The sequence below is a fragment of the Ovis canadensis genome, chromosome 19 (assembly GCF_042477335.2).
Source record: "Ovis canadensis isolate MfBH-ARS-UI-01 breed Bighorn chromosome 19, ARS-UI_OviCan_v2, whole genome shotgun sequence".
NCBI lineage: Eukaryota > Metazoa > Chordata > Mammalia > Artiodactyla > Bovidae > Ovis > Ovis canadensis.
In genome coordinates, this window is record NC_091263.1 from 10,606,114 (window position 1) to 10,675,842 (window position 69,729).

The window sequence follows — 69,729 nt, forward strand, 5'->3', positions numbered from 1 at the left end:
GTACTTCTGGAGTCTCCCCAGGGGAGTCAGACTTCGTCTCGAATGCGGGCATGCAATTGCGCTTTCCTTCAGAGCGGTAGCAGCAGTGTCACGCAGTCCGCCGCGTGGATCAAAGGATCTATGGTTTTCCCTCGAGTCTTTCCCACGAGGCTTTCCCACGAGGCTTTCCCACGAGGCTTTCCCACAGGGCTGTCCCACGTGCACACGTGGTGGGACTCGATCCTCGGCTTGAACGTCAAGGCAGTGCAGGGAAAACAGGTTCCTCTGGAATGGACTGACACATCTGGGGGTCTCTTGGAATGGTGGCACGACCCTGGAGTTCCTCTCGCCTTTCCTGTGGAGAGCGCCTCCTCTTGAGATGCGACGGGAACGCCGGGAATTCTTTCCCTACGAAACAGGGAAAGGATCCCTCATCTCGAGCTAGGAGGCGGAAACGGGGCTCCCCTGGATGTGTGCGGGACCCCACGTGCTTCCTCTCGAGTGGAGACGTGTATGTCGGGGAACTGCTTGAGTTGCAGCAAGGTTGTGAAGGACCCTTTGGAAGTTCCAGTGGTTAGATGTGATTAGCCTCCAGAAGCCTCAGCGGAAATGGGCCTCATCTCGCCTGGAGGGCAAAACCTCCTGGATTTCCTCGAGTTGCGGCAGGTGCTCTCCACTTACGACGGGGACCTCAGGGACCCACTCTGGTGGCCTCTGCAAAGGCCAGTCCCCATGCGAGTTCCTCGGGGGCCTCTCGGGATTCCTCTCCCGTGGATGCCGGGGCCTAAGACCTTGTGTGTAGTCGGGGCCGGAACCTGAGGATTCCTCTCCAGTGCTGACATGGATCTTGGGGTACTTCTAGAGTCTCCCCAGGGGAGTCAGTCCTCCTCTCGAATGCGGGCATGCACTTGCGCTTTCCTCCAGAGCGGTAGCAGCAGTGTCACGCAGTCCGCCGCGTGGATCAAAGGATCTATGGTTTTCCCACGAATCTTTCCCACGAGGCTTTCCCACAGGGCTGTCCCACGTGCACACGTGGTGGGAGTCGATCCTCGGCTTGAACGTCAAGGCAGTGCAGGGAAAACAGATTCCTCTGTAATGGACTGACACATCTGGGGGTCTCTTGGAATGCTGGCACGACCCTGGAGTTCCTCTCCCCTTTCCAGTGGAGATCGCCTCCTCTTGAGATGCGACGGGAAAGCCGGGAATTCTTTCCCTACGAAACAGGGAAAGCATCCCTCATTTTGAGCTAGGAGGCGGAAACGCGGCTCCACTGGATGTGTGCGGGACCCCACGTGATTCCTCTCGAGTGGAGACGGGTATCTCGGGGAACTTCTCGAGTTGCAGCAAGGGTGTGAAGGACCCTTTGGAAGTTCCAGTGGTTAGATGTGATTAGCCTCGAGAAGCCTCAGCGGAAATGGGCCTCATCTCGCCTGGAGGGCAAAACCTCCTGGATTTTCTCGAGTTGCGGCAGGTGCTCTCGACTTACGACGGGGACCTCATGGACCCGCTCTGGTGGCCTCAGGAAAGGCCAGTCCCCATGCGAGTTCCTCGCGGGCCTCTCGGGATTCCTCTCCCGTCGATGCCGGGGCCTAAGACCTTGTGTGGATTCGGGGCCGGAACCTGAGGATTACTCTCCAGTGCTGACATGGATCTTGGGGTACTTCTGGAGTGTCCCCAGGGGAGTCAGTCCTCGTCTCGAATGCGGGCATGCCCTTGCGCTTTCCTCCAGAGCGGTAGCAGCAGTGTCACGCAGTCCGCTGCGTGGATAAAAGGATCTATGGTTTTCCCTCGAGTCATTCCCGGGAGTCTTTCCCACGAGGCTTTCCCACTGGGCTGTCCCACGTGAACACGTGGTGGGAGTCGATCCTCGGCTTGAACGTCATGGCAGTGCAGGGAAAACAGGTTCCTCTGGAATAGACTGACATATCTGGGGGTCTCTTGGAATGGTGCCACGACCCTGGAGTTCCTCTCGCCTTTCCTGTGGAGAGCGCCTCCTCTTGAGATGCGACGGGAACGCCGGGAATTCTTTCCCTACTAAACAGGGAAAGGATCCCTCATCTCGAGCTAGGAGGCGGAAACGGGGCTACCCTGGATGTGTACGGGACCCCACGTGCTTCCTCTCGAGTGGAGACGGGTATGTCGCGGAACTGCTTGAGTTGCAGCAAGGGTGTGAAGGACCCTGTGGAAGTTCCAGTGGTGAGGTGTGATTAGCCTCGAGAAGCCTCAGTGGAAATGGGCCTCATCTCGCCTGGAGGGCAAAACCTCCTGGATTTTCTCGAGTGGCAGCAGGTGCTCTCGACTTACGCCGGGGACCTCAGGGACCCGCACTGGTGGCCTCAGGAAAGGCCAGTCCCCATGCGAGTTCCTCGGGGGCCTCTCGGGATTCCTCTCCCGTCGATGCCGGGGCCTAAGACCTTGTGTGGAGTCGGGGCCGGAACGTGAGGATTCCTCTCCAGTGCTGACATGGATCTTGGTGTACTTCTGGAGTCTCCCCAGGGGAGTCAGTCCTAGTCTCGAATGCGGGAATGCACTTGCGCTTTCCTCCAGAGCGGTAGCAGCAGTGTCACGCAGTCCGCCGCGTGGATCAAAGGATCTATGGTTTTCCCTCGAGTCTTTCCCACGAGGCTTTCCCAAGAGGCTTTCCCACAGGGGTGTCCCACGTGTACACGTGGTGGGAGTCGATCCGCGGCTTGAAAGTCAAGGCAGTGCAGGTCAAACAGGTTCCTCTGGAATGGACTGACACATCTGGGGGACTCTTGGAAGGGTGGCACGACCCTGGAGTTCGTCTCGCCTTTCCTGTGGAGAGCGCCTCCTCTTGAGATGCGACGGGAACGCCGGGAATTCTTTCCCTAGGAAACAGGGAAAGGATCCCTCATCTCAAGCTAGGAGGTGGAAACGGTGCTCCCCTGGATGTGTGCCGGACCCCACGAGCTTCCTCTCGAGTGGAGACGGGTATGTCGGGGAACTTCTTGAGTTGCAGCAAGGGTGTGAAGGACCCTTAGGAAGTTCCAGTGGTTAGACGTGATTAGCCTCGAGAAGCCTCAGCGGAAATGGGCCTCATCTCGCCTGGAGGGCAAAACCTCCTGGATTTTCTCGAGTTGCGGCAGGTGCTCTCGACTTACGACGGGGACCTCAGGGACTCGCTCTGGTGGCCTCAGGAAAGGCCAGTCCAAATGCGAGTTCCTCGGGGGCCTCTCGGGATTCCTCTCCCGTCAATGCCGGGGACTAAGACCTTGTGTGGAGTCGGGGCCGGCACCTGAGGATTCCTCTCCAGTGTTGACATGGATCTTGGGGTACTTCTGGAGTCTCACCAGGGGAGTCAGTCCTCGACTCGAATGCGGGCATGCACTTGTGCTTTCCTCCAGAGCGGTAGCAGCAGTGTCACGCAGTCTGCCGCGTGGATCAAAGGATCTATGCTTTTCCCTCGAGTCTTTCCCATGAGGCTTTCCCACGAGGCTTTCCCACAGGGCTGTCCCACGTGCACACGTGGTGGGAGTCGATCCTCGGCTTGAGCGTCAAGGCAGTGCAGGGAAAACAGGTTCCTCTGGAATGGACTGACCCATCCGGTGGACTCTTGGAATGGTGGCACGACCCTGGAGTTCCTCTCGCCTTTCCTGTGGAGAGCGCCTCCTCTTGAGATGCGACGGGAACGCCGGGAATTCTTTCCCTACGAAACAGGGAAAGGATCCCTCATCTCGAGCTAGGAGGCGGAAACGGGGCTCCCCTGGATGTGTGCGGGACCCCACGTGCTTCCTCTCGTGTGGAGACGGGTATGTCGCGGAACTGCTTGAGTTGCAGCAAGGGTGTGAAGGACCCTTTGGAAGTTCCAGTGGTTAGATGTGATTAGCCTCGAGAAGCCTCAGCGGAAATGGGCCTCATCTCGCCTGGAGGGCAAAACCTCCTGGATTTTCTCGAGTTGCGGCAGGTGCTCTCGACTTAGGACGGGGACCTCAGGGACCCGCTCTGGAGGCCTCAGGAAAGGCCAGTCCCCATACGAGTTCCTCGGGGGCCTCTCGAGATTCCTCTCCCGTCGATGCCGGGGCCTAAGACCTTGTGTGGAGTCGGGGCCGGAACCTGAGGATTCCTCTCCAGTGCTGACATGGATGTTGGGGTACTTCTGGAGTCTCCCCAGGGGAGTCAGTCCTCGTCTCGAATGCGGGCATGCACTTGCGCTTTCCTCCAGAGCGGTAGCAGCAGTGTCACGCAGTCCGCCGCGTGGATCAAAGGATCTATGATTTTCCCTCGAGTCTTTCCCACGAGGCTTTCCCACGAGGCTTTCCCACAGGGCTGTCCCACGTGCACACGTGGTGGGACTCGATCCTCGGCTTGAACGTCAAGGCAGTGCAGGGAAAAGAGGTTCCTCTGGAATGGACTGACACATCTGGGGTCTCTTGGAATGGTGGCACGACCCTGGAGTTCCTCTCGCCTATGCTGTGGAGAGCGCCTCCTCTTGAGATGCGACGGGAACGCCGGGAATTCTTTCCCTACGAAACAGGGAAAGGATCCCTCATCTCGAGCTAGGAGGCGGAAACGGGGCTCCCCTGGATGTGTGCGGGACCCCACGTGCTTCCTCTCGAGTGGAGACGGGTATGTCGCGGAACTGCTTTAGTTGCAGCAAGGGTGTGAAGGTCCCTTTGGAAGTTCCAGTGGTTAGATGTGATTAGCCTCGAGAAGCCTCAGCGGAAATGGGCCTCATCTCGCCTGGAGGGCAAAACCTCCTGGATTTTCTCGAGTTGCGGCAGGTGCTCTCGACTTACGACGGGGACCTCAGGGACCCGCTCTGGAGGCCTCAGGAAAGGCCAGTCCCCATACGAGTTCCTCGGGGGCCTCTCGAGATACCTCTCCCGTCGATGCCGGGGCCTAAGACCTTGTGTGGAGTCGGGGCCGGAACCTGAGGATTCCTCTCCAGTGCTGACATGGATGTTGGGGTACTTCTGGAGTCTCCCCAGGGGAGTCAGTCCTCGTCTCGAATGCGGGCATGCAATTGCGCTTTCCTCCAGAGCGGTAGCAGCAGTGTCACGCAGTCCGCCGCGTGGATCAAAGGATCTATGATTTTCCCTCGAGTCTTTCCCACGAGGCTTTCCCGCGAGGCTTTCCCACAGGGCTGTCCCACGTGCACACGTGGTGGGACTCGATCCTCGGCTTGAACGTCAAGGCAGTGCAGGGAAAAGAGGTTCCTCTGGAATGGACTGACACATCTGGGGTCTCTTGGAATGGTGGCACGACCCTGGAGTTCCTCTCGCCTATGCTGTGGAGAGCGCCTCCTCTTGAGATGCGACGGGAACGCCGGGAATTCTTTCCCTACGAAACAGGGAAAGGATCCCTCATCTCGAGCTAGGAGGCGGAAACGGGGCTCCCCTGGATGTGTGCGGGACCCCACGTGCTTCCTCTCGAGTGGAGACGGGTATGTCGCGGAACTGCTTGAGTTGCAGCAAGGGTGTGAAGGACCCTTTGGAAGTTCCAGTGGTTAGATGTGATTAGCCTCGAGAAGCCTCAGCGGAAATGGGCCTCATCTCGCCTGGAGGGCAAAACCTCCTGGATTTTCTCGAGTTGCGGCAGGTGCTCTCGACTTACGACGGGGACCTCAGGGACCCGCTCTGGTGGCCTCAGGAAAGGCCAGTCCCCATGCGAGTTGCTCGGGGGCCTCTCGGGATTCCTCTCCCGTCGATGCCGGGGCCTAAGACCTTGTGTGGAGTCGGGGCCGGAACCTGAGGATTCCTCTCCAGTGCTGACATGGATGTTGGGGTACTTCTGGAGTCTCCCCAGGGGAGTCAGTCCTCGTCTCGAATGCGGGCATGCACTTGCGCTTTCCTCCAGAGCGGTAGCAGCAGTGTCACGCAGTCCGCCGCGTGGATCAAAGGATCTATGGTTTTCCCTCGAGTCTTTCCCACGAGGCTTTCCCACGAGGCTTTCCCACAGGGCTGTCCCACGTGCACACGTGGTGGGAGTCGATCCTCGGCTTGAACGTCAAGGCAGTACAGGGAAAAGAGGTTCCTCTGGAATAGACTGACACATCTGGGGTCTCTTGGAATGGTGGCACGACCCTGGAGTTACTCTCGCCTTTCCTTTGTAGAGCGCCTCCTCTTGAGATGCGAAGGGAACGCCGGGAATTCTTTCCCTACGAAACAGGGAAAGGTTCCCTCATTTCGAGCTACGAGGCGGAAACGGGGCTCCTCTGGATGTGTGCGGGACCCTCGTGCTTCCTCTCGAGTTTAGACGGGTATGTCGGGGAACTTCTTGAGTTGCAGCAAGGGTGTGAAGGACCCTTTGGAAGTTCCAGTGGTTAGATGTGATTAGCCTCGAGAAGCCTCAGCGGAAATGGGCCTCATCTCGCCTGGAGGGCAATACCTCCTGGAATTTCTCGAGTTGCGGCAGGTGCTCTCGACTTACGACGGGGACCTCGGGGACACGCTCTGGAGGCTGCAGGAAAGGCCAGTACCCATGCGAGTTCCTCGGGGGCCTCTCGGGTTTCCTCTCCCGTCGATGCCGGGGCCTAAGACCTTGTGTGGAGTCGGGGCCGGAACCTGAGGATTCCTCTCCAGTGCTGACATGGATCTTGGGGTACTTCTGGAGTCTCCCCAGGGGAGTCAGTCCTTGTCTCGAATGCGGGCATGCACTTGCCCTTTCCTCCAGAGTGTTAGCAGCAGTGTCACGCAGTCCGCCACGTGGATCATAGGATCTATGGTTATCCCTCGAGTCTTTCCCACGAGGCTTTCCCACGAGGCTTTCCCACAGGGCTGTCCCACGTGCACACGTGTTGGGAGTCGATCCTCGGCTTGAACGTCAAGGCAGTGCAGGGAAAACAGGTTCCTCTGGAATGGACTGACACATCTGGGGGACTCTTGGAATGGTGCCACGACCCCGGAGTTCCTCTCGCCTTTCCAGTTGAGAGCGCCTCCTCTTGAGATGCGACGGGAACGCTGGGAATTCTTTCCCTACGAAACAGGGAAAGGATCCCTCATCTCGAGCTAGGAGGCGGAAACGGGGCTCCCCTGGATGTGTGCGGGACCCTCGTGCTTCCTCTAGAGTCGAGAAGGGTATGTCGGGGAACTTCTTGAGTTGCAGCAAGGGTGTGAAGGACCCTTTGGAAGTTTCAGTGGTTAGATGTGATTAGCCTCGAGAAGCCTCAGCGGAAATGGGCCTCATCTCGCCTGGAGGGCAAGACCTCCTGGATTTTCTCGAGTTGCGGCAGGTGCTCTCGACTTACGACGGGTACCTCGGGACCCGCTCTAGTGGCCTCAGGAAAGGCCAGTCCCCATGCGAGTTCCTCGGGGGCCTCTCGGGATTCCTCTCCCGTCGATGCCGGGGCCTAAGACCTTGTGTGGAGTCGGGGCCGGAACCTGAGGATTCCTCTCCAGTGCTGACATGGATCTTGGGGTACTTCTGGAGTCTCCCCAGGGGAGTCAGTCCTCGTCTCGAATGCGGGCATGCACTTGCGCTTTCCTCCAGAGCGGTAGCAGCAGTGTCACGCAGTCCGCCGCGTGGATCAAAGGATCTATGGTTTTCCCTCGAGTCTTTCCCACGAGGCTTTCCCACGAGGCTTTCCCACAGGGCTGTCCCACGTGCACACGTGGTGGGAGTCGATCCTCGGCTTGAACGTCAAGGCAGTGCAGGGAAAACAGGTTCCTCTGGAATGGACTGACCCATCTGGGGGACTCTTGGATTGGTGGCACGACCCTTGAGTTCCTCTCGCCTTTCCTGTGGAGAGCGCCTCCTCTTGAGATGCGACGGGAACGCAGGGAATTCTTTCCCTACGAAACAGGGAAAGGATCCCTCATCTCGAGCTAGGAGGCGGAAACGGGGCTCCCTGGATGTGTGCAGAACCCTCGTGCTTCCTCTCGAGTGGAGACGGGTATGTCGGGGAACTTCTTGAGTTGCAGCAAGGGTGTGAAGGACCCTTTGAAAGTTCCAGTGGTTAGATGTGATTAGCCTCGAGAAGCCTCAGCGGAAATGGGCCTCATCTCGCCTGGAGGGCAAAACCTCCTGGATTTTCTCGAGTTGCGGCAGGTGCTCTCGACTTACGACGGGGACCTCAGGGACCCGCTCTGGTGGCCACAGGAAAGGCCAGTCCCCATGCGAGTTCCTAAGGGCCTCTCGGGATTCCTCTCCCGTCGATGCCGGGGCCTAAGACCTTGTGTGGAGTCGGGGCCGGAACCTGAGGATTCCTCTCCAGTGCTGACATGGATCTTGGGGTACTTCTGGAGTCTCCCCAGGGGAGTCAGTCCTCGTCTCGAATGCGGGCATGCACTTGCGCTTTCCTCCAGAGCGGTAGCAGCAGTGTCACGCAGTCGGCCACGTGGATCAAAGGATCTATGGTTTTCCCTCGAGTCTTTCCCACGAGGCTTTCCCACGAGGCTTTCCCACAGGGCTGTCCCACGTGCACACGTGGTGGGAGTCGATCCTCGGCTTGAACGTCAAGGCAGTACAGGGAAAAGAGGTTCCTCTGGAATAGACTGACACATCTGGGGTCTCTTGGAATGGTGGCACGACCCTGGAGTTACTCTCGCCTTTCCTTTGTAGAGCGCCTCCTCTTGAGATGTGAAGGGAACGCCGGGAATTCTTTCCCTACGAAACAGGGAAAGGTTCCCTCATTTCGAGCTACGAGGCGGAAACGGGGCTCCTCTGGATGTGTGCGGGACCCTCGTGCTTCCTCTCGAGTTTAGACGGGTATGTCGGGGAACTTCTTGAGTTGCAGCAAGGGTGTGAAGGACCCTTTGGAAGTTCCAGTGGTTAGATGTGATTAGCCTCGAGAAGCCTCAGCGGAAATGGCCCTCATCTCGCCTGGAGGGCAAAACCTCCTGGATTTTCTCGAGTTGCGGCAGGTGCTCTCGACTTATGACGGGGACCTCAGGGACCCGCTCTGGTGGCCTCAGGAAAGGCCAGTCCCCATGCGAGTTCCTCGGGGGCCTCTTGGGATTCCTCTCCCGTCGATGCCGGGGTCTAAGACCTTGTGTTTAGTCGGGGCCGAAACCTGAGGATTCCTCTCCAGTGCTGACATGGATCTTGGGGTACTTCTGGAGTCTCCCCAGGGGAGTCAGTCCTCGTCTCGAATGCGGGCATGCACTTGCGCTTTCCTCCAGAGCGGTAGCAGCAGTGTCACGCAGTCCGCCGCGTGATTCAAAGGATCTATGGTTATCCCTCGAGTCTTTCCCACGAGGCTCTCCCAGGAGGCTTTCCGACAGGGCTGTTCCACGTGCACACGTGGTGGGAGTCGATCCTCGGCTTGAACGTCAAGGCAGTGCAGGGAAAACAGGTTCCTCTGGAATGGACTGACACATCTGGGGGACTTTTGGAATGGTGGCACGACCCTGGAGTTCCTCTCGCCTTTCCTGTGGAGAGCGCCTCCTCTTGAGATGCGAAGGGAACGCCGGGAATTCTTTCCCTACGAAACAGGGATAGGATCCCTCATCTCGAACTAGGAGGCGGAAACGGGGCTCCCCTGGATGTGTGCGGCACCCCACGGGCTTCCTCTCGAGTGGAGACGGGTATGTCGCGGAACTGCTTGAGTTGCAGCAAGGGTGTGAAGGACCCTTTGGAAGTTCCAGTGGTTAGATGTGATTAGCCTCGAGAAGCTTCAGCGGAAATGGCCCTCATCTCGCCTGGAGGGCAAAAGCTCCTGGATTTTCTCGAGTTGCGGCAGGTGCTCTCGACTTACGACGGGACCTCGGGGACCCGCTCTGGTGGCCTCAGGAAAGGCCAGTCCCCATGCGAGTTCCTCGCGGGCCTCTCGGGATTCCTCTCCCGTCGATGCCGGGGCCTAAGACCTTGTGTGGAGTCGGGGCCGGAACCTGAGGATTCCTCTCCAGTGCTGACATGGATGTTGGGGTACTTCTGGAGTCTCCCCAGGGGAGTCAGTCCTCGTCTCGAATGCGGGCATGCACTTGCGCTTTCCTCCAGAGCGGTAGCAGCAGTGTCACGCAGTCCGCCGCATGGATCAAAGGATCTATGGTTTTCCCTCGAGTCTTTCCCACGAGGCTTTCCCACGAGGTTTTCCCACAGGGCTGTCCCACGTGCACACGTGGTGGGAGTCGATCCTCGGCTTGAACGTCAAGGCAGTGCAGGGAAAACAGTTTCCTCTGGAATGGATTGACACATCTGGGGGAGTCTTGGAATGGTGGCACGACCCTGGAGTTCCTCTCGCCTTTCCTGTGGAGAGCGCCTCCTCTTGACATGCGACAGGAACGCCGGGAATTCTTTCCCTACGAAACAGGGAAAGGATCCCTCATCTCGAGCTAGGAGGCGGAAACGGGGCTCCCCTGGATGTGTACGGGACCCCACGTGCTTCCTCTCGAGTGGAGACGGGTATGTCGCGGAACTGCTTGAGTTGCAGCAAGGGTGTGAAGGACCCTTTGGAAGTTCCAGCGGTTAGATGTGATTAGCCTCGAGAAGCCTCAGCGGAAATGGGCCTCATCTCGCCTGAAGGGCAAAACCTCCTGGATTTTCTCGAGTTCCGGCAGGTGCTCTCGACTTACGAAGGGGACCTCAGGGACCCGCTATGGTGGCCTCAGGAAAGGCCAGTCCCCATGCGAGTTCCTCGGGGGCCTCTCGGGATTCCTCTCCCGTCGATGCCGGGGACTAAGACCTTGTGTGGAGTCGGGGCCGGAACCTGAGGATTCCTCTCCAGTGCTGCTATGGATCTTGGGGTACTTCTGGAGTCTCCCCAGGGGAGTCAGTCCTCGTCTCGAATGCGGGCATGCACTTGCGCTTTCCTCCAGAGCGGTAGCAGCAGTGTCACGCAGTCCGCCGCGTGGATCAAAGGATCTATGGTTTTCCCTCGAGTCTTTCCCACGAGGCTTTTCCACGAGGCTTTCCCACAGGGCTGTCCAACGTGCACACGTTGTGGGAGTCGATCCTCGGCTTGAACGTCAAGGCAGTGCAGGGAAAACAGATTCCTTAGTAATGGACTGACACATCTGTGGGTCTCTTGGAATGCTGGCACGACCCTGGAGTTCCTCTCCCCTTTCCTGTGGAGAGCGCCTCCTCTTGAGATGGGATGGGAACGCCGGTAATTCTTTCCCTACGAAACAGGGATGGGATCCCTCATCTCGAACTAGGAGACGGAAACGGGGCTCCCCTGGATGTGTGCGGCACCCCACGGGCTTCCTCTCGAGTGGAGACGGGTATGTCGGGGAACTTCTCGAGTTGCAGCAATGGTGTGAAGGACCCTTTGGAAGTTCCAGTGGTTAGAAGTGATTAGCCTCGAGAAGCCTCAGCGGAAATGGGCCTCATCTCGCCTGGAGGGCAAAAGCTCCTGGATTTTCTCGAGTTGCGGCAGGTGCTCTCGACTTACGACGGGTACCGCGGGACCCGCTCTAGTGGCCTCAGGAAAGGCCAGTCCCCATGCGAGTTCCTCGCGGGCCTCTCGGGATTCCTCTCCCGTCGATGCCGGGGCCTAAGACCTTGTGTGGAGTCGGGGCCGGAACCTGAGGATTCCTCTCCAGTGCTGACATGGATCTTGGGGTACTTCTGGAGTCTCCCCAGGGGAGTCAGTCCTCGTCTCGAATGCGGGCATGGACTTGCGCTTTCCTCCAGAGTGGTAGCAGCAGTGTCACGCAGTCCGCCGCGTGGATCAAAGGATCTATGGTTTTCCCTCGAGTCTTTCCCACGAGGCTTTTCCACGAGGTTTTCCCACAGGGCTGTCCCACGTGCACACGTGGTGGGAGTCGATCCTCGGCTTGAACGTCAAGGCAGTGCAGGGAAAACAGGTTCCTCTGGAATGGATGACACATCTGGGGGACTCTTGGAATGGTGGCACGACCCTGGAGTTCCTCTCGCCTTTCCTCTGGAGAGCGCCTCCTCTGGAGATGCGACGGGAACGCCGGGAATTCTTTCCCTACGGAACAGGGAAAGGATCCCTCATTTCGAGCTAGGAGACGGAAACGGGGCTCCTCTGGATGTGTGCGGGACCCTCGTGCTTCCTCTCGAGTGGAGACGGGTATGTCGGGGAACTTCTTGAGTTGCAGCAAGGGTGTGAAAGACCCTTTGGAAGTTCGACTGGTTAGATGTGATTACCCTCGAGAAGCCTCAGCGGAAATGGGCCTCATCTCGCCTGGAGGGCAAAACCTCCTGGATTTTCTCGAGTTGCGGCAGGTGCTCTCGACTTACGACGGGGACCTCAGGGACCCGCTCTGGTGGCCTCAGGAAAGGCCAGTCCCCATGCGACTTCCTCGGGGGCCTCTCGGGATTACTCTCCCAGCGATGCCGGGGACTAAGACCTTGTGTGGAGTCGGGGCCGAAACCTGAGGATTCCTCTCCAGTGCTGACATGGATCTTGGGGTACTTCTGGAGTCTCCCCAGGGGAGTCAGTCCTCGTCTCGAATGCGGGCATGCACTTGCGCTTTCCTCCTGAGCGGTAGCAGCAGTGTCACGCAGTCCGCCGCTTGGATCAAAGGATCTATGGTTTTCCCTCGAGTCTTTCCCACGAGGCTTTCCCACGAGGCTTTCCCACAGGGATGTCCCACGTGCCCACGTGGTGGGAGTCGATCCTCGGCTTGAACGTCAAGGCAGTGCAGGGAAAACAGATTCCTCTGTAATGGACTGACACATCTGGGGGTCTCTTGGAATGCTGGCACGACCCTGTAGTTCCTCTCCCCTTTCCTGTGGAGAGCGCCTCCTCTTGAGATGTGACGGGAACGCCGGGAATTCTTTCCCTACGAAAAAGGGAAAGCATCCCTCCTTTTGAGCTAGGAGGCGGAAACGGGGCTCCACTGGATGTGTGCGGGACCCCACGTGATTCCTCTCGAGTGGAGACGAGTATCTCGGGGAACTTCTCGAGTTGCAGCAAGGGTGTGAAGGACCCTTTGGAAGTTCCAGTGGTTAGATGTGATTACCCTCGAGAAGCCTCAGCGGAAATGGGCCTCATCTCGCCTGGAGGGCAAAACCTCCTGGATTTTCTCGAGTTGCGGCAGGTGCTCTCGACTTATGACGGGGACCTCAGGAACCCGCTCTGGTGGCCTCAGGAAAGGCCAGTCCCCATGCGAGTTCCTCGGGGGCCTCTCGGGATTCCTCTCCCGTCGATGCCGGGGCCTAAGACCCTGTGTGGAGTCGGGGCCGGAACCTGAGGATTCCTCTCCAGTGCTGACATGGATCTTGGGGTACTTCTGGAGTCTCCCCAGGGGAGTCAGTCCTCGTCTCGAATGCGGGCATGCACTTGCGCTTTCCTCCAGAGCGGTAGCAGCAGTGTCACGCAGTCCGCCGCGTGGATCAAAGGATCTATGGTTTTCCCTCGAGTCTTTCCCACGAGGCTTTCCCACGAGGCTTTTCCACAGGGCTGTCCCACGTGCACACGTGGTGGGAGTCGATCCTCGGCTTGAACGTCAAGGCAGTACAGGAAAAAGAGGATCCTCTGGAATGGACTGACACATCTGGGGTCTCTTGGAATGGTGGCACGACCCTGGAGTTCCTCTCGCCTTTCCTGTGGAGAGCGCCTCCTCTTGAGATGCGTCGGGAACGCCGGGAATTCTTTCCCTACGAAACAGGGAAAGGATCACTCTTTTCGAGCTAGGAGGCGGAAACGGGCTCCTCTGGATGTGTTTGGGACCCTCGTGCTTCCTCTCGAGTGGAGACGGGTATGTCGGGGAACTTCTTGAGTTGCAGCAAGGGTGTGAAGGACCCTTTGGAAGTCCCAGTGGTTAGATGTGATTAGCCTCGAGAAGGCTCAGCGGAAATGGACCTCATCTCGCCTGGAGGGCAAAACCTACTGGATTTTCTCGAGTTGCTGCAGGTGCTCTCAACTTACGACGGGGACCTCAGGGACCCGCTCTGGTGGCCTCAGGAAAGGCCAGTCCCCATGCGAGTTCCTCGGGGGCCTCTTGGGATTCCTCTCCCGTCGATGCCGGGGCCTAAGACCTTGTGTGGAGTCGGGGCCGGAACCTGAGGATTCCTCTCCAGTGCTGAGATGGATCTTGGGGTACTTCTAGAGTCTCCCCAGGGGAGTCAGTCCTCGTGTCGAATGCGGGCATGCACTTGCGCTTTCCTCCAGAGGGGTAGCAGCAGTGTCACGCAGTCCGCCGCGTGGATCAACGGATCTATGGTTTTCCCTCGAGTCTTTCCCACGAGGCTGTCCCACGAGGCTTTCCCACAGGGCTGTCCCACGTGCACACGTGGTGGGAGTCGATCCTCGGCTTGAACGTCAAGGCAGTTCAGGGAAAACAGGTTCCTCTGGAATGGACTGACACATCTGGGGGACTCTTGGAATGGTGGCACGACCCTGGAGTTCCTCTCGCCTTTCCTGTGGAGAGCGCCTCCTCTTGAGATGCGACGGGAACGCCGGGAATTCTTTCCCTACGAAACAGGGAAAGGATCCCTCATCTCGAGCTAGGAGGCGGAAACGGGGCTCCCCTGGATGTGTGCGGGACCCTCGTGCTTCCTCTCGAGTGAAGACGGGTAAGTCGCGGAACCTCTTGAGTTGCAGCAATGGTGTGAAGGACCTTTTGGAAATACCAGTGGTTAGATGTGATTATCCTCGAGAAGCCTCAGCGGAAATGGGCCTCATCTCGCCTGGAGGGCAAAACCTCCTGGATTTTCTCGAGTAGCGGCAGGTGCTCTCGACTTACGACGGGGACCTCAGGGACCCGCTCTGGAGGCCTCAGGAAAGGCCAGTCCCCATGCGAGGTCCTCGGGGGCCTCTCGGGATTCCTCTCCCGTCGATGCCGGTGACTAACACCTTGTGTGGAGTCGGGGCCGGAACTTGAGGATTCCAGTCCAGTGCTGACATGGATCTTGGGGTACTTCTGGAGTCTCCCCAGGGGAGTCAGTCCTCGTCTCGAATGCGGGCATACACTTGCGCTTTCCTCCAGAGCGGTAGCAGCAGTGTCACGCAGTCCGCCACGTGGATCAAAGGATCTATGGTTTTCCCTCGAGTCTTTCCCACGTGGCTTTCCCACGAGGCTTGCCCACAGGGCTGTCCAACGTGCACACGTGGTGGGACTCGATCCTCGGCTTGAACGTCAAGGCAGTGCAGGGAAAACAGGTTCCTCTGGAATGGACTGACACATCTGGGGGTCTCTTGGAATGGTGGCACGACCCTGGAGTTCCTTTCCCCTTTCCTGTGGAGAGCGCCTCCTCTTGAGATGCGACGGGAATGCCGGGAATCTTTCCCTACGAAACAGGGAAAGGATCCCTCATCTCGAGCTAGGAGGCGGAAACGGGGCTCCCCTGGATGTGTGCGGGACCCCACGTGCTTCCTCTCGAGTGGAGACTGGTATGTCGGGGAACCTCTTGAGTTGCAGCAAGGGTGTGAAGGACCCTTAGGAAGTTCCAGTGGTTAGATATGATTAGCCTCGAGAAGCCTCAGCGGAAATGGGCCTCATCTCGCCTGGAGGGCAAAACCTCCTGGATTTTCTCGAGTTGCGGCAGGTGCTCTCGACTTACGACGGGAACCTCAGGGACCCGCTCTGGTGGCCTCAGGAAAGGCCAGTCCCCATGCGAGTTCCTCGGGGGCCTCTCGGGATTCCTCTCCCGTCGATGCCGTGGCCTAAGACCTTGTGTGGAGTCGGGGCCGGAACGTGAGGATTCCTCTCCAGTGCTGACATGGATCTTGGTGTACTTCTGGAGTCTCCCCAGGGGAGTCAGTCTTCGTCTCGAATGCGGGCATGCAATTGCGCTTTCCTTCAGAGCGGTAGCAGCAGTGTCACGCAGTCCGCCGCGTGGATCAAAGGATCTATGGTTTTCCCTCGAGTCTTTCCCACGACGCTTTCCCACGAGGCTTTCCCACGAGGCTTTCCCACAGGGCTGTCCCACGTGCACACGTGGTGGGACTCGATCCTCGGCTTGAACGTCAAGGCAGTGCAGGGAAAACAGGTTCCTCTGGAATGGACTGACACATCTGGGGGTCTCTTGGAATGGTGGCACGACCCTGGAGTTCCTCTCCCCTTTCCTGTGGAGAGCGCCTCCTCTTGAGATGCGATGGGAACGCCGGGAATTCTTTCCCTACGAAACAAGGAAAGGATCCCTCATCTCGAGCTAGGAGGCGGAAACGGGGCTCCCCTGGATGTGTGCGGGACCCCACGTGCTTCCTCTCGAGTGGAGACGGGTATGTCGGGGAACTTCTTGAGTTGCAGCAAGGGTGTGAAAGACCCTTTGGAAGTTCCAGTGGTTAGATGTGATTAGCCTCGAGAAGCCTCAGCGGAAATGGGCCTCATCTAGCCTGGAGGGCAAAACCTCCTGAATTTTCTCGAGTTGCGGCAGGTGCTCTCGACTTACGACGGGGACCTCAGGGACCCGCTCTGGTGGCCTCAGGAAAGGCCAGTCCCCATGCGAGTTCCTCGGGGGCCTCTTGGGATTCCTCTCCTGTCGATGTCGGGGCCTAGACCTTGTGTGGAGTCGGGGCCGGAACCTGAGGATTCCTCTCCTGTGCTGACATGGATCTTGGGGTACTTCTGGAGTCTCCCCAGGGGAGTCAGTCCTCGTCTCGAATGAGGGCATGCACTTGCGCTTTCCTCCAGAGCGGTAGCAGCAGTGTCACGCAGTCCGCCGCGTGGATCAAAGGATCTATGGTTTTCCCTCGAGTCTTTCCCACGAGGCTTTCCCACGAGGCTTTCCCACAGGGCTGTCCCACGTGCACACGTGGTGGGAGTCGATCCTCGGCTTGAACGTTAAGGCAGTGCAGGGAAAACAGGTTCCTCTGTAATGGACTGACCCATCTGGGGGTCTCTTGGAATGGTGGCACGACCCTGGAGTTCCTCTCGCCTTTCCTGTGGAGAGCGCCTCCTCTTGAGATGCGACGGGAACGCCGGGAATTCTTTCCCTACGAAACAGGGAAAGGATCCCTCATCTCGAGCTAGGAGGCGGAAACGGGGCTCCCCTGGATGTGTGCGGGACCCCACGTGCTTCCTCTCGAGTGGAGACGTGTATGTCGGGGAACTGCTTGAGTTGCAGCAAGGTTGTGAAGGACCCTTTGGAAGTTCCAGTGGTTAGATGTGATTAGCCTCCAGAAGCCTCAGCGGAAATGGGCCTCATCTCGCCTGGAGGGCAAAACCTCCTGGATTTCCTCGAGTTGCGGCAGGTGCTCTCCACTTACGACGGGGACCTCAGGGACCCACTCTGGTGGCCTCTGCAAAGGCCAGTCCCCATGCGAGTTCCTCGGGGGCCTCTAGGGATTCCTCTCCCGTGGATGCCGGGGCCTAAGACCTTGTGTGTAGTCTGGGCCGGAACCTGAGGATTCCTCTCCAGTGCTGACATGGATCTTGGGGTACTTCTAGAGTCTCCCCAGGGGAGTCAGTCCTCCTCTCGAATGCGGGCATGCACTTGCGCTTTCCTCCAGAGCGGTAGCAGCAGTGTCACGCAGTCCGCCGCGTGGATCAAAGGATCTATGGTTTTCCCACGAATCTTTCCCACGAGGCTTTCCCACAGGGCTGTCCCACGTGCACACGTGGTGGGAGTCGATCCTCGGCTTGAACGTCAAGGCAGTGCAGGGAAAACAGATTCCTCTGTAATGGACTGACACATCTGGGGGTCTCTTGGAATGCTGGCACGACCCTGGAGTTCCTCTCCCCTTTCCAGTGGAGATCGCCTCCTCTTGAGATGCGACGGGAAAGCCGGGAATTCTTTCCCTACGAAACAGGGAAAGCATCCCTCATTTTGAGCTAGGAGGCGGAAACGCGGCTCCACTGGATGTGTGCGGGACCCCACGTGATTCCTCTCGAGTGGAGACGGGTATCTCGGGGAACTTCTCGAGTTGCAGCAAGGGTGTGAAGGACCCTTTGGAAGTTCCAGTGGTTAGATGTGATTAGCCTCGAGAAGCCTCAGCGGAAATGGGCCTCATCTCGCCTGAAGGGCAAAACCTCCTGGATTTTCTCGAGTTGCGGCAGGTGCTCTCGACTTACGACGGGGACCTCATGGACCCGCTCTGGTGGCCTCAGGAAAGGCCAGTCCCCATGCGAGTTCCTCGCGGGCCTCTCGGGATTCCTCTCCCGTCGATGCCGGGGCCTAAGACCTTGTGTGGATTCGGGGCCGGAACCTGAGGATTACTCTCCAGTGCTGACATGGATCTTGGGGTACTTCTGGAGTGTCCCCAGGGGAGTCAGTCCTCGTCTCGAATGCGGGCATGCACTTGCGCTTTCCTCCAGAGCGGTAGCATCAGTGTCACGCAGTCCGCTGCGTGGATAAAAGGATCTATGGTTTTCCCTCGAGTCATTCCCGGGAGTCTTTCCCACGAGGCTTTCCCACTGGGCTGTCCCACGTGAACACGTGGTGGGAGTCGATCCTCGGCTTGAACGTCATGGCAGTGCAGGGAAAACAGGTTCCTCTGGAATAGACTGACATATCTGGGGGTCTCTTGGAATGGTGCCACGACCCTGGAGTTCCTCTCGCCTTTCCTGTGGAGAGCGCCTCCTCTTGAGATGCGACGGGAACGCCGGGAATTCTTTCCCTACTAAACAGGGAAAGGATCCCTCATCTCGAGCTAGGAGGCGGAAACGGGGCTCCCCTGGATGTGTACGGGACCCCACGTGCTTCCTCTCGAGTGGAGACGGGTATGTCGCGGAACTGCTTGAGTTGCAGCAAGGGTGTGAAGGACCCTGTGGAAGTTCCAGTGGTGAGGTGTGATTAGCCTCGAGAAGCCTCAGTGGAAATGGGCCTCATCTCGCCTGGAGGGCAAAACCTCCTGGATTTTCTCGAGTGGCAGCAGGTGCTCTCGACTTACGCCGGGGACCTCAGGGACCCGCACTGGTGGCCTCAGGAAAGGCCAGTCCCCATGCGAGTTCCTCGGGGGCCTCTCGGGATTCCTCTCCCGTCGATGCCGGGGCCTAAGACCTTGTGTGGAGTCGGGGCCGGAACGTGAGGATTCCTCTCCAGTGCTGACATGGATCTTGGTGTACTTCTGGAGTCTCCCCAGGGGAGTCAGTCCTCGTCTCGAATGCGGGAATGCACTTGCGCTTTCCTCCAGAGCGGTAGCAGCAGTGTCACGCAGTCCGCCGCGTGGAATAAAGGATCTATGGTTTTCCCTCGAGTCTTTCCCACGAGGCTTTCCCAAGAGGCTTTCCCACAGGGGTGTCCCACGTGTACACGTGGTGGGAGTCGATCCGCGGCTTGAAAGTCAAGGCAGTGCAGGTCAAACAGGTTCCTCTGGAATGGACTGACACATCTGGGGGACTCTTGGAATGGTGGCACGACCCTGGAGTTCCTCTCGCCTTTCCTGTGGAGAGCGCCTCCTCTTGAGATGCGACGGGAACGCCGGGAATTCTTTCCCTACGAAACAAGGAAAGGATCCCTCATCTCGAGCTAGGAGGTGGAAACGGGGCTCCCCTGGATGTGTGCGGGACCCCACGTGCTTCCTCTCGATTGAAGACGGGTATGTCGGGGAACTTCTTGAGTTGCAGCAAGGGTGTGAAGGACCCTTTGGAAGTTCCAGTGGTTAGATGTGATTAGCCTCGAGAAGCCTCAGCGGAAATGGGCCTCATCTCGCCTGGAGGGCAAAAGCTCCTGGATTTTCTCGAGTTGCGGCAGGTGCTCTCGACTTACGACGGGGACCACAGGGACCCTCTCTGGTGGCCTCAGGAAAGGCCAGTCCCCATGCGAGTTCCTCGGGGGCCTCACGGGATTCCTCTCCCGTCGATGCCGGGGCCTAAAACCTTGTGTGGAGTCGGGGCCGGAACCTGAGGATTCCTCTCCAGTGCTGACATGGATCTTGGGGTACTTCTGGAGTCTCCCCAGGGGAGTCAGTCCTCGTCTCGAATGCGGGCATGCACTTGCGCTTTCCTCCAGAGCGGTAGCAGCAGTGTCACGCAGTCCGCCGCGTGGATCAAAGGATCTATGGTTTTCCCTTGAGTCTTTCCCACGAGGCTTTCCCACGAGGCTTTCCCACAGGGCTGTCCCACGTGCACACGTGGTGGGAGTCGATCCTCGGCTTGAACGTCAAGGCAGTGCAGGGAAAACAGGTTCCTCTGGAATGGACTGACACATCTGGGGGACTCGTGGAATGGTGGCATGACCCTGGAGTTCCTCTCGCCTTTACTGTGAAGAGCGCCTCCTATTGAGATGCGACGGGAACGCCGGGAATTCTTTCCCTACGAAACAGGGAAATGATCCCTCATCTCGAGCTAGGAGGCGGATACGGGGCTCCCCTGGATGTGTGCGGGACCCCACGTGCTTCCTCTCGAGTGGAGACGGGTATGTCGGGTAACTTCTTGAGTTGCAGCAAGGGTGTTAAGGACCCTTTGGAAGTTCCAGTGGTTAGATGTGATTAGCCTCGAGAAGCCTCAGTGGAAATGGGCCTCATCACGCCTGGAGGGCAAAACCTCCTGGATTTTCTCGAGTTGCGTCAGGTGCTCTCGACTTACGACGGGGACCTCAGGGACCCGCTCTGGTGGCCTCAGGAAAGGCCAGTCCCCAAGCGAGTTCCACGGGGGCCTCTCGGTATTCCTCTCCCGTCGATGCCGGGGCCTAAGACCTTGTGAGGAGTCGGGGCCGCAACCTGAGAATTCCTCTCCAGTGCTGACATGGATCTTGGGGTAATTCTGGAGTCTCCCCAGGGGAGTCAGTCCTCGTCTCGAATGCGGGCATGCTCTTGCGCTTTCCTCCAGAGCGGTAGCAGCAGTGTCACGCAGTCTGCCACGTGGAACAAAGGATCTATGGTTTTCCCTCGAATCTTTCCCTCGAGTCTTTCTAACGAGGCTTTCCCACGAGGCTTTCCCACAGGCCTGTCCCACGTGCACACGTGGTGGGAGTCGATCCTCGGCTTGAAAGTCAAGGCAGTGCAGGGAAAACAGGTTCCTCTGGAATGGACTGACACATCTGGGGGACTCTTGGAATGGGGGCACGACCCTGGAGTTCCTCTCGCCTTTCCTGTGGAGAGCGCCTCCTCTTGAGATGCGACGAGAACGCCGGGAATTCTTTCCCTACGAAACAGGGAAAGGATCCCTCATTTCGAGCTAGGAGACGGAAACGGGGCTCCCCTGGATGTGTGCGGGACCCTCGTGTTTCCTCTCGAGTGGAGACGGGTATGTCGGGGAACTTCTTGAGTTGCAGCAAGGGTGTGAAGGTCCCTTTGGAAGTTCCAGTGGTTAGATGTGATTAGCCTCCAGAAGCCTCAGCGGAAATGGGCCTCATCTCGCCTGGTGGGCAAAACCTCCTGGATTTTCTCGAGTTGCGGCAGGTGCTCTCGACTTACGACGGGAACCTCGGGGACCCGCTCTGGTGGCCTCAGGAAAGGCCAGTCCCCATGCGAGTTCCTCGGGGGCCTCTCGGGATTCCTCTCCCGTCGATGCCGGGGCCTAAGACCTTGTGTGGAGTCGGGGCCGGAACCTGAGGACTCCTCTCCAGTGCTGACATGGATCTTGGGGTACTTCTGGAGTCTCCCCAGTGGAGTCAGTCCTCGTCTCGAAGGCGGGAATGCCCTTGCACTTTCCTTCAGAGCGGTAGCAGCAGTGTCACGCAGTCCGCCGCGTGGATCAAAGGATCTATGGTTTCCCTCGAGTCTTTCCCACGAGGCTTTCCCACGAGGCTTTCCCACAGGGCTGTCCCACGTGCACACGTGGTGGGAGTCGATCCTCGGCTTGAACGTCAAGGCAGTGCAGGGAAAACAGGTTCCTCGGGAATGGACTGACACATCTGGGGTCACTAGGAATGGTGGCAAGACCCTGGAGTTCCTCTCGCCTTTCCTGTGGAAAGCGCCTCCTCTTGAGATGCGACGGGAACGCCGGGAATTCTTTCCCTACGAAACAGGGAAAGGATCCCTCATCTCGAGCTAGGAGGCGGAAACGGGGCTCCTCTGGATGTGTGCGGGACCCTCGTGCTTCCTCTCGAGTGGAGACGGGTATGTCGGGTAACTTCTTGAGTTGCAGCAAGGGTGTGAAGGACCCTTTGGAAGTTCCAGTGGTTAGATGTGATTAGCCTCGAGAAGCCTCAGTGGAAATGGGCCTCATCACGCCTGGAGGGCAAAACCTCCTGGATTTTCTCGAGTTGCGTCAGGTGCTCTCGACTTACGACGGGGACCTCAGGGACCCGCTATGGTGGCCTCAGGAAAGGCCAGTCCCCAAGCGAGTTCCACGGGGGCCTCTCGGGATTCCTCTCCCGTCGATGCCGGGGCCTAAGACCTTGTGAGGAGTCGGGGCCGGAACCTGAGTATTCCTCTCCAGTGCTGACATGGATCTTGGGGTACTTCTGGAGTCTCCCCAGGGGAGTCAGTCTTCGTCTCGAATGCGGGCATGCTCTTGCGCTTTCCTCCAGAGCGGTAGCAGCAGTGTCACGCAGTCTGCCGCGTGGATCAAAGGATCTATGGTTTTCCCTCGAGTCTTTCCCTCGAGTCTTTCCCACGAGGCTTTCCCTTGAGGCTTTCCCACAGGGCTGTCCCACGTGCACACGTGGTGGGAGTCGATCCTCGGCTTGAACGTCAAGGCAGTGCAGGGAAAACAGGTACCTCTGGAATGGACTGACACATCTTGGGGACTCTTGGAATGGGGGCACGACCCTGGAGTTCCTCTCGCCTTTCCTGTGGAGAGCGCCTCCTCTTGAGATGCGACGGGAACGCCGGGAATTCTTTCCCTACGAAACAGGGAAAGGATCCCTCATCTCAAGCTAGGAGCCGGAAACGGGGCTCCCCTGGATGTGTGCCGGACCCCACGAGCTTCCTCTCGAGTGGAGACGGGTATGTCGGGGAACTGCTTGAGTTGCAGCAAGGGTGTGAAGGACCCTTAGGAAGTTCCAGTGGTTAGACGTGATTAGTCTCCTGAAGCCTCAGCGGAAATGGGCCTCATCTCGCCTGGAGGGCAAAACCTCCTGGATTTTCTCGAGTTGCGGCAGGTGCTCTCGACTTACGACGGGGACCACAGGGACCCGCTCTGGTGGCCTCAGGAAAGGCCAGTCCCCATGCGAGTTCCTCGGGGGCCTCTCGGGATTCCTCACCCGTCGATGCCGGGGCCTAAGACCTTGTGTTTAATCGGGGTCGGAACCTGAGGATTCCTCTCCAGTGCTGACATGGATCTTGGGGTACTTCTGGATTCTCCCCAGGGGAGTCAGTCCTCGTCTCGAATGCGGGCATGCACTTGCGCTTTCCTCCAGAGCGGTAGCAGCGTGTCACGCAGTCCGCCGCGTGGATCAAAGGATCTATGGTTTTCCCACGAGTCTTTCCCACGAGGCTTTCCCACGAGGCTTTCCCACAGGCCTGTCCCACGTGCACACGTGGTGGGAGTCCATCCTCGGCTTGAAAGTCAAGGCAGTGCAGGGAAAACAGGTTCCTCTGGAATGGACTGACACATCTGGGGGACTCTTGGAATGGTGGCAAGACCCTGGAGTTCCTCTCGCCTTTCCTGTGGAGAGCGCCTCCTCTTGAGATGCGACGGGAACGCCGGGAATTCTTTCCCTACGAAACAGGGATAGGATCCCTCATTTCGAGCTAGGAGACGGAAACGGGGCTCCCCTGGATGTGTGCGGGACCCTCGTGCTTCCTCTCGAGTGGAGACGGGTATGTCGGGGAACTTCTTGAGTTGCAGCAAGGGTGTGAAGGTCCCTTTGGAAGTTCCAGTGGTTAGATGTGATTAGCCTCGAGAAGCCTCAGCGGAAATGGGCCTCATCTCGCCTGGTGGGCAAAACCTCCTGGATTTTCTCGAGTTGCGGCAGGTGCTCTCGACTTACGACGGAGACCACGGGGACCCGCTCTGGTGGCCTCAGGAAAGGCCAGTCCCCATGCGAGTTCCTCGGGGGCCTCTCGGGATTCCTCTCCCGTCGATGCCGGGGCCTAAGACCTTGTGTGGAGTCGGGGCCGGAACCTGAGGACTCCTCTCCAGTGCTGACATGGATCTTGGGGTACTTCTGGAGTCTCCCCAGTGGAGTCAGTCCTCGTCTCGAAGGCGGGAATGCCATTGCGCTTTCCTTCAGAGCGGTAGCAGCAGTGTCACGCAGTCCGCCGCGTGGATCAAAGGATCTATGGTTTCCCTCGAGTCTTTCCCACGAGACTTTCCCACGAGGCTTTCCCACAGGGCTGTCCCACGTGCACACGTGGTGGGAGTCGATCCTCGGCTTGAACGTCAAGGCAGTGCAGGAAAAACAGCTTCCTCTGGAATGGACTGACACATCTGGGGGACTCTTGGAATGGTGGCACGACCCTGGAGTTCCTCTCGCCTTTCCTGTGGAGAGCGCCTCCTCTTGAGTTGCGACGGGAACGCCGTGAATTCTTTCCCTATGAAACAGGGAAAGGATCCCTCATCTCGAGCTAGGCGGCGGAAACGGGGCTCCCCTGGATGTGTGCGCGACCCTCGTGCTTCCTCTCGAGTGGAGACGGGTATGTCTGGGAACTTCTTGAGTTGCAGCAAGGGTGTGAAGGACCCTTTAAAAGTTCCAGTGGTTAGATGTGATTAGCCTCGAGAAGCCTCAGCGGAAATGGGCCTCATCTCGCCTGGAGGGCAAATCCTCCTGGAATTTCTCGAGTTGCGGCAGGTGCTCTGGACTTACGACGGGGACCTCAGGGACTCGCTCTGGTGGCCTCAGGAAAGGCCAGTCCCCATGCGAGTTCCTCAGGGGCCTCTCGGGATTCCTCTCCCGTCGATGCCGGGGCCTAAGACCTTGTGTGTATTCGGGGCCGGAACCTGAGGATTCCTCTCCAGTGCTGACATGGATCTTGGGGTCCTTCTGGAGTTTAACCAGCGGAGTCAGTCCTCGTCTCGAATGCGGGCATGCCCTTGCGCTTTCCTCCAGAGCGGTAGCAGCAGTGTCACGCAGTCCGCCGCTGGATAAAAGAATCTGTGGTTTTCCCTCGTGTCTTTACCACGATGCTTTCCCACGAGGCTTTCCCACAGGGCTGTCCCACGTGCACACGTGGTGGGAGTCGATCCTCGGCTTGAACGTCAAGGCAGTGCAGGGAAAACAGGTTCCTCTGGAATGGACTGACACATCTGGGGGACTCTTGGAATGGTGGCACGACCCTGGAGTTCCTCTCGCCTTTCCTGTGGAGAGCGCCTCCTCTTGAGATGCGACGGGAACCCCGGGAATTCTTTCCCTACGAAACAGGGAAAGGATCCCTCATCTCGAGCTAGGAGGCGGAAACGGGGCTCCCCTGGATGTGTGCGGGACCCCACGTGCTTCCTCTCGAGTGGAGACGGGTATGTCGGGGAACTTCTTGAGTTGCAGCAAGGGTGTGAAGGACCCTTTGAAAGTTCCAGTGCTTAGACGTGATTAGCCTCGAGAAGCCTCAGCGGAAATGGGCCTCATCACGCCAGGAGGGCAAAACCTCCTGGATTTTCTCGAGTTGCGGGAGGTGCTCTCGACTTACGACGGGGACCTCAGGGACCCGCTCTTGTGGCCTCAGGAAAGGCCAGTACCCATGCGAGTTCCTCGGGTGCCTCCTGGGATTCCCCTCCCGTCGATGCCGGGGCCTAAGACCTTGTGTGGAGTCGGGGCCGGAACCTGAGGATTCCTCTCCAGTGCTGACATGGATTTTGGGGTACTTCTGGAGTCTCCCCAGGGGAGTCAGTGCTCGTCTCGAATGCGGGCATGCACTTGTGCTTTCCTCCAGAGCGGTAGCAGCAGTGTCACGCAGTCCGCCGCGTGGATCAAAGGATCTATGGTTTTCCCTCGAGTCTTTCCCACGAGGCTTTCCCACGAGGCTTTCCCACAGGGCTGTCCCACGTGCACACGTGGTGGGAGTCGATCCTCGGCTTGAACGTCAAGGCAGTGCAGGGAAAACAGCTTCCTCTGGAATGGACTGACACATCTGGGGGACTCTTGGAATGGTGGCACGACCCTAGAGTTCCTCTCGCCTTTCCTGTGGAGAGCGCCTCCTTTTGAGATGCGACGGGAACGCCGGGAACTCTTTCCCTACAAAAGAGGGAAAGGATCCCTCATCTCGAGCTAGGAGGCGGAAACGGGTCTCCCCTGGATGTGTGCGGGACGCCACGTGCTTCCTCTCGAGTGGAGACGGGTATGTCGCGGAACTACTTGAGTTGCATCAAGGGTGTGAAGGTCCCTTTGGAAGTTCCAGTGGTTAGATGTGATTAGCCTCGGGAAGCCTCAGCGGAAATGGGCCTCATCTCTCCTAGAGGGCAAAACCTCCTGGATTTCCTCCAGTTGCGGCAGGTGCTCTCGACTTACGACTTGGACCTCAGGGACCCGCTCTGGTGGCCTCAGGAAAGGCCAGTCCCCATGCGAGTTCCTCGGGGTCTTTCGGGATTCCTCTCCCGTCGATGCCGGGGCCTAAGACCTTGTGTGGAGTCGGGGCCGGAACCTGAGGATTCCTCTCCAGTGCTGACATGGATCTTGGGGTACTTCTGGAGTCTCCCCAGGGGAGTCAGTCCTCGTCTCGAATGCGGGCATGCACTTGCGCTTTCCTCCAGAGCGGTAGCAGCAGTGTCACGCAGTCCGCCGCGTGGATCAAAGGATCTATGGTTTTCCCTCGAGTCTTTCCCGCGAGGCTTTCCCACGAGGCTTTCCCCAGGGCTGTCCCACGTGCACACGTGGTGGGAGTCGATCCTCGGCTTGAACGTCAAGGCAGTGCAGGGAAAACAGGTTCCTCTGGAATGGACTGACACATCTGGGGGACTCTTGGAATGGTGGCACGACCCTGGAGTTCCTCTCGCCTTTCCTGTGGAGAGCGCCTCCTCTTGAGATGCGACGGGAACGCCGGGAATTCTTTCCCTACGAAACAGGGAAAGGATCCCTCATCTCAAGCTAGGAGCCGGAAACGGGGCTCCCCTGGATGTGTGCCGGACCCCACGAGCTTCCTCTCGAGTGGAGACGGGTATGTCGGGGAACTTCTTGAGTTGCAGCAAGGGTGTGAAGGACCCTTAGGAAGTTCCAGTGGTTAGACGTGATTAGTCTCGAGAAGCCTCAGCGGAAATGGGCCTCATCTCGCCTGGAGGGCAAAACCTCCTGGATTTTCTCGAGTTGCGGCAGGTGCTCTCGACTTACGACGGGGACCTCAGGGACCCTCTCTGGTGGCCTCAGGAAAGGCCAGTCCCCATGCGAGTTCCTCGGGGGCCTCTCCGGATTCCTCTCCCATCGATGCCGGGGCCTAAGACCTTGTGTGGAATCGGGGCCGGAACCTGAGGATTCCTCTCCAGTGCTGACATGGATCTTGGGTTACTTGTGGTGTCTCCCCAGGGGAGTCAGTCCTCGTCTCGAATGCGGGCATGCACTTGCGCTTTCCTCCAGAGCGGTGGCAGCAGTGTCACGCAGTCCGCCGCGTGGATCAAGGATCTATGGTTTTCCCTCGAGTCTTTCCCACGAGGCTTTCCCACGAGGCTTTCCCACAGGGCTGTCCCACGTGCACACGTGGTGGTAGTCGATCCTCGGCTTGAACGTCAAGGCAGTGCAGGGAAAACAGGTTCCTTTAGAATGGACTGACACATCTGGAGGACTCTTGGAATGGTGGCACGACCCTGGAGTTCCTCTCGCCTTTCCTGTGGAGATCGCCTCCTCTTGAGTTGCGACGGGAACGCCGGGAATTCTTTCCCTACGAAACAGGAAAGGATCCCTCATCTCGAGCTAGGAGGCGGAAACGGGGCTCCCCTGGATGTGTGCGAGAACCCACGTGCTTCCTCTCGAGTGGAGACGGGTATGTCGTGGAACTTCTTGAGTTGCAGTAAGGGTGTGAAGGACCCTTTGGAAGTTCCAGTGGTTAGACGTGATTAGCCTTGAGAAGCCTCAGCGGAAATGGGCCTCATCTCGCCTGGAGGGCAAAACCTCCTGGATTTTCTCGAGTTGCGGCAGGTGCTCTCGACTTACGACGGGGACCTCAGGGACCCGCTCTGGTGGCCTCAGGAAAGGCCAGTCCCCATGCGAGTTCCTCGGGGGCCTCTCGGGATTCCTCTCCCGTCGATGCCGGGGCCTAAGACCTTGTGTGGAGTCGGGGCCGGAACCTGAGGATTCCTCTCCAGTGCTGACATCGATCTTGGGGTACTTCTGGAGTCTCCCCAGGGGAGTCAGTCCTCGTCTCGAATGCGGGCATGCACTTGCGCTTTCCTCCAGAGCGGTAGCAGCAGTGTCACGCAGTCCGCCGCGTGGATCAAAGGATCTATGGTTTTCCCTCGAGTCTTTCCCACGAGGCTTTCCCACGAGGCTTTCCCCAGGGCTGTCCCACGTGCACACGTGGTGGGAGTCGATCCTCGGCTTGAACGTCAAGGCAGTGCAGGGAAAACAGGTTCCTCTGGAATGGACTGACACATCTGGGGGACTCTTGGAATGGTGGCACGTCCCTGGAGTTCCTCTCGACTTTGCTGTGGACAGCGCCTCCTCTTGAGATGCGACGGGAACGCCGGGAATTCTTTCCCTACGAAACAGGGAAAGGATCCCTCATCTCGAGCTAGGAGGCGGAAACGGGGCTCCCCTGGATGTGTGCGGGACCCTCGTGCTTCCTCTCGAGTGGAGACGGGTATGTCGGGGAACTTCTTGAGTTGCAGCAAGGGTGAGAAGGACCCTTTGGATGTTCCAGTGGTTAGATGTGATTAGCCTCGAGAAGCCTCAGCGGAAATGGGCCTCATCTCGCCTGGAGGGCAAAACCTCCAGGATTTTCTCGAGTTGGGGCAGGTGCTCTCGAATTACGACGGGGACCTCAGGGACCCGCTCTGGTGGCCTCAGGAAAGGCCAGTCCCCATGCAAGTTCCTCGGGGGCCTCTCGGGATTCCTCTCCCGTCGATGCCGGGGCCTAAGACCTTGTGTGGAGTCGGGGCCGGAACCTGAGGATTCCTCTCCAGTGCTGACATGGATCTTGGGGTACTTCTGGAGTCTCCCCAGGGGAGTCAGTCCTCGTCTCGAATGCGGGCATGCACTTGCGCTTTCCTCCAGAGCGGTAGCAGCAGTGTCACGCAGTCCGCCGCGTGGATCAAAGGATCTATGGTTTTCCCTCGAGTCTTTCCCACCAGGTTTCCCACGAGGCTTTCCCACAGGGCTGTCCCACCTGCACACGTGGTGGGAGTCGATCATCGGCTTGAACGTCAAGGCAGTGCAGGGAAAACAGCTTACTCTGTAATGGACTGACACATCTGGGGGTCTCTTGGTATGGTGGCACGACCCTGGAGTTCCTCTCGCCTTTCCTGTGGAGAGCGCCTCCTCTTGAGATGCGACGGGAACGCCGGGAATTCTTTCCCTACGAAACAGGGAAAGGATCCGTCATCTCGAGCTAGGAGGCGGAAACGGGGCTCCCCTGGATGTGTGCGGGACCCCACGTGCTTCCTCTCGAGTGGAGACGGGTATGTCGGGGAACTTCTTGAGTTGCAGCAAGGGTGAGAAGGACCCTTTGGATGTTCCAGTGGTTAGATGTGATTAGCCTCGAGAAGCCTCAGCGGAAATGGGCCTCATCTCGCCTGGAGGGCAAAACCTCCTGGATTTTCTCGAGTTGCGGCAGGTGCTCTCGACTTATGACGGGGCCCTAGGTACCCGCTCTTGTGGCCTCAGGAAAGGCCAGTCCCCATGCGAGTTCCTCGGGGGCCTCCTGGGATTCCTCTCCCGTCGATGTCGGGGCCTAAGACCTTGTGTGGAGTCGGGGCCGGAACCTGAGGACTCCTCTCCAGTGCTGACATGGATCTTGGGGTACTTCTGGAGTCTCCCCAGTGGAGTCAGTCCTCGTCTCGAAGGCGGGAATGCCCTTGCGCTTTCCTTCAGAGCGGTGGCAGCAGTGTCACGCAGTCCGCCGCGTGGATCAAAGGATCTATGGTTTTCCCTCGAGTCTTTCCCACGAGGCTTTCCCACGAGGCTTTCCCACAGGGCTGTCCCACGTGCACACGTGGTGGGAGTCGATCCTCGGCTTGAACGTCAAGGCAGTGCAGGGAAAACAGGTTCCTTTAGAATGGACTGACACATCTGGAGGACTCTTGGAATGGTGGCACGACCCTGGAGTTCCTCTCGCCTTTCCTGTGGAGATCGCCTCCTCTTGAGTTGCGACGGGAACGCCGGGAATTCTTTCCCTACGAAACAGGAAAGGATCCCTCATCTCGAGCTAGGAGGCGGAAACGGGGCTCCCCTGGATGTGTGCGAGAACCCACGTGCTTCCTCTCGAGTGGAGACGGGTATGTCGTGGAACTTCTTGAGTTGCAGTAAGGGTGTGAAGGACCCTTTGGAAGTTCCAGTGGTTAGACGTGATTAGCCTTGAGAAGCCTCAGCGGAAATGGGCCTCATCTCGCCTGGAGGGCAAAACCTCCTGGATTTTCTCGAGTTGCGGCAGGTGCTCTCGACTTACGACGGGGACCTCAGGGACCCGCTCTGGTGGCCTCAGGAAAGGCCAGTCCCCATGCGAGTTCCTCGGGGGCCTCTCGGGATTCCACTCCCGTCGATGCCGGGGCCTAAGACCTTGTGTGGAGTCGGGGCTGGAACCTGAGGATTCCTCTCCAGTGCTGACATCGATCTTGGGGTACTTCTGGAGTCTCCCCAGGGGAGTCAGTCCTCGTCTCGAATGCGGGCATGCACTTGCGCTTTCCTCCAGAGCGGTAGCAGCAGTGTCACGCAGTCCGCCGCGTGGATCAAAGGATCTATGGTTTTCCCTCGAGTCTTTCCCACGAGGCTTTCCCACGAGGCTTTCCCCAGGGCTGTCCCACGTGCACACGTGGTGGGAGTCGATCCTCGGCTTGAACGTCAAGGCAGTGCAGGGAAAACAGGTTCCTCTGGAATGGACTGACACATCTGGGGGACTCTTGGAATGGTGGCACGTCCCTGGAGTTCCTCTCGACTTTGCTGTGGACAGCGCCTCCTCTTGAGATGCGACGGGAACGCCGGGAATTCTTTCCCTACGAAACAGGGAAAGGATCCCTCATCTCGAGCTAGGAGGCGGAAACGGGGCTCCCCTGGATGTGTGCGGGACCCTCGTGCTTCCTCTCGAGTGGAGACGGGTATGTCGGGGAACTTCTTGAGTTGCAGCAAGGGTGAGAAGGACCCTTTGGATGTTCCAGTGGTTAGATGTGATTAGCCTCGAGAAGCCTCAGCGGAAATGGGCCTCATCTCGCCTGGAGGGCAAAACCTCCAGGATTTTCTCGAGTTGGGGCAGGTGCTCTCGAATTACGACGGGGACCTCAGGGACCCGCTCTGGTGGCCTCAGGAAAGGCCAGTCCCCATGCAAGTTCCTCGGGGGCCTCTCGGGATTCCTCTCCCGTCGATGCCGGGGCCTAAGACCTTGTGTGGAGTAGGGGCCGGAACCTGAGGATTCCTCTCCAGTGCTGACATGGATCTTGGGGTACTTCTGGAGTCTCCCCAGGGGAGTCAGTCCTCGTCTCGAATGCGGGCATGCACTTGCGCTTTCCTCCAGAGCGGTAGCAGCAGTGTCACGCAGTCCGCCGCGTGGATCAAAGGATCTATGGTTTTCCCTCGAGTCTTTCCCACGAGGTTTCCCACGAGGCTTTCCCACAGGGCTGTCCCACGTGCACACGTGGTGGGAGTCGATCATCGGCTTGAACGTCAAGGCAGTGCAGGGAAAACAGCTTACTCTGTAATGGACTGACACATCTGGGGGTCTCTTGGTATGGTGGCACGACCCTGGAGTTCCTCTCGCCTTTCCTGTGGAGAGCGCCTCCTCTTGAGATGCGACGGGAACGCCGGGAATTCTTTCCCTACGAAACAGGGAAAGGATCCCTCATCTCGAGCTAGGAGGCGGAAACGGGGCTCCCCTGGATGTGTGCGGGACCCCACGTGCTTCCTCTCGAGTGGAGACGGGTATGTCGGGGAACTTCTTGAGTTGCAGCAAGGGTGAGAAGGACCCTTTGGATGTTCCAGTGGTTAGATGTGATTAGCCTCGAGAAGCCTCAGCGGAAATGGGCCTCATCTCGCCTGGAGGGCAAAACCTCCTGGATTTTCTCGAGTTGCGGCAGGTGCTCTCGACTTATGACGGGGCCCTAGGTACCCGCTCTTGTGGCCTCAGGAAAGGCCAGTCCCCATGCGAGTTCCTCGGGGGCCTCCTGGGATTCCTCTCCCGTCGATGTCGGGGCCTAAGACCTTGTGTGGAGTCGGGGCCGGAACCTGAGGACTCCTCTCCAGTGCTGACATGGATCTTGGGGTACTTCTGGAGTCTCCCCAGTGGAGTCAGTCCTCGTCTCGAAGGCGGGAATGCCCTTGCGCTTTCCTTCAGAGCGGTAGCAGCAGTGTCACGCAGTCCGCCGCGTGGATCAAAGGATCTATGGTTTCCCTCGAGTCTTTCCCACGAGGCTTTCCCACGAGGCTTTCCCACAGGGCTGTCCCACGTGCACACGTGGTGGGAGTCGATCCTCGGCTTGAACGTCAAGGCAGTGCAGGAAAAACAGCTTCCTCTGGAATGGACTGACACATCTGGGGGACTCTTGGAATGGTGGCACGACCCTAGAGTTCCTCTCGCCTTTCCTGTGGAGAGCGCCTCCTCTTGAAATGCGACGGGAACGCCGTGAATTCTTTCCCTATGAAACAGGGAAAGGATCCCTCATCTCGAGCTAGGCGGCGGAAACGGGGCTCCCCTGGATGTGTGCGCGACCCTCGTGCTTCCTCTCGAGTGGAGACGGGTATGTCTGGGAACTTCTTGAGTTGCAGCAAGGGTGTGAAGGACCCTTTAGAAGTTCCAGTGGTTAGATGTGATTAGCCTCGAGAAGCCTCAGCGGAAATGGGCCTCATCTCGCCTGGAGGGCAAAACCTCCTGGAATTTCTCGAGTTGCGGCAGGTGCTCTGGACATACGACGGGGACCTCAGGGACTCGCTCTGGTGGCCTCAGGAAAGGCCAATCCCCATGCGAGTTCCTCAGGGGCCTCTCGGGATTCCTCTCCCGTCGATGCCGGGGCCTAAGACCTTGTGTGTATTCGGGGCCGGAACCTGAGGATTCCTCTCCAGTGCTGACATGGATCTTGGGGTCCTTCTGGAGTTTAACCAGCGGAGTCAGTCCTCGTCTCGAATGCGGGCATGCCCTTGCGCTTTCCTCCAGAGCGGTAGCAGCAGTGTCACGCACTCCGCCGCTGGATAAAAGAATCTGTGGTTTTCCCTCGTGTCTTTACCACGATGCTTTCCCACGAGGCTTTCCCACAGGGCTGTCCCACGTGCACACGTGGTGGGAGTCGATCCTCGGCTTGAACGTCAAGGCAGTGCAGGGAAAACAGGTTCCTCTGGAATGGACTGACACATCTGGGGGACTCTTGGAATGGTGGCACGACCCTGGAGTTCCTCTCGCCTTTCCTGTGGAGAGCGCCTCCTCTTGAGATGCGACGGGAACGCCGGGAATTCTTTCCCTAGGAAACAGGGAAAGGATCCCTCATCTCGAGCTAGGAGGCGGAAACGGGGCTCCCCTGGATGTGTGCGGGACCCCACGTGCTTCCTCTCGAGTGGAGACGGGTATGTCGGGGAACTTCTTGAGTTGCAGCAAGGGTGTGAAGGACCCTTTGGAAGTTCCAGTGCTTAGACGTGATTAGCCTCGAGAAGCCTCAGCGGAAATGGGCCTCATCACGCCAGGAGGGCAAAACCTCCTGGATTTTCTCGAGTTGCGGGAGGTGCTCTCGACTTACGACGGGGACCTCAGGGACCCGCTCTTGTGGCCTCAGGAAAGGCCAGTACCCATGCGAGTTCCTCGGGTGCCTCCTGGGATTCCCCTCCCGTCGATGCCGGGGCCTAAGACCTTGTGTGGAGTCGGGGCCGGAACCTGAGGATTCCTCTCCAGTGCTGACATGGATCTTGGGGTACTTCTGGAGTCTCCCCAGGGGAGTCAGTGCTCGTCTCGAATGCGGGCATGCACTTGCGCTTTCCTCCAGAGCGGTAGCAGCAGTGTCACGCAGTCCGCCGCGTGGATCAAAGGATCTATGGTTTTCCCTCGAGTCTTTCCCACGAGGCTTTCCCACGAGGCTTTCCCACAGGGCTGTCCCACGTGCACACGTGGTGGGAGTCGATCCTCGGCTTGAACGTCAAGGCAGTGCAGGGAAAACAGCTTCCTCTGGAATGGACTGACACATCTGGGGGACTCTTGGAATGGTGGCACGACCCTAGAGTTCCTCTCGCCTTTCCTGTGGAGAGCGCCTCCTTTTGAGATGCGACGGGAACGCCGGGAACTCTTTCCCTACAAAAGAGGGAAAGGATCCCTCATCTCGAGCTAGGAGGCGGAAACGGGTCTCCCCTGGATGTGTGCGGGACGCCACGTGCTTCCTCTCGAGTGGAGACGGGTATGTCGCGGAACTACTTGAGTTGCATCAAGGGTGTGAAGGTCCCTTTGGAAGTTCCAGTGGTTAGATGTGATTAGCCTCGGGAAGCCTCAGCGGAAATGGGCCTCATCTCTCCTAGAGGGCAAAACCTCCTGGATTTCCTCCAGTTGCGGCAGGTGCTCTCGACTTACGACTTGGACCTCAGGGACCCGCTCTGGTGGCCTCAGGAAAGGCCACTCCCCATGCGAGTTCCTCGGGGGCCTTTCGGGATTCCTCTCCCGTCGATGCCGGGGCCTAAGACCTTGTGTGGAGTCGGGGCCGGAACCTGAGGATTCCTCTCCAGTGCTGACATGGATCTTGGGGTACTTCTGGAGTCTCCCCAGGGGAGTCAGTCCTCGTCTCGAATGCGGGCATGCACTTGCGCTTTCCTCCAGAGCGGTAGCAGCAGTGTCACGCAGTCCGCCGCGTGGATCAAAGGATCTATGGTTTTCCCTCGAGTCTTTCCCGCGAGGCTTTCCCACGAGGCTTTCCCCAGGGCTGTCCCACGTGCACACGTGGTGGGAGTCGATCCTCGGCTTGAACGTCAAGGCAGTGCAGGGAAAACAGGTTCCTCTGGAATGGACTGACACATCTGGGGGACTCTTGGAATGGTGGCACGACCCTGGAGTTCCTCTCGCCTTTCCTGTGGAGAGCGCCTCCTCTTGAGATGCGACGGGAACGCCGGGAATTCTTTCCCTACGAAACAGGGAAAGGATCCCTCATCTCAAGCTAGGAGCCGGAAACGGGGCTCCCCTGGATGTGTGCCGCACCCCACGAGCTTCCTCTCGAGTGGAGACGGGTATGTCGGGGAACTTCTTGAGTTGCAGCAAGGGTGTGAAGGACCCTTAGGAAGTTCCAGTGGTTAGACGTGATTAGTCTCGAGAAGCCTCAGCGGAAATGGGCCTCATCTCGCCTGGAGGGCAAAACCTCCTGGATTTTCTCGAGTTGCGGCAGGTGCTCTCGACTTACGACGGGGACCTCAGGGACCCTCTCTGGTGGCCTCAGGAAAGGCCAGTCCCCATGCGAGTTCCTCGGGGGCCTCTCCGGATTCCTCTCCCATCGATGCCGGGGCCTAAGACCTTGTGTGGAATCGGGGCCGGAACCTGAGGATTCCTCTCCAGTGCTGACATGGATCTTGGGTTACTTGTGGTGTCTCCCCAGGGGAGTCAGTCCTCGTCTCGAATGCGGGCATGCACTTGCGCTTTCCTCCAGAGCGGTGGCAGCAGTGTCATGCAGTCCGCCGCGTGGATCAAAGGATCTATGGTTTTCCCTCGAGTCTTTCCCACGAGGCTTTCCCACGAGGCTTTCCCACAGGGCTGTCCCACGTGCACACGTGGTGGGAGTCGATCCTCGGCTTGAACGTCAAGGCAGTGCAGGGAAAACAGGTTCCTTTAGAATGGACTGACACATCTGGAGGACTCTTGGAATGGTGGCACGACCCTGGAGTTCCTCTCGCCTTTCCTGTGGAGATCGCCTCCTCTTGAGGTGCGACGGGAACGCCGGGAATTCTTTCCCTACGAAACAGGGAAAGGATCCCTCATCTCGAGCTAGGAGTCGGAAACGGGGCTCCCCTGGATGTGTGCGAGAACCCACGTGCTTCCTCTCGAGTGGAGACGGGTATGTCGTGGAACTTCTTGAGTTGCAGTAAGGGTGTGAAGGACCCTTTGGAAGTTCCAGTGGTTAGACGTGATTAGCCTTGAGAAGCCTCAGCGGAAATGGGCCTCATCTCGCCTGGAGGGCAAAACCTCCTGGATTTTCTCGAGTTGCGGCAGGTGCTCTCGACTTACGACGGGGACCTCAGGGACCCGCTCTGGTGGCCTCAGGAAAGGCCAGTCCCCATGCGAGTTCCTCGGGGGCCTCTCGGGATTCCTCTCCCGTCGATGCCGGGGCCTAAGACCTTGTGTGGAGTCGGGGCCGGAACCTGAGGATTCCTCTCCAGTGCTGACATCGATCTTGGGGTACTTCTGGAGTCTCCCCAGGGGAGTCAGTCCTCGTCTCGAATGCGGGCATGCACTTGCGCTTTCCTCCAGAGCGGTAGCAGCAGTGTCACGCAGTCCGCCGCGTGGATCAAAGGATCTATGGTTTTCCCTCGAGTCTTTCCCACGAGGCTTTCCCACGAGGCTTTCCCCAGGGCTGTCCCACGTGCACACGTGGTGGGAGTCGATCCTCGGCTTGAACGTCAAGGCAGTGCAGGGAAAACAGGTTCCTCTGGAATGGACTGACACATCTGGGGGACTCTTGGAATGGTGGCACGTCCCTGGAGTTCCTCTCGCCTTTCCTGTGGAGAGCGCCTCCTCTTGAGATGCGACGGGAACGCCGGGAATTCTTTCCCTACGAAACAGGGAAAGGATCCCTCATCTCGAGCTAGGAGGCGGAAACGGGGCTCCCCTGGATGTGTGCGGGACCCTCGTGCTTCCTCTCTTGTGGAGACGGGTATGTCGGGGAACTTCTTGAGTTGCAGCAAGGGTGAGAAGGACCCTTTGGATGTTCCAGTGGTTAGATGTGATTAGCCTCGAGAAGCCTCAGCGGAAATGGGCCTCATCTCGCCTGGAGGGCAAAACCTCCTGGATTTTCTCGAGTTGCGGCAGGTGCTCTCGACTTACGACGGGGACCTCAGGGACCCGCTCTGGTGGCCTCAGGAAAGGCCAGTCCCCATGCAAGTTCCTCGGGGGCCTCTCGGGATTCCTCTCCCGTCGATGCCGGGGCCTAAGACCTTGTGTGGAGTCGGGGCCGGAACCTGAGGATTCCTCTCCAGTGGTGACATGGATCTTGGGGTACTTCTGGAGTCTCCCCAGGGGAGTCAGTCCTCGTCTCGAATGCGGGCATGCACTTGCGCTTTCCTCCAGAGCGGTAGCAGCAGTGTCACGCAGTCCGCCGCGTGGATCAAAGGATCTATGGTTTTCCCTCGAGTCTTTCCCACGAGGTTTCCCACAAGGCTTTCCCACAGGGCTGTCCCACGTGCACACGTGGTGGGAGTCGATCATCGGCTTGAACGTCAAGGCAGTGCAGGGAAAACAGCTTACTCTGTAATGGACTGACACATCTGGGGGTCTCTTGGTATGGTGGCACGACCCTGGAGTTCCTCTCGCCTTTCCTGTGGAGAGCGCCTCCTCTTGAGATGCGACGGGAACGCCGGGAATTCTTTCCCTACGAAACAGGGAAAGGATCCGTCATCTCGAGCTAGGAGGCGGAAACGGGGCTCCCCTGGATGTGTGCGGGACCCCACGTGCTTCCTCTCGAGTGGAGACGGGTATGTCGGGGAACTTCTTGAGTTGCAGCAAGGGTGAGAAGGACCCTTTGGATGTTCCAGTGGTTAGATGTGATTAGCCTCGAGAAGCCTCAGCGGAAATGGGCCTCATCTCGCCTGGAGGGCAAAACCTCCTGGATTTTCTCGAGTTGCGGCAGGTGCTCTCGACTTATGACGGGGCCCTAGGTACCCGCTCTTGTGGCCTCAGGAAAGGCCAGTCCCCATGCGAGTTCCTCGGGGGCCTCCTGGGATTCCTCTCCCGTCGATGCCGGGGCCTAAGACCTTGTGTGTAGTCGGGGCCGGAACCTGAGGATTCCTCTCCAGTGCTGACATGGATCTTGGGGTACTTCTGGAGTCTCCCCAGGGGAGTCAGTCCTCGTCTCGAATGCGGGCATGCACTTGCGCTTTCCTCCAGAGCGGTAGCAGCAGTGTCACGCAGTCCGCCGCGTGGATCAAAGGATCTATGGTTTTCCCTCGAGTCTTTCCCACGAGGCTTTTCCACGAGGCTTTCCCCAGGGCTGTCCCACGTGCACACGTGGTGGGAGTCGATCCTCGGCTTGAACGTCAAGGCAGTGCAGGGAAAACAGGTTCCTCTGGAATGGACTGACACATCTGGGGGACTCTTGGAATGGTGGCACGACCCTGGAGTTCCTCTCGCCTTTCCTGTGGAGAGCGCCTCCTCTTGAGATGCGACGGGAACGCCGGGAATTCTTTCCCTACGAAACAGGGAAAGGATCCCTCATCTCAAGCTAGGAGCCGGAAACGGGGCTCCCCTGGATGTGTGCCGGACCCCACGAGCTTCCTCTCGAGTGGAGACGGGTATGTCGGGGAACTTCTTGAGTTGCAGCAAGGGTGTGAAGGACCCTTAGGAAGTTCCAGTGGTTAGACGTGATTAGTCTCCAGAAGCCTCAGCGGAAATGGGCCTCATCTCGCCTGGAGGGCAAAACCTCCTGGATTTTCTCGAGTTGCGGCAGGTGCTCTCGACTTACGACGGGGACCTCAGGGACCCTCTCTGGTGGCCTCAGGAAAGGCCAGTCCCCATGCGAGTTCCTCGGGGGCCTCTCCGGATTCCTCTCCCATCGATGCCGGGGCCTAAGACCTTGTGTGGAATCGGGGCCGGAACCTGAGGATTCCTCTCCAGTGCTGACATGGATCTTGGGTTACTTCTGGAGTCTCCCCAGGGGAGTCAGTCCTCGTCTCGAATGCGGGCATGCACTTGCGCTTTCCTCCAGAGCGGTGGCGGCAGTGTCACGCAGTCCGCCGCGTGGATCAAAGGATCTATGGTTTTCCCTCGAGTCTTTCCCACGAGGCTTTCCCACGAGGCTTTCCCACAGGGCTGTCCCACGTGCACACGTGGTGGGAGTCGATCCTCGGCTTGAACGTCAAGGCAGTGCAGGGAAAACAGGTTCCTCTGGAATGGACTGACACATCGGGGGACTCTTGGAATGGTGGCACGACCCTGGAGTTCCTCTCGCCTTTCCTGTGAAGAGCGCCTCCTCTTGAGATGCGACGGGAACGCCGGGAATTCTTTCCCTAGGAAACAGGGAAAGGATCCCTCATCTCGAGCTAGGAGGCGGAAACGGGGCTCCCCTGGGTGTGTGCGGGACCCTCGTGCTTCCTCTCGAGTGGAGACGGGTATGTCAGGGAACTTCTTGAGTTGCAGCAAGGGTGAGAAGGACCCTTTGGATGTTCCAGTGGTTAGATGTGATTAGCCTCGAGAAGCCTCAGCGGAAATGGGCCTCATCTCGCCTGGAGGGCAAAACCTCCTGGATTTTCTCGAGTTGCGGCAGGGGCTCTCGACTTACGACGGGGACCTCAGGGACCCGCTCTGGTGGCCTCAGGAAAGGCCAGTCCCCATGCGAGTTCCTCGGGAGCCTCTCGGGATTCCTCTCCCGTCGATGCCGGGGCCTAAGACCTTGTGTGGAGTCGGGGCTGGAACCTGAGGATTCCTCTCCAGTGCTGACATGGATCTTGGGGTACTTCTGGAGTCTCCCCAGGGGAGTCAGTCCTCGTCTCGAATGTGGGCATGCACTTGCGCTTTCCTCCAGAGCGGTAGCAGCAGTGTCACGCAGTCCGCCGCGTGGATCAATGGATCTATGGTTTTCCCTCGAGTCTTTCCCACGAGGCTTTCCCACGAGGCTTTCCCACAGGGCTGTCCCAAGTGCACACGTGGTGGGAGTCGATCCTCGGCTTGAACGTCAAGGCAGTGCAGGGAAAACAGCTTCCTCTGTAATGGACTGACACATCTGGGGGTCTCTTGGAATGGTGGCACGACCCTTGAGTTCCTCTCGCCTTTCCTGTGGAGAGCGCCTCCTCTTGAGATGCGACGGGAACGCCGGGAATTCTTTCCCTACGAAACAGGGAAAGGATCCCTCATCTCGAGCTAGGAGGCGGAAACGGGGCTCCCCTGGATGTGTGCGGGACCCCAAGTGCTTCCTCTCGATTGGAGACGGGTATGTCGGGGAACTTCTTGAGTTGCAGCAAGGGTGTGAAGGACACTTTGGAAGTTCCAGTGGTTAGATGTGATTAGCCTCGAGAAGCCTCAGTGGAAATGGGCCTCATCTCGCCTGGAGGGCAAAACCTCCTGGATTTTCTCGAGTTGGGGCAGGTTCTCTCGACTTACGACGGGGACCTCAGGGACCCGCTCTGGAGTCCTCAGGAAAGGCCAGTCCCTATGCGAGTTCCTCCAGGGCCTCTCGGGTTCCTCTCCCGTGGATGCCGGGGCCTAAGACCTTGTGTGGAGTCGGGGCCGGAACCTGAGGATTCCTCTCCAGTGCTGACATGGATCCTGGGGTAATTCTGGAGTCTCCCCAGGGGAGTCAGTCCTCGTCTCGAATGCGGGCATGCACTTGCGCTTTCCTCCAGAGTGGTAGCAGCAGTGTCACGCAGTCCGCCGCGTGGATCAAAGGATCTATGGTTTTCCCTCGAGTCTTTCCCATGAGGCTTTCCCACGAGGCTTTCCCACAGGGCTGTCCCAAGTGCACACGTGGTGGGAGTCGATCCTCGGCTTGAACGTCAAGGCAGTGCAGGGAAAACAGGTTCCTCTGGAATGGACTGACCCATCTGGGGGACTCTTGGAATGGTGCACGACCCTGCAGTTCCTCTCGCCTTTCCTGTGGAGAGCGCCTCCTCTTGAGATGCGACGGGAACGCCGGGAATTCTTTCCCTAAGAAACAGGGAAAGGATGACCTCATCTCGAGCTAGGAGGCGGAAACGGGGCTCCCCTGGATGTGTGCGGACCCTCGTGCTTCCTCTCTTGTGGAGACGGGTATGTCGGGGAACTTCTTGAGTTGCAGCAAGGGTGTGAAGGACCCTTTGGAAGTTCCAGTGGTTAGACGTGATTAGCCTCGAGAAGCCTCAGCGGAAATGGGCCTCATCTCGCCTGGAGGGCAAAACCTCCTGGATTTCCTCGAGTTGCGGCAGGTGCTCTCGACTTACGACGGGGACCTCAGGGACCCGCTCTGGTGGCCTCAGGAAAGGCCAGTCCCCATGCGAGTTCCTCGGGGGCCTCTCGGGATTCCTCTCCCGTCGATGCCGGGGCCTAAGACCTTTGTGGATTCGGGGCCGGAACCTGAGGATTTCTCTCCAGTGCTGACATGATCTTGGGGTACTTCTGGAGTCTCCCCAGGGGAGTCAGTCCTCGTCTCGAATGCGGGCATGCACTTGCGCTTTCCTCCAGAGCGGTAGCAGCAGTGTCACGCAGTCCGCCGCGTGGATCAAAGGATCTATGGTTTTCCCTCGAGTCTTTCCCACGAGGCTTTCCCACGAGGCTTTCCCACAGGTCTGTCCCACGTGCACACGTGGTGGGAGTCGATCCTCGGCTTGAACGTCAAGGCAGTGCAGGGAAAACAGGTTCCTCTAGAATGGACTGACACATCTGGGGGACTCTTGGAATGGTGGCACGACCCTGGAGTTCCTCTCGCCTTTCCTGTGGAGAGGGCCTCCTCTTGAGATGCGACGGGAACGCCTGGAATTCTTTCCCCAAGAAACAGGGAAAGGATCACACATCTCGAGCTAGGAGGCGGAAACGGGGCTCCCCTGGATGTGTGTGAGACCCCACGTGCTTCCTCTCGAGTGGAGACGGGTATGTCGGGGAACTTCTTGAGGTGCAGTCAGGGTGTGAAGGACACTTTGGAAGTTCCAGTGGTTAGATGTGATTAGCTTCGAGAAGCCTCAGCGGAAATGGGCCTCATCTCGCCTGGAGGGCAAAACCTCCTGGATTTTCTCGAGTTGCGGCAGGTGCTCTCGACTTACGACGGGGACCTCAGGGACCCGCTCTGGTGGCCTCAGGAAAGGCCAGTCCCCATGCGAGTTCCTCGGGGGCCTCTCGGGATTCCTCTCCCGTCGATGCCGGGGCCTAAGACCTTGTGTGGAGTCGGGGCCGGAACCTGAGGTGTCCTCTCCAGTGCTGACATGGATCTTGGGGTACTTCTGGAGTCTCCCCAGGGGAGTCAGTCCTCTTCTCGAATGCGGGCATGCACTTGCGCTTTCCTCCAGAGCGGTAGCAGCAGTGTCACGCAGTCCGCCGCATGGATCAAAGGATCTATGGTTTTCCCTCGAGTCTTTCCCACGAGGCTTTCCCACGAGGTTTTCCCACAGGGCTGTCCCACGTGCACACGTGGTGGGATTCGATCCTCGGCTTGAACGTCAAGGCAGTGCCGGGAAAACAGGTTCCTCTGGAATGGACTGACACATCTGGGGGTCTCTTGGAATGGTGCCACGACCCTGGAGTTCCTCTCGCCTTTCCTGTGGAGAGCGCCTCCTCTTGAGATGCGACGGGAACGCCGGAATTCTTTCCCTACGAAACAGGGAAAGGATCCCTCATCTCGAGCTAGGAGGTCGAAACGGGGCTCCCCTGGATGTGTGCGGGACCCCACGTGCTTCCTCTCGAGTGGAGACGGGTATGTCGGGGAACTTCTTGAGTTGCAGCAAGGGTGTGAAGGACACTTTGGAAGTTCCAGTGGTTAGACGTGATTAGCCTCGAGAAGCCTCAGCGGAAATGGGCCTCATCTCGCCTGGAGGGCAAAACCTCCTGGATTTTTTCGAGTTGCGGCAGGTGCTCTCGACTTACGACGGGGACCTCAGGGACCGGCTCTGGTGGCCTCAGGAAAGGCCAGTCCCCATGCGAGTTCCACGGGGGCCTCTCGGGATTCCTCTCCCGTCGATGCCGGGGCCTAAGACCTTGTGTGGAGTCGGGGCCGGAACCTGAGGAGTCCTCTCCAGTGCTGACATGGATCTTGGGGTACTTCTGGAGTCTCCCCAGGGGAGTCAGTCCTCGTCTCGAATGCGGGCATGCACTTGCGCTTTCCTCCAGAGCGGTAGCAGCAGTGTCACGCAGTCCGCCGCGTGGATCAAAGGATCTATGGTTTTCCCTCGAGTCTTTCCCACGAGGCTTTCCCACGAGGCTTTCCCCAGGGCTGTCCCACGTGCACACGTGGTGGGAGTCGATCATCGGCTTGAACGTCAAGGCAGTGCAGGGAAAACAGGTTCCTCTGGAATGGACTGACACATCTGGGGGACTCTTGGAATGGTGGCACGTCCCTGGAGTTCCTCTCGCCTTTCCTGTGGAGAGCGCCTCCTCTTGAGATGCGACGGGAACGCCGGGAATTCTTTCCCTACGAAACAGGGAAAGAATCCCTCATCTCGAGCTAGGAGGCGGAAACGGGGCTCCCCTGGATGTGTGCGGGACCCTCGTGCTTCCTCTCGAGTGGAGACGGGTATGTCGGGGAACTTCTTGAGTTGCAGCAAGGGTGAGAAGGACCCTTTGGATGTTCCAGTGGTTAGATGTGATTAGCCTCGAGAAGCCTCAGCGGAAATGGGCCTCATCTCGCCTGGAGGGCAAAACCTCCTGGATTTTCTCGAGTTGCGGCAGGTGCTCTCGACTTATGACGGGGCCCTAGGTACCCGCTCTTGTGGCCTCAGGAAAGGCCAGTCCCCATGCGAGTTCCTCGGGGGCCTCCTGGGATTCCTCTCCCGTCGATGCCGGGGCCTAAGACCTTGTGTGTAGTCGGGGCCGGAACCTGAGGATTCCTCTCCAGTGCTGACATGGATCTTGGGGTACTTCTGGAGTCTCCCCAGGGGAGTCAGTCCTCGTCTCGAATGCGGGCATGCACTTGCGCTTTCCTCCAGAGCGGTAGCAGCAGTGTCACGCAGTCCGCCGCGTGGATCAAAGGATCTATGGTTTTCCCTCGAGTCTTTCCCACGAGGCTTTCCCACGAGGCTTTCCCCAGGGCTGTCCCACGTGCACACGTGGTGGGAGTCGATCCTCGGCTTGAACGTCAAGGCAGTGCAGGGAAAACAGGTTCCTCTGGAATGGACTGACACATCTGGGGGACTCTTGGAATGGTGGCACGACCCTGGAGTTCCTCTCGCCTTTCCTGTGGAGAGCGCCTCCTCTTGAGATGCGACGGGAACGCCGGGAATTCTTTCCCTACGAAACAGGGAAAGGATCCCTCATCTCAAGCTAGGAGCCGGAAACGGGGCTCCCCTGGATGTGTGCCGGACCCCACGAGCTTCCTCTCGAGTGGAGACGGGTATGTCGGGGAACTTCTTGAGTTGCAGCAAGGGTGTGAAGGACCCTTAGGAAGTTCCAGTGGTTAGACGTGATTAGTCTCCAGAAGCCTCAGCGGAAATGGGCCTCATCTCGCCTGGAGGGCAAAACCTCCTGGATTTTCTCGAGTTGCGGCAGGTGCTCTCGACTTACGACGGGGACCTCAGGGACCCTCTCTGGTGGCCTCAGGAAAGGCCAGTCCCCATGCGAGTTCCTCGGGGGCCTCTCCGGATTCCTCTCCCATCGATGCCGGGGCCTAAGACCTTGTGTGGAATCGGGGCCGGAACCTGAGGATTCCTCTCCAGTGCTGACATGGATCTTGGGTTACTTCTGGAGTCTCCCCAGGGGAGTCAGTCCTCGTCTCGAATGCGGGCATGCACTTGCGCTTTCCTCCAGAGCGGTGGCGGCAGTGTCACGCAGTCTGCCGCGTGGATCAAAGGATCTATGGTTTTCCCTCGAGTCTTTCCCACGAGGCTTTCCCACGAGGCTTTCCCACAGGGCTGTCCCACGTGCACACGTGGTGGGAGTCGATCCTCGGCTTGAACGTCAAGGCAGTGCAGGGAAAACAGGTTCCTCTGGAATGGACTGACACATCTGGGGGACTCTTGGAATGGTGGCACGACCCTGGAGTTCCTCTCGCCTTTCCTGTGAAGAGCGCCTCCTCTTGAGATGCGACGGGAACGCCGGGAATTCTTTCCCTAGGAAACAGGGAAAGGATCCCTCATCTCGAGCTAGGAGGCGGAAACGGGGCTCCCCTGGGTGTGTGCGGGACCCTCGTGCTTCCTCTCGAGTGGAGACGGGTATGTCAGGGAACTTCTTGAGTTGCAGCAAGGGTGAGAAGGACCCTTTGGATGTTCCAGTGGTTAGATGTGATTAGCCTCGAGAAGCCTCAGCGGAAATGGGCCTCATCTCGCCTGGAGGGCAAAACCTCCTGGATTTTCTCGAGTTGCGGCAGGGGCTCTCGACTTACGACGGGGACCTCAGGGACCCGCTCTGGTGGCCTCAGGAAAGGCCAGTCCCCATGCGAGTTCCTCGGGAGCCTCTCGGGATTCCTCTCCCGTCGATGCCGGGGCCTAAGACCTTGTGTGGAGTCGGGGCCGGAACCTGAGGATTCCTCTCCAGTGCTGACATGGATCTTGGGGTACTTCTGGAGTCTCCCCAGGGGAGTCAGTCCTCGTCTCGAATGTGGGCATGCACTTGCGCTTTCCTCCAGAGCGGTAGCAGCAGTGTCACGCAGTCCGCCGCGTGGATCAATGGATCTATGGTTTTCCCTCGAGTCTTTCCCACGAGGCTTTCCCACGAGGCTTTCCCACAGGGCTGTCCCAAGTGCACACGTGGTGGGAGTCGATCCTCGGCTTGAACGTCAAGGCAGTGCAGGGAAAACAGCTTCCTCTGTAATGGACTGACACATCTGGGGGTCTCTTGGAATGGTGGCACGACCCTTGAGTTCCTCTCGCCTTTCCTGTGGAGAGCGCCTCCTCTTGAGATGCGACGGGAACGCCGGGAATTCTTTCCCTACGAAACAGGGAAAGGATCCCTCATCTCGAGCTAGGAGGCGGAAACGGGGCTCCCCTGGATGTGTGCGGGACCCCAAGTGCTTCCTCTCGAGTGGAGACGGGTATGTCGGGGAACTTCTTGAGTTGCAGCAAGGGTGTGAAGGACACTTTGGAAGTTCCAGTGGTTAGATGTGATTAGCCTCGAGAAGCCTCAGTGGAAATGGGCCTCATCTCGCCTGGAGGGCAAAACCTCCTGGATTTTCTCGAGTTGGGGCAGGTTCTCTCGACTTACGACGGGGACCTCAGGGACCCGCTCTGGAGTCCTCAGGAAAGGCCAGTCCCTATGCGAGTTCCTCCAGGGCCTCTCGGGTTCCTCTCCCGTGGATGCCGGGGCCTAAGACCTTGTGTGGAGTCGGGGCCGGAACCTGAGGATTCCTCTCCAGTGCTGACATGGATCCTGGGGTAATTCTGCAGTCTCCCCAGGGGAGTCAGTCCTCGTCTCGAATGCGGGCATGAACTTGCACTTTCCTCCAGAGTGGTAGCAGCAGTGTCACGCAGTCCGCCGTGTGGATCAAAGGATCTATGGTTTTCCCTCGAGTCTTTCCCATGAGGCTTTCCCACGAGGCTTTCCCACAGGGCTGTCCCAAGTGCACACGTGGTGGGAGTCGATCCTCGGCTTGAACGTCAAGGCAGTGCAGGGAAAACAGGTTCCTCTGGAATGGACTGACCCATCTGGGGGACTCTTGGAATGGTGCACGACCCTGGAGTTCCTCTCGCCTTTCCTGTGGAGAGCGCCTCCTCTTGAGATGCGACGGGAACGCCGGGAATTCTTTCCCTAAGAAACAGGGAAAGGATGACCTCATCTCGAGCTAGGAGGCGGAAACGGGGCTCCCCTGGATGTGTGCGGACCCTCGTGCTTCCTCTCTTGTGGAGACGGGTCTGTCGGGGAACTTCTTGAGTTGCAGCAAGGGTGTGAAGGACCCTTTGGAAGTTCCAGTGGTTAGACGTGATTAGCCTCGAGAAGCCTCAGCGGAAATGGGCCTCATCTCGCCTGGAGGGCAAAACCTCCTGGATTTTCTCGAGTTGCGGCAGGTGCTCTCGACTTACGACGGGGACCTCAGGGACCCGCTCTGGTGGCCTCAGGAAAGGCCAGTCCCCATGCGAGTTCCTCGGGGGCCTCTCGGGATTCCTCTCCCGTCGATGCCGGGGCCTAAGACCTTGTGTGGAGTCGTGGCCGGAACCTGAGGAGTCCTCTCCAGTGCTGACATTGATCTTGGGGTACTTCTGGAGTCTCCCCAGGGGAGTCAGTCCTCGTCTCGAATGCGGGCATGCACTTGCCCTTTCCTCCAGAGCGGTAGCAGCAGTGTCACGCAGTCCGCCGCATGGATCAAAGGATCTATGGTTTTCCCTCGAGTCTTTCCCACGAGGCTTTCCCACGAGGCTTTCCCACAGGGCTGTCCCACGTGCACACGTGGTGGGATTCGATCCTCGGCTTGAACGTCAAGGCAGTGCCGGGAAAACAGGTTCCTCTGGAATGGACTGACACATCTGGGGGTCTCTTGGAATGGTGCCACGACCCTGGAGTTCCTCTCGCCTTTCCTGTGGAGAGCGCCTCCTCTTGAGATGCGACGGGAACGCCGGAATTCTTTCCCTACGAAACAGGGAAAGGATCCCTCATCTCGAGCTAGGAGGTCGAAACGGGGCTCCCCTGGATGTGTGCGGTACCCCACGTGCTTCCTCTCGAGTGGAGACGGGTATGTCGGGGAACTTCTTGAGTTGCAGCAAGGGTGTGAAGGACACTTTGGAAGTTCCAGTGGTTAGACGTGATTAGCCTCGAGAAGCCTCAGCGGAAATGGGCCTCATTTCGCCTGGAGGGCAAAACCTCCTGGATTTTTTCGAGTTGCGGCAGGTGCTCTCGACTTACGACGGGGACCTCAGGGACCGGCTCTGGTGGCCTCAGGAAAGGCCAGTCCCCATGCGAGTTCCACGGGGGCCTCTCGGGATTCCTCTCCCGTCGATGCCGGGGCCTAAGACCTTGTGTGGAGTCGGGGCCGGAACCTGAGGAGTCCTCTCCAGTGCTGACATGGATCTTGGGGTACTTCTGGAGTCTCCCCAGGGGAGTCAGTCCTCGTCTCGAATGCGGGCATGTACTTGCGCTTTCCTCCAGAGCGGTAGCAGCAGTGTCACGCAGTCCGCCGCGTGGATCAAAGGATCTATGGTTTTCCCTCGAGTCTTTCCCACGAGGCTTTCCCACGAGGCTTTCCCCAGGGCTGTCCCACGTGCACACGTGGTGGGAGTCGATCATCGGCTTGAACGTCAAGGCAGTGCAGGGAAAACAGGTTCCTCTGGAATGGACTGACACATCTGGGGGACTCTTGGAATGGTGGCACGTCCCTGGAGTTCCTCTCGCCTTTCCTGTGGAGAGCGCCTCCTCTTGAGATGCGACGGGAACGCCGGGAATTCTTTCCCTACGAAACAGGGAAAGAATCCCTCATCTCGAGCTAGGAGGCGGAAACGGGGCTCCCCTGGATGTGTGCGGGACCCTCGTGCTTCCTCTCGAGTGGAGACGGGTATGTCGGGGAACTTCTTGAGTTGCAGCAAGGGTGAGAAGGACCCTTTGGATGTTCCAGTGGTTAGATGTGATTAGCCTCGAGAAGCCTCAGCGGAAATGGGCCTCATCTCGCCTGGAGGGCAAAACCTCCTGGATTTTCTCGAGTTGCGGCAGGTGCTCTCGACTTACGACGGGGACCTCAGGGACCCGCTCTGGTGGCCTCAGGAAAGGCCAGTCCCCATGCGAGTTCCTCGGGGGCCTCTCGGGATTCCTCTCCCGTCGATGCCGGGGCCTAAGACCTTGTGTGGAGTCGGGGCCGGAACCTGAGGATTCCTCTCCAGTGCTGACATGGATCTTGGGGTACTTCTGGAGTCTCCGCAGGGGAGTCAGTCCTCGTCTCGAATGCGGGCATGCACTTGCGCTTTCCTCCAGAGCGGTAGCAGCAGTGTCACGCAGTCCGCCGCGTGGATCAAAGGATCTATGGTTTTCCCTCGAGTCTTTCCCACGAGGTTTCCCACGAGGCTTTCCCACAGGGCTGTCCCACGTGCACACGTGGTGGGAGTCGATCATCGGCTTGAACGTCAAGGCAGTGCAGGGAAAACAGCTTACTCTGTAATGGACTGACACATCTGGGGGTCTCTTGGTATGGTGGCACGACCCTGTAGTTCCTCTCGCCTTTCCTGTGGAGAGCGCCTCCTCTTGAGATGCGACGGGAACGCCGGGAATTCTTTCCCTACGAAACAGGGAAAGGATCCCTCATCTCGAGCTAGGAGGCGGAAACGGGGCTCCCCTGGATGTGTGCGGGACCCCACGTGCTTCCTCTCGAGTGGAGACGGGTATGTCGGGGAACTTCTTGAGTTGCAGCAAGGGTGAGAAGGACCCTTTGGATGTTCCAGTGGTTAGATGTGATTAGCCTCGAGAAGCCTCAGCGGAAATGGGCCTCATCTCGCCTGGAGGGCAAAACCTCCTGGATTTTCTCGAGTTGCGGCAGGTGCTCTCGACTTATGACGGGGCCCTAGGTACCCGCTCTTGTGGCCTCAGGAAAGGCCAGTCCCCATGCGAGTTCCTCGGGGGCCTCCTGGGATTCCTCTCCCGTCGATGCCGGGGCCTAAGACCTTGTGTGTAGTCGGGGCCGGAACCTGAGGATTCCTCTCCAGTGCTGACATGGATCTTGGGGTACTTCTGGAGTCTCCCCAGGGGAGTCAGTCCTCGTCTCGAATGCGGGCATGCACTTGCGCTTTCCTCCAGAGCGGTAGCAGCAGTGTCACGCAGTCCGCCGCGTGGATCAAAGGATCTATGGTTTTCCCTCGAGTCTTTCCCACGAGGCTTTCCCACGAGGCTTTCCCCAGGGCTGTCCCACGTGCACACGTGGTGGGAGTCGATCCTCGGCTTGAACGTCAAGGCAGTGCAGGGAAAACAGGTTCCTCTGGAATGGACTGACACATCTGGGGGACTCTTGGAATGGTGGCACGACCCTGGAGTTCCTCTCGCCTTTCCTGTGGAGAGCGCCTCCTCTTGAGATGCGACGGGAACGCCGGGAATTCTTTCCCTACGAAACAGGGAAAGGATCCCTCATCTCAAGCTAGGAGCCGGAAACGGGGCTCCCCTGGATGTGTGCCGGACCCCACGAGCTTCCTCTCGAGTGGAGACGGGTATGTCGGGGAACTTCTTGAGTTGCAGCAAGGGTGTGAAGGACCCTTAGGAAGTTCCAGTGGTTAGACGTGATTAGTCTCCAGAAGCCTCAGCGGAAATGGGCCTCATCTCGCCTGGAGGGCAAAACCTCCTGGATTTTCTCGAGTTGCGGCAGGTGCTCTCGACTTACGACGGGGACCTCAGGGACCCTCTCTGGTGGCCTCAGGAAAGGCCAGTCCCCATGCGAGTTCCTCGGGGGCCTCTCCGGATTCCTCTCCGATCGATGCCGGGGCCTAAGACCTTGTGTGGAATCGGGGCCGGAACCTGAGGATTCCTCTCCAGTGCTGACATGGATCTTGGGTTACTTCTGGAGTCTCCCCAGGGGAGTCAGTCCTCGTCTCGAATGCGGGCATGCACTTGCGCTTTCCTCCAGAGCGGTGGCGGCAGTGTCACGCAGTCCGCCGCGTGGATCAAAGGATCTATGGTTTTCCCTCGAGTCTTTCCCACGAGGCTTTCCCACGAGGCTTTCCCACAGGGCTGTCCCACGTGCACACGTGGTGGGAGTCGATCCTCGGCTTGAACGTCAAGGCAGTGCAGGGAAAACAGGTTCCTCTGGAATGGACTGACACATCTGGGGGACTCTTGGAATGGTGGCACGACCCTGGAGTTCCTCTCGCCTTTCCTGTGAAGAGCGCCTCCTCTTGAGATGCGACGGGAACGCCGGGAATTCTTTCCCTAGGAAACAGGGAAAGGATCCCTCATCTCGAGCTAGGAGGCGGAAACGGGGCTCCCCTGGGTGTGTGCGGGACCCTCGTGCTTCCTCTCGAGTGGAGACGGGTATGTCAGGGAACTTCTTGAGTTGCAGCAAGGGTGAGAAGGACCCTTTGGATGTTCCAGTGGTTAGATGTGATTAGCCTCGAGAAGCCTCAGCGGAAATGGGCCTCATCTCGCCTGGAGGGCAAAACCTCCTGGATTTTCTCGAGTTGCGGCAGGGGCTCTCGACTTACGACGGGGACCTCAGGGACCCGCTCTGGTGGCCTCAGGAAAGGCCAGTCCCCATGCGAGTTCCTCGGGAGCCTCTCGGGATTCCTCTCCCGTCGATGCCGGGGCCTAAGACCTTGTGTGGAGTCGGGGCCGGAACCTGAGGATTCCTCTCCAGTGCTGACATGGATCTTGGGGTACTTCTGGAGTCTCCCCAGGGGAGTCAGTCCTCGTCTCGAATGTGGGCATGCACTTGCGCTTTCCTCCAGAGCGGTAGCAGCAGTGTCACGCAGTCCGACGCGTGGATCAATGGATCTATGGTTTTCCCTCGAGTCTATCCCACGAGGCTTTCCCACGAGGCTTTCCCACAGGGCTGTCCCAAGTGCACACGTGGTGGGAGTCGATCCTCGGCTTGAACGTCAAGGCAGTGCAGGGAAAACAGCTTCCTCTGTAATGGACTGACACATCTGGGGGTCTCTTGGAATGGTGGCACGACCCTTGAGTTCCTCTCGCCTTTCCTGTGGAGAGCGCCTCCTCTTGAGATGCGACGGGAACGCCGGGAATTCTTTCCCTAAGAAACAGGGAAAGGATCCCTCATCTCGAGCTAGGAGGCGGAAACGGGGCTCCCCTGGATGTGTGCGGGACCCCAAGTGCTTCCTCTCGAGTGGAGACGGGTATGTCGGGGAACTTCTTGAGTTGCAGCAAGGGTGTGAAGGACACTTTGGAAGTTCCAGTGGTTAGATGTGATTAGCCTCGAGAAGCCTCAGTGGAAATGGGCCTCATCTCGCCTGGAGGGCAAAACCTCCTGGATTTTCTCGAGTTGGGGCAGTTTCTCTCGACTTACGACGGGGACCTCAGGGACCCGCTCTGGAGTCCTCAGGAAAGGCCAGTCCCTATGCGAGTTCCTCCAGGGCCTCTCGGGTTCCTCTCCCGTGGATGCCGGGGCCTAAGACCTTGTGTGGAGTCGGGGCCGGAACATGAGGATTCCTCTCCAGTGCTGACATGGATCCTGGGGTAATTCTGGAGTCTCCCCAGGGGAGTCAGTCCTCGTCTCGAATGCGGGCATGCACTTGCACTTTCCTCCAGAGTGGTAGCAGCAGTGTCACGCAGTCCGCCGCGTGGATCAAAGGATCTATGGTTTTCCCTCGAGTCTTTCCCATGAGGCTTTCCCACGAGGCTTTCCCACAGGGCTGTCCCAAGTGCACACGTGGTGGGAGTCGATCCTCGGCTTGAACGTCAAGGCAGTGCAGGGAAAACAGGTTCCTCTGGAATGGACTGACCCATCTGGGGGACTCTTGGAATGGTGCACGACCCTGGAGTTCCTCTCGCCTTTCCTGTGGAGAGCGCCTCCTCTTGAGATGCGACGGGAACGCCGGGAATTCTTTCCCTAAGAAACAGGGAAAGGATGACCTCATCTCGAGCTAGGAGGCGGAAACGGGGCTCCCCTGGATGTGTGCGGACCCTCGTGCTTCCTCTCTTGTGGAGACGGGTATGTCGGGGAACTTCTTGAGTTGCAGCAAGGGTGTGAAGGACCCTTTGGAAGTTCCAGTGGTTAGACGTGATTAGCCTCGAGAAGCCTCAGCGGAAATGGGCCTCATCTCGCCTGGAGGGCAAAACCTCCTGGATTTCCTCGAGTTGCGGCAGGTGCTCTCGACTTACGACGGGGACCTCAGGGACCCGCTCTGGTGGCCTCAGGAAAGGCCAGTCCCCATGCGAGTTCCTCGGGGGCCTCTCGGGATTCCTCTCCCGTCGATGCCGGGGCCTAAGACCTTTGTGGATTCGGGGCCGGAATCTGAGGATTTCTCTCCAGTGCTGACATGATCTTGGGGTACTTCTGGAGTCTCCCCAGGGGAGTCAGTCCTCGTCTCGAATGCGGGCATGCACTTGCGCTTTCCTCCAGAGCGGTAGCAGCAGTGTCACGCAGTCCGCCGCGTGGATCAAAGGATCTATGGTTTTCCCTCGAGTCTTTCCCACGAGGCTTTCCCACGAGGCTTTCCCCAGGGCTGTCCCACGTGCACACGTGGTGGGAGTCGATCCTCGGCTTGAACGTCAAGGCAGTGCAGGGAAAACAGGTTCCTCTGGAATGGACTGACACATCTGGGGGACTCTTGGAATGGTGGCACGACCCTGGAGTTCCTCTCGCCTTTCCTGTGGAGAGCGCCTCCTCTTGAGATGCGACGGGAACGCCGGGAATTCTTTCCCTACGAAACAGGGAAAGGATCCCTCATCTCAAGCTAGGACCCGGAAACGGGGCTCCCCTGGATGTGTGCCGGACCCCACGAGCTTCCTCTCGAGTGGAGACGGGTATGTCGGGGAACTTCTTGAGTTGCAGCAAGGGTGTGAAGGACCCTTAGGAAGTTCCAGTGGTTAGACGTGATTAGTCTCCAGAAGCCTCAGCGGAAATGGGCCTCATCTCGCCTGGAGGGCAAAACCTCCTGGATTTTCTCGAGTTGCGGCAGGGGCTCTCGACTTACGACGGGGACCTCAGGGACCCTCTCTGGTGGCCTCAGGAAAGGCCAGTCCCCATGCGAGTTCCTCGGGGGCCTCTCCGGATTCCTCTCCCATCGATGCCGGGGCCTAAGACCTTGTGTGGAATCGGGGCCGGAACCTGAGGATTCCTCTCCAGTGCTGACATGTATCTTGGGTTACTTCTGGAGTCTCCCCAGGGGAGTCAGACCTCGTCTCGAATGCGGGCATGCACTTGCGCTTTCCTCCAGAGCGGTGGCAGCAGTGTCACGCAGTCCGCCGCGTGGATCAAAGGATCTATGGTTTTCCCTCGAGTCTTTCCCACGAGGCTTTCCCACGAGGCTTTCCCACAGGGCTGTCCCACGTGCACACGTGGTGGGAGTCGATCCTCGGCTTGAACGTCAAGGCAGTGCAGGGAAAACAGGTTCCTCTGGAATGGACTGACACATCTGGGGGTCTCTTGGAATGGTGGCACGACCCTTGAGTTCCTCTCGCCTTTCCTGTGGAGAGCGCCTCCTCTTGAGATGCGACGGGAACGCCGGGAATTCTTTCCCTACGAAACAGGGAAAGGATCCCTCATCTCGAGCTAGGAGGCGGAAACGGGGCTCCCCTGGATGTGTGCGGGACCCCAAGTGCTTCCTCTCGAGTGGAGACGGGTATGTCGGGGAACTTCTTGAGTTGCAGCAAGGGTGTGAAGGACACTTTGGAAGTTCCAGTGGTTAGATGTGATTAGCCTCGAGAAGCCTCAGCGGAAATGGGCCTCATCTCGCCTGGAGGGCAAAACCTCCTGGATTTTCTCGAGTTGCGGCAGGTGCTCTCGACTTACGACGGGGATCTCAGGGACCCGCTCTGGTGGCCTCAGGAAAGGCCAATCCCCATGCGAGTTCCTCGGGGGCCTCTCGGGATTCCTCTCCCGTCGATGCCGGGGCCTAAGACCTTGTGTGGAGTCGGGGCCGGAACCTGAGGATTCCTCTCCAGTGCTGACATGAATCTTGGGGTACTTCTGGAGTCTCCCCAGGGGAGTCAGTCCTCGTCTCGAATGTGGGCATGCACTTGCGCTTTCCTCCAAAGCGGTAGCAGCAGTGTCACGCAGTCCGCCGCGTGGATCAATGGATCTATGGTTTTCCCTCGAGTCTTTCCCACGAGGCTTTCCCACGAGGCTTTCCCACAGGGCTGTCCCACGTGCACACGTGGTGGGAGTCGATCCTCGGCTTGAACGTCAAGGAAGTGCAGGGAAAACAGCTTCCTCTGTAATGGACTGACACATCTGGGGGTCTCTTGGAATGGTGGCACGACCCTTGAGTTCCTCTCGCCTTTCCTGTGGAGAGCGCCTCCTCTTGAGATGCGACGGGAACGCCGGGAATTCTTTCCCTAGGAAACAGGGAAAGGATCCCTCATCTCGAGCTAGGAGGCGGAAACGGGGCTCCCCTGGATGTGTGCGGGACCCTCGTGGTTCCTCTCAAGTGGAGACGGGTATGTCGGGGAACTTCTTGAGTTGCAGCAAGGGTGAGAAGGACCCTTTGGATGTTCCAGTGTTTAAATGTGATTAGCCTCGAGAAGCCTCAGCGGAAATGGGCCTCATCTCGCCTGGAGGGCAAAACCTCCTGGATTTTCTCGAGTTGCGGCAGGTGCTCTCGACTTACGACGGGGACCTCAGGGACCCGCTCTGGTGGCCTCAGGAAAGGCCAGTCCCCATGGGAGTTCCTCGGGGGCCTCTCGGGATTCCTCTCCCGTCGATGCCGGGGCCTAAGACCTTGTGTGGAGTCGGGGTCGGAACCTGAGGATTCCTCTCCAGTGCTGACATGGATCTTGGGGTACTTCTGGAGTCTCCCCAGGGGAGTCAGTCCTCGTCTCGAATGCGGGCATGCACTTGCGCTTTCCTCCAGAGCGGTAGAAGCAGTGTCACGCAGTCCGCCGCGTGAATCAAAGGATCTATGGTTTTCCCTCGAGTCTTTCCCACGAGGCTTTCCCACGAGGCTTTCCCACAGGGCTGTCCCACGTGCACACGTGGTGGGAGTCGATCCTCGGCTTGAACGTCAAGGCAGTGCAGGGAAAACAGGTTCCTCTGGAATGGACTGACACATCTGGGGGACTCTTGGAATGGTGGCACGACCCTGGAGTTCCTCTCGCCTTTCCTGTGGAGAGCGCCTCCTCTTGAGATGCGACGGGAACGCCGGGAATTCTTTCCTTACGAAACATGGAAAGGATCCCTCTTCTCGAGGTAGGAGGCGGAAACGGGGCTCCCCTGGATGTGTGCGGGACCCCACATGCTTCCTCTCGATTGGAGACGGGTATGTCGGGGAACTTCTTGAGTTGCAGCAAGGGTGTGAAGGACCCTTTGGAAGTTCCAGTGGTTAGATGTGATTAGCCTCGAGAAGCCTCAGCGGAAATGGGCCTCATCTCGCCTGGAGGGCAAAACCTCCTGGATTTTCTCGAGTTGCGGCAGGTGCTCTCGACTTACGACGGGGACCTCAGGGACCCGCTCTGGAGTCCTCAGGAAAGGCCAGTCCCTATGCGAGTTCCTCCAGGGCCTCTCGGGTTCCTCTCCCGTGGATGCCGGGGCCTAAGACCTTGTGTGGAGTCGGGGCCGGAACCTGAGGATTCCTCTCCAGTGCTGACATGGATCCTGGGGTAATTCTGGAGTCTCCCCAGGGGAGTCAGTCCTCGTCTCGAATGCGGGCATGCACTTGCGCTTTCCTCCAGAGCGGTAGCAGCAGTGTCACGCAGTCCGCCACGTGGATCAAAGGATCTATGGTTTTCCCTCGAGTCTTTCCCATGAGGCTTTCCCACGAGGCTTTCCCACAGGGCTGTCCCAAGTGCACACGTGGTGGGAGTCGATCCTCGGCTTGAACGTCAAGGCAGTGCAGGGAAAACAGGTTCCTCTGGAATGGACTGACCCATCTGGGGGACTCTTGGAATGGTGGCACGACCCTGGAGTTCCTCTCGCCTTTCCTGTGGAGAGCGCCTCCTCTTGAGATGCGACGGGAACGCCGGGAATTCTTTCCCTAAGAAACAGGGAAAGGATGACCTCATCTCGAGCTAGGAGGCGGAAACGGGGCTCCCCTGAATGTGTGCGGACCCTCGTGCTTCCTCTCTTGTGGAGACGGGTATGTCGGGGAACTTCTTGAGTTGCAGCAAGGGTGTGAAGGTCCCTTTGGAAGTTCCAGTGGTTAGATGTGATTAGCCTCGAGAAGCCTCAGCGGAAATGGGCCTCATCTTGCCTGGAGGGCAAAACCTCCTGGATTTTTTCGAGTTGCGGCAGGTGCTCTCGACTTACGACGGGGACCTCAGGGACCCGCTCTGGTGGCCTCAGGAAAGGCCAGTCCCCATGCGAGTTCCTCGGGGGCCTCTCGGGATTCCTCTCCCGTCGATGCCGGGGCCTAAGACCTTGTGTGGAGTCGGGGCCGGAACCTGAGGATTCCTCTCCAGTGCTGACATGGATCTTGGGGTACTTCTGGAGTCTCCCCAGGGGAGTCAGTCCTCGTCTCGAATGCGGGCATGCACTTGCGCTTTCCTCCAGAGCGGTAGCAGCAGTGTCACGCAGTCCGCCGCGTGGATCAAAGGATCTATGGTTTTCCCTCGAGTCTTTCCCACGAGGCTTTCCCACGAGGCTTTCCCACAGGGCTGTCCCACGTGCACACGTGGTGGGAGTCGATCCTCGGCTTGAACGTCAAGGCAGTGCAGGGAAAACAGGTTCCTCTGGAATGGACTGCCCCATCTGGGGGACTCTTGGAATGGTGGCACGACCCTGGAGTTCCTCTCGCCTTTCCTGTGGAGAGCGCCTCCTCTTGAGATGCGACGGGAACGCCGGGAATTCTTTCCCTAGGAAACAGGGAAAGGATCCCTCATCTGGAGCTAGGAGGCGGAAACGGGGCTCCCCTGGATGTGTGCGGGACCCTCGTGCTTCCTCTCGAGTGGAGACGGGTATGTCGGGGAACTTCTTGAGTTGCACCAAGGGTGTGAAGGACCCTTTGGAAGTTCCAGTGGTTAGATGTGATTAGTCTTGAGAAGCCTCAGCGGAAATGGGCCTCATCTCGCCTGGAGGGCAAAACCTCCTGGATTTTCTCGAGTTGCGGCAGGTGCTCTCGACTTACGACGGGGACCTCAGGGACCCGCTCTGGTGGCCTCAGGAAAGGCCAGTCCCCATGCGAGTTCCTCCAGGGCCTCTCGGAATTCCTCTCCCGTCGATGCCGGGGCCTAAGACCTTGTGTGGAGTCGGGGCCGGAACCTGAGGATTCCTCTCCACTGCTGACATGGATCTTGGGGTACTTCTGGAGTCTCCCCAGGGGTTAGAGAAGGACCCTTTGGAAGTTCCAGTGGTTAGATGTGATTAGCCTCGAGAAGCCTCAGCGGAAATGGGCCTCATCTCGCCTGGAGGGCAAAACCTCCTGGATTTTCTCGAGTTGCGGCAGGTGCTCTCGACTTATGACGGGGACCTCAGGGACCCGCTCTGGAGGCCTCAGGAAAGGCCAGTCCCCATGCGAGTTCCTCGGGGGCCTCTCGGGATTCCTCTCCCGTCAATGCCGGGGCCTAAGACCTTGTGTGGGGTCGCGGCCGGAACCTGAGGATTCCTCTCCAGTGCTGACATGGATCTTGGGGTACTTCTGGAGTCTCCCCAGGGGAGTCAGTCCTCGTCTCGAATGCGGGCATGCACTTGCGCTTTCCTCCAGAGCGGTAGCAGCAGTGTCACGCAGTCCGCCGCGCGGATCAAAGGATCTATGTTTTTCCCTCGAGTCTTTCCCACGAGGCTTTCCCACGAGGCTTTCCCACAGGGCTGTCCCACGTGCACACGTGGTGGGAGTCGATCCTCGGCTTGAACGTCAAGGCAATGCAGGGAAAACAGGTTCCTCTAGAATGGACTGACACATCTGGGGGACTCTTGGAATGGTGGCACGACCCTGGAGTTCCTCTCGCCTTTCCTATGGAGAGCACCTCCTCTTGAGATGCGACGGGAACGCCGGGAATTCTTTCCCTACGAAACAGGGAAAGGATCCCTCATCTCGAGCTAGGAGGCGGAAACGGGGCTCCCCTGGATGTGTGCGGGACCGCAAGGGTTCCTCTCGAGTGGAGACGGGTATTTCGGGGAACTTCTTGAGTTGCAGCAAGGGTGTGAAGGACCCTTTGGAAGTTCCAGTGGTTAGATGTGATTAGCCTCGAGAAGCCTCAGCGGAAATGGGCCTCATCTCGCCTGGAGGGCAAAACCTCCTGGATTTTCTCGAGTTGCGGCAGGTGCTCTCGACTTACGACGGGGACCTCAGGGACCCGCTCTGGTGGCCTCAGGAAAGGCCAGTCCCCATGCGAGTTCCTCGGGGGCCTCTCGGGATTCCTCTCCCGTCGATGCCGGGGCCTAAGACCTTGTGTGCAGTCGTGGCCGGAACCTGAGGAGTCCTCTCCAGTGCTGACATGGATCTTGGGGTACTTCTGGAGTCTCCCCAGGGGAGTCAGTCCTCGTCTCGAATGCGGGCATGCACTTGCCCTTTCCTCCAGAGCGGTAGCAGCAGTGTCACGCAGTCCGCCGCATGGATCAAAGGATCTATGGTTTTCCCTCGAGTCTTTCCCACGAGGCTTTCCCACGAGGCTTTCCCACAGGGCTGTCCCACGTGCACACGTGGTGGGATTCGATCCTCGGCTTGAACGTCAAGGCAGTGCCGGGAAAACAGGTTCCTCTGGAATGGACTGACACATCTGGGGGTCTCTTGGAATGGTGCCACGACCCTGGAGTTCCTCTCGCCTTTCCTGTGGAGAGCGCCTCCTCTTGAGATGCGACGGGAACGCCGGAATTCTTTCCCTACGAAACAGGGAAAGGATCCCTCATCTCGAGCTAGGAGGTCGAAACGGGGCTCCCCTGGATGTGTGCGGGACCCCACGTGCTTCCTCTCGAGTGGAGACGGGTATGTCGGGGAACTTCTTGAGTTGCAGCAAGGGTGTGAAGGACACTTTGGAGGTTCCAGTGGTTAGACGTGATTACCCTCGAGAAGCCTCAGCGGAAATGGGCCTCATCTCGCCTGGAGGGCAAAACCTCCTGGATTTTCTGGAGTTGCGGCAGGTGCTCTCGACTTACGACGGGGACCTCAGGGACCCGCTCTGGTGGCCTCAGGAAAGGCCAGTCCCCATGCGAGTTCCTCGGGGGCCTCTCGGGATTCCTCTCCCGTCGATGCTGGAGCCTAAGACCTTGTGTGGAGTCGGGGCCGGAACCTGAGGATTCCTCTCCAGTGCTGACATGGATCTTGGGGTACTTCTGGAGTCTCCCCAGGGGAGTCAGTCCTCGTCTCGAATGCGGGCATGCACTTGCGCTTTCCTCCAGGGCGGTAGCAGCAGTGTCACGCAGTCCGCCGCGTGGATCAAAGGATCGATGGTTTTCCCTTGAGTCTTTCCCACGAGGCTTTCCCACGAGGCTTTCCAACAGGGCTGTCCCACGTGCACACGTGGTGGGAGTCGATCCTCGGCTTGAACGTCAAGGCAGTGCAGGGAAAACAGCTTCCTCTGGAATGGACTGACACATCTGGGGGACTCTTGGAATGGTGGCACGACCCTGGAGTTCCTCTCGCCTTTCCTGTGGAGAGCGCCTCCTCTTGAGATGCGACGGGAACGCCGGGAATTCTTTCCCTACGAAACAGGGAAAGGATCCCTCATCTCGAGCTAGGAGGCGGAAACGGGGCTCCCCTGGATGTGTGCGGGACCCTCGTGCTTCCTCTCGAGTGGAGACGGGTATGTCGGGGAACTTCTTGAGTTGCAGCAAGGGTGTGAAGGACACTGTGGAAGTTCCAGTGGTTAGACGTGATTAGCCTCGAGAAGCCTCAGCGGAAATGGGCCTCATCTCGACTGGAGGGCAAAACCTCCTGGATTTTCTCGAGTTGTGGCAGGTGCTCTCGACTTACGACGGGGACCTCAGCGACCCGCTCTGGTGGCCTCAGGAAAGGCCAGTCCCCATGCGAGTTCCTCGGGGGCCTCTCGGGATTCCTCTCCCGTCGATGCCGGGGCCTAAGACCTTGTGTGCAGTCGGGGCCGGAACCTGAGGATTCCTCTCCAGTGCTGACATGGATCTTGGGGTACTTCTGGAGTCTCCCCAGGGGAGTCAGTCCTCGTCTCGAATGCGGGCATGCACTTGCGCTTTCCTCCAGAGCGGTAGCAGCAGTGTCACGCAGTCCGCCGCGTGGATCAAAGGATCTATGGTTTTCCCTCGAGTCTTTCCCACGAGGCTTTCCCACGAGGCTTTCCCACAGGGCTGTCCCACGTGCACACGTGGTGGGAGTCGATCCTCGGCTTGAACGTCAAGGCAGTGCAGGGAAAACAGGTTCCTCTGGAATGGACTGACCCATCTGGGGGACTCTTGGAATGGTGGCACGCCCCTGGTGTTCCTCTCGCCTTTCCTGTGGAGAGCGCCTCCTCTTGAGATGCGACGGGAACGCCGGGAATTTTTTCCCTACGAAACAGGGAAAGGATCCCTCATCTCGAGCTAGGAGGCGGAAACGGGGCTCCCATGGATGTGTGCGGGACCCTCGTGCTTCCTCTCGAGTGGAGACGGGTATGTCGGGGAACTTCTTGAGTTGCAGCAAGGGTGAGAAGGACTCTTTGGATGTTCCAGTGGTTAGATGTGATTAGCCTCGAGAAGCCTCAGCGGAAATGGGCCTCATCTCGCCTGGAGGGCAAAACCTCCTGGATTTTCTCGAGTTGCGGCAGGTGCTCTCGACTTACGACGGGGACCTCAGGGACCCGCTCTGGTGGCCTCAGGAAAGGCCAGTCCCCATGCGAGTTCCTCGGGGCCTCTCGGGATTCCTCTCCCGTCGATGCCGGGGCCTAAGACCTTGTGTGGAGTCGGGGCCGGAACCTGAGGATTCCTCTCCAGTGCTGACATGGATCTTGGGGTAATTCTGGAGTCTCCCCAGGGGAGTCAGTCCTCGTCTCGAATGCGGGCATGCACTTGCGCTTTCCTCCAGAGCGGTAGCAGCAGTGTCACGCAGTCCGCTGCGTGGATCAAAGGATCTATGGTTTTCCCTCGAGTCTTTCCCACGAGGCTTTCCCACGAGGCTTTCCCACAGGGCTGTCCCATGTGCACACGTGGTGGGAGTCGATCCTCGGCTTGAACGTCAAGGCAGTGCAGGGAAAAAAGGTTCCTCTGGAATGGACTGACACATCTGGGGGACTCCTGGAATGGTGGCACGACCCTGGAGTTCCTCTCGCCTTTCCTGTGGAGAGCGCCTCCTCTTGAGATGCGACGGGAACGCCGGGAAATCTTTCGCTACGAAACAGGGAAAGGATCCCTCATCTCGAGCTAGGAGGCGGAAACGGGGCTCCCCTGAATGTGTGCGGGACCCCACGTGCTTCCTCTCGAGTGGAGATGGGTATGTCGGGGAACTTCTTGAGTTGCAGCAAGGATGTGAAGGACCCTTTGGAAGTTCCAGTGGTTAGATGTGATTAGCCTCGAGAAGCCTCAGCGGAAATGGGCCTTATCTTGCCTGGAGGGCAAAACCTCCTGGATTTTCTCGAGTTGCGGCAGGTGCTCTACTCTTACGACGGGGACCTCAGGGACCCGCTCTGGTGGCCTCAGGAAAGGCCAGTCCCCATGCGAGTTCCTCGGGGGCCTCTCGGGATTCCTCTCCCGTCGATGCCAGGGCCTAAGACCTTGTGTGGAGTCGGGGCCGGAACCTGAGGATTCCTCTCCAGTGCTGACATAGATCTTGGGCTACTTCTGGAGTCTCCCCAGGGGAGTCAGTCCTCGTCTCGAATGCGGGCATGCACTTGCGCTTTCCTCCAGAGCGGTAGCAGCAGTGTCACGCAGTCCGCCGCGTGGATCAAAGGATCTATGGTTTTCCCTCGAGTCTTTCCCACGAGGCTTTCCCACGAGGCTTTCCCACAGGGCTGTCCCACGTGCACACGTGGTGGGAGTCGATCCTCGGCTTGAACGTCAAGGCAGTGCTGGGAAAACAGGTTCCTCTGGAATGGACTGACACATCTGGGGGTCTCTTGGAATGGTGGCACAACCCTGGAGTTCCTCTCCCCTTTCCTGTGGAGAGCGCCTCCTCTTGAGATGCGACGGGAACACCGGGAATTCTGTCCCTACGAAACAGGGAAAGAATCCCTCATCTCGAGCTAGGAGGCGGAAACGGGGCTCCCCTGGATGTGTGCGGGACCCCATGTGCTTCCTCTCGAGTGGAGACGGGTATGTCGGGGAACTTCTTGAGTTGCAGCAAGGGTGTGAAGGACCCTTTGGAAGTTCCAGTGGTTAGATGTGATTAGCCTCGAGAAGCCTCAGCGGAAATGGGCCTCATCTCGCCTGGAGGGCAAAACCTCCCGGAATTTCTCGAGTTGTGGCAGGTGCTCTCGACTTAAGACGGGAACCTCAGGGACTCGCTCTGGTTTCCTCCGGAAAGGCCAGTCCCCATGCGAGTTCCTCGGGGGCCTCTCGGGATTCCTCTCCCGTCGATGCTGGGGCCTAAAACCTTGTGTGGAGTCGGGGCCGGAACCTGAGGATTCCTCTCCAGTGCTGACATGGATCTTGGGGTACTTCTGGAGTCTCCCCAGGGGAGTCAGTCCTCGTCTCGAATGCGGGCATGCACTTGCGCTTTCCTCCAGAGCGGTAGCAGCAGTGTCACGCAGTCCGCCGCGTGGATCAAAGTATCTATGGTTTTCCCTCGAGTCTTTCCCACGAGGCTTTCCCACGAGGCGTTCCCACAGGGCTGTCCCACGTGCACACGTGGTGGGAGTCGATCCTCGGCTTGAACGTCAAGGCAGTGCAGGGAAAACAGGTTCCTCTGGAATGGACTGACACATCTGGGGGACTCTTGGAATGGTGGCACGACCCTGGAGTTCCTCTCGCCTTTCCTGTGGAGAGCGCCTCCTCTTGAGATGCGACGGGAACGCCGGGAATTCTTTCCCTACAAAACAGGGATAGGATCCCTCATCTTGAAATAGAAGGCGGAAACGGGGCTCCCCAGGATGTATGCGGCACCCCTCGTGCTTCCTCTCGAGTGGAGACGGGTATGTCGCGGAATTGCTTGAGTTGAAGCAAGGGTGTGAAGGACCCTTTGGAAGTTCCAGTGGTTAGATGTGATTAGCCTCGAAAAACCTCAGCGGAAATGGGCCTCATCTCGCCTGGAGCGCAAAATCTCATGGATTTTCTCGAGTTGCGGCAGGTGCTCTCGACTTAAGACGGGAACCTCAGGGACTCGCTCTGGTGGCCTCAGTAAAGGCCAGTCCCCATGCGAGTTCCTCGGGGGCCTCTCGGGATTCCTCTCCCGTCGATGCCGGGGCCTAAGACCTTGTGTGGAGTCGGGGCCGGAACCTGAGGATTCCTCTCCAGTGCTGACATGGATCTTGGGGTACTTCTGGAGTCTCCCCAGGGGAGTCAGTCCTCGTCTCGAATGCGGGCATGCACTTGCGCTTTCCTCCAGAGCGGTAGCAGCAGTGTCACGCAGTCCGCCGCGAGGATCAAAGGATCTATGGTTTTCCCTCGAGTCTTTCCCACGAGGCTTTCCCACGAGGCTTTCCCACAGGGCTGTCCCATGTGCACACGTGGAGGGAGTCGATCCTCGGCTTGAACGTCAAGGCAGTGCAGGGAAAACAGGTTCCTCTGGAATAGACTGACACATCTGGGGGACTCTTGGAATGGTGGCACGACCCTGGAGTTCCTCTCGCCTTTCCTGTGGAGAGCGCCTCCTCTTGAGATGCGACGGGAACGCCGGGAATTCTTTCCCTACAAAACAGGATAGGATCCCTCATCTCGAACTAGGAGGCGGAAACGGGGCTCCCCAGGATGTGTGCGGCACCCCACGTGCTTCCTCTCGAGTGGAGACGGGTATGTCGCGGAATTGCTTGAGTTGAAGCAAGGGTGTGAAGGACCCTTTGGAAGTTCCAGTGGTTAGATGTGATTAGCCTCGAAAAACCTCAGCGGAAATGGGCCTCATCTCGCCTGGAGCGCAAAATCTCATGGATTTTCTCGAGTTGCGGCAAGTGCTCTCGACTTAAGACGGGAACCTCAGGGACCCGCTCTGGTGGCCTCAGGAAAGGCCAGTCCCCATGCGAGTTCCTCGGGGGCCTCTCGGGATTTCTCTCCCGTCGATGCCGGGGCCTAAGACCTTGTGTGGAGTCGGGGCCGGAACCTGAGGATTCCTCTCCAGTGCTGACATGGATCTTGGGGTACTTCTGGAGTCTCCCCAGGGGAGTCAGTCCTCGTCTCGAATGCGGGCATGCACTTGCGCTTTCCTCCAGAGCGGTAGCAGCAGTGTCACGCAGTCCGCCGCGTGGATCAAAGCATCTATGGTTTTCCCTCGAGTCTTTCCCACGAGGCTTTCCCACGAGGCGTTCCCACAGGGCTGTCCCACGTGCACACGTGGTGGGATTCGATCCTCGGCTTGAACGTCAAGGCAGTGCAGGGAAAACAGGTTCCTCTGGAATGGACTGATACATCTGGGGGACTCTTGGAATGGTGGCACGACCCTGGAGTTCCTCTCGCCTTTCCTGTGGAGAGCGCCTCCTCTTGAGATGCGACGGGAACGCCGGGAATTCTTTCCCTACGAAACAGGGAAAGGATCCCTCATCTCGAGCTAGGAGGCGGAAACGGGGCTCCCCTGGATGTGTGCAGGACCCATGTGCTTCCTCTCGAGTGGACACGGGTATGTCGGGGAACTTCTTGAGTTGCAGCAAGGGTGTGAAGGACCCTTTGGAAGTTCAAGTGGTTAGATGTGATTAGCCTCGAGAAGCCTCAGCGGAAATGGGCCTCATCTCGCCTGGAGGGCAAAATCTCCTGGATTTTCTCGAGTTGCGGCAGGTGCTCTCGACTTACGACGGGGACCTCAGGGACCCGCTCTGGTGGCCTCAGGAAAGGCCAGTCCCCATGCGAGTTCCTCGGGGCCTCTCGGGATTCCTCTCCCGTCGATGCCGGGGCCTAAGACCTTGTGTGGAGTCGGGGTCGGAACCTGAGGATTCCTCTCCAGTGCTGACATGGATCTTGGGGTAATTCTGGAGTCTCCCCAGGGGAGTCAGTCCTCGTCTCGAATGCGGGCATGCACTTGCGCTTTCCTCCAGAGCGGTAGCAGCAGTGTCACGCAGTCCGCCGCGTGGATCAAAGGATCTATGGTTTTCCCTCGAGTCTTTCCCACGAGGCTTTCCCACGAGGCTTTCCCACAGGGCTGTCCCACGTGCACACGTGGTGGGAGTCGATCCTCGGCTTGAACGTCAAGGCAGTGCAGGGAAAAAAGGTTCCTCTGGAATGGACTGACACATCTGGGGGACTCTTGGAATGGTGGCACGACCCTGGAGTTCCTCTCCCCTTTCCTGTGGAGAGCGCCTCCTCTTGAGATGCGACGGGAACACCGGGAATTCTGTCCCTACGAAACAGGGAAAGAATCCCTCATCTCGAGCTAGGAGGCGGAAACGGGGCTCCCCTGGATGTGTGCGGGACCCCATGTGCTTCCTCTCGAGTGGAGACGGGTATGTCGGGGAACTTCTTGAGTTGCAGCAAGGGTGTGAAGGACCCTTTGGAAGTTCCAGTGGTTAGATGTGATTAGCCTCGAGAAGCCTCAGCGGAAATGGGCCTCATCTCGCCTGGAGGGCAAAACCTCCCGGAATTTCTCGAGTTGTGGCAGGTGCTCTCGACTTAAGACGGGAACCTCAGGGACTCGCTCTGGTTTCCTCAGGAAAGGCCAGTCCCCATGCGAGTTCCTCGGGGGCCTCTCGGGATTCCTCTCCCGTCGATGCCGGGGCCTAAGACCTTGTGTGGAGTCGGGGCCGGAACCTGAGGATTCCTCTCCAGTGCTGACATGGATCTTGGGGTACTTCTGGAGTCTCCCCAGGGGAGTCAGTCCTCGTCTCGAATGCGGGCATGCACTTGCGCTTTCCTCCAGAGCGGTAGCAGCAGTGTCACGCAGTCCGCCGCGTGGATCAAAGGATCTATGGTTTTCCCTCGAGTCTTTCCCACGAGGCTTTCCCACGAGGCGTTCCCACAGGGCTGTCCCACGTGCACACGTGGTGGGAGTCGATCCTCGGCTTGAACGTCAAGGCAGTGCAGGGAAAACAGGTTCCTCTGGAATGGACTGACACATCTGGGGGACTCTTGGAATGGTGGCACGACCCTGGAGTTCCTCTCGCCTTTCCTGTGGAGAGCGCCTCCTCTTGAGATGCGACGGGAACGCCGGGAATTCTTTCCCTACAAAACAGGGATAGGATCCCTCATCTTGAAATAGAAGGCGGAAACGGGGCTCCCCAGGATGTGTGCGGCACCCCTCGTGCTTCCTCTCGAGTGGAGACGGGTATGTCGCGGAATTGCTTGAGTTGAAGCAAGGGTGTGAAGGACCCTTTGGAAGTTCCAGTGGTTAGATGTGATTAGCCTCGAAAAACCTCAGCGGAAATGGGCCTCATCTCGCCTGGAGCGCAAAATCTCATGGATTTTCTCGAGTTGCGGCAGGTGCTCTCGACTTAAGACGGGAACCTCAGGGACTCGCTCTGGTGGCCTCAGTAAAGGCCAGTCCCCATGCGAGTTCCTCGGGGGCCTCTCGGGATTCCTCTCCCGTCGATGCCGGGGCCTAAGACCTTGTGTGGAGTCGGGGCCGGAACCTGAGGATTCCTCTCCAGTGCTGACATGGATCTTGGGGTACTTCTGGAGTCTCCCCAGGGGAGTCAGTCCTCGTCTCGAATGCGGGCATGCACTTGCGCTTTCCTCCAGAGCGGTAGCAGCAGTGTCACGCAGTCCGCCGCGTGGATCAAAGCATCTATGGTTTTCCCTCGAGTCTTTCCCACGAGGCTTTCCCACGAGGCTTTCCCACAGGGCTGTCCCACGTGCACACGTGGTGGGAGTCGATCCTCGGCTTGAACGTCAAGGCAGTGCAGGGAAAACAGGTTCCTCTGGAATGGACTGACACATCTGGGGGACTCTTGGAATGGTGGCACGACCCTGGAGTTCCTCTCGCCTTTCCTGTGGAGAGCGCCTCCTCTTGAGATGCGACGGGAACGCCGGGAATTCTTTCCCTACGAAACAGGGAAAGGATCCCTCATCTCGAGCTAGGAGGCGGAAACGGGGCTCCCCTGGATGTGTGCAGGACCCATGTGCTTCCTCTCGAGTGGACACGGGTATGTCGGGGAACTTCTTGAGTTGCAGCAAGGGTGTGAAGGACCCTTTGGAAGTTCAAGTGGTTAGATGTGATTAGCCTCGAGAAGCCTCAGCGGAAATGGGCCTCATCTCGCCTGGAGGGCAAAATCTCCTGGATTTTCTCGAGTTGCGGCAGGTGCTCTCGACTTACGACGGGGACCTCAGGGACCCGCTCTGGTGGCCTCAGGAAAGGCCAGTCCCCATGCGAGTTCCTCGGGGCCTCTCGGGATTCCTCTCCCGTCGATGCCGGGGTCTAAGACCTTGTGTGGAGTCGGGGTCGGAACCTGAGGATTCCTCTCCAGTGCTGACATGGATCTTGGGGTAATTCTGGAGTCTCCCCAGGGGAGTCAGTCCTCGTCTCGAATGCGGGCATGCACTTGCGCTTTCCTCCAGAGCGGTAGCAGCAGTGTCACGCAGTCCGCCGCGTGGATCAAAGGATCTATGGTTTTCCCTCGAGTCTTTCCCACGAGGCTTTCCCACGAGGCTTTCCCACAGGGCTGTCCCACGTGCACACTTGGTGGGAGTCGATCCTCGGCTTGAACGTCAAGGCAGTGCAGGGAAAAAAGTTTCCTCTGGAATGGACTGACACATCTGGGGGACTCTTGGAATGGTGGCACGACCCTGGAGTTCCTCTTCCCTTTCCTGTGGAGAGCGCCTCCTCTTGAGATGCGACGGGAACACCGGGAATTCTGTCCCTACGAAACAGGGAAAGAATCCCTCATCTCGAGCTAGGAGGCGGAAACGGGGCTCCCCTGGATGTGTGCGGGACCCCATGTGCTTCCTCTCGAGTGGAGACGGGTATGTCGGGGAACTTCTTGAGTTGCAGCAAGGGTGTGAAGGACCCTTTGGAAGTTCCAGTGGTTAGATGTGATTAGCCTCGAGAAGCCTCAGCGGAAATGGGCCTCATCTCGCCTGGAGGGCAAAACCTCCCGGAATTTCTCGAGTTGTGGCAGGTGCTCTCGACTTAAGACGGGAACCTCAGGGACTCGCTCTGGTTTCCTCAGGAAAGGCCAGTCCCCATGCGAGTTCCTCGGGGGCCTCTCGGGATTCCTCTCCCGTCGATGCCGGGGCCTAAGACCTTGTGTGGAGTCGGGGCCGGAACCTGAGGATTCCTCTCCAGTGCTGACATGGATCTTGGGGTACTTCTGGAGTCTCCCCAGGGGAGTCAGTCCTCGTCTCGATTGCGGGCATGCACTTGCGCTTTCCTCCAGAGCGGTAGCAGCAGTGTCACGCAGTCCGCCGCGTGGATCAAAGGATCTATGGTTTTCCCTCGAGTCTTTCCCACGAGGCTTTCCCACGAGGCGTTCCCACAGGGCTTTCCCACGTGCACACGTGGTGGGAGTCGATCCTCGGCTTGAACGTCAAGGCAGTGCAGGGAAAACAGGTTCCTCTGGAATGGACTGACACATCTGGGGGACTCTTGGAATGGTGGCACGACCCTGGTGTTCCTCTCGCCTTTCCTGTGGAGAGCGCCTCCTCTTGAGATGCGACGGGAACGCCGGGAATTCTTTCCCTACGAAACAGGGAAAGGATCCCTCATCTCGAGCTAGGAGGCGGAAACGGGGCTCCCCTGGATGTGTGCGGGACCCCACGTGCTTCCTCTCGAGTGGAGACGGTTATGTCGGGGAACTTCTTGAGTTGCAGCAAGGGTGTGAAGGACCCTTTGGAAGTTCAAGTGGTTAGATGTGATTAGCCTCGAGAAGCCTCAGCGGAAATGGGCCTCATCTCGCCTGGAGGGCAAAATCTCCTGGATTTTCTCGAGTTGCGGCAGGTGCTCTCGACTTACGACGGGGACCTCAGGGACCCGCTCTGGTGGCCTCAGGAAAGGCCAGTCCCCACGCGAGTTCCTCGGGGCCTCTCGGGATTCCTCTCCCGTCGATGCCGGGGCCTAAGACCTTGTGTGGAGTCGGGGTCGGAACCTGAGGATTCCTCTCCAGTGCTGACATGGATCTTGGGGTAATTCTGGAGTCTCCCCAGGGGAGTCAGTCCTCGTCTCGAATGCGGGCATGCACTTGCGCTTTCCTCCAGAGCGGTAGCAGCAGTGTCACGCAGTCCGCCGCGTGGATCAAAGGATCTATGGTTTTCCCTCGAGTCTTTCCCACGAGGCTTTCCCACGAGGCTTTCCCACAGGGCTGTCCCACGTGCACACTTGGTGGGAGTCGATCCTCGGCTTGAACGTCAAGGCAGTGCAGGGAAAAAAGTTTCCTCTGGAATGGACTGACACATCTGGGGGACTCTTGGAATGGTGGCACGACCCTGGAGTTCCTCTTCCCTTTCCTGTGGAGAGCGCCTCCTCTTGAGATGCGACGGGAACACCGGGAATTCTGTCCCTACGAAACAGGGAAAGAATCCCTCATCTCGAGCTAGGAGGCGGAAACGGGGCTCCCCTGGATGTGTGCGGGACCCCATGTGCTTCCTCTCGAGTGGAGACGGGTATGTCGGGGAACTTCTTGAGTTGCAGCAAGGGTGTGAAGGACCCTTTGGAAGTTCCAGTGGTTAGATGTGATTAGCCTCGAGAAGCCTCAGCGGAAATGGGCCTCATCTCGCCTGGAGGGCAAAACCTCCCGGAATTTCTCGAGTTGTGGCAGGTGCTCTCGACTTAAGACGGGAACCTCAGGGACTCGCTCTGGTTTCCTCAGGAAAGGCCAGTCCCCATGCGAGTTCCTCGGGGGCCTCTCGGGATTCCTCTCCCGTCGATGCCGGGGCCTAA